The following is a 72,089-nucleotide window of genomic DNA, read 5'->3' as shown; positions in this document are numbered from 1 at the left end:
CTGCTGTATCCCAAGCCTATAAAACACATCAGTAAAGCTTCCTTGGAAAATGTGGGTCTTGACATCATACCTGCCTGACAGAGAAAAACAGAGAAAATGTACACTGCATGAATTATAAATATCAAGTAATTTTACCACTTGTATCTGAAAACTGTCCTGAGTTTTGAATTCCAAAATAATTCTATCAGCATATAGGATAATATTCCTCAGAAAGGAACATAAGAAAATAACTTTATATATTTCAAATTAATATCACATTTTTAAGACATGTAGAAAGCAGTAATTCTTTACTGCTCTGTTATATGATGTTTTTAAAAATCCTTTTTGTCTACCTCCACATTAGCAGTAACATAAAACTGAAATGTTTTTAAATGGTTGAAATCTTGTATCTATTTTGACTGTAAACTGTTTAGGCTATGTATGATATGATGACTTTTACAGGTCCAAAGGCTGAGGCAGTATTAGTGAATGTTCTATGTAATATATCCTTATACTTGAATGATTTCCCAATTCATACAAAGGGGAAATGATGGTGTCAGTAGGAGGAGAGGAAAGAGGTTGAGGAAAAGGAAGATGAGGAGAAAGATGAATAGAAGTTTGGTGATGATAAATAGTTGAATCCAAGACAAAGATTGTGAAGTCTGTCTTCTTATTCTATGTTAAAAATACTTTTGTGTGTCAAAATTACTTGCTTTTCTATTTAACATTTAATGCTCAGATAATTTCTTCCTTCTTTTAAAAAGAAAATAGCATTTGGCAAATTGCATCGAGTGTTAAAAATACTTACACCTTTTGGGTATGTAAGATATCATATAAAACTATACAGAGAAAAATAATAGAAAAGCAAAGTTCATACTTATAGCAGTTACTTACAAAAGCAAACATTGGAAGTATCCTAAATACCCAATATTAACAAATAACAAATAACTTATAAATTACAATATTACAATTGTTTTATTAAAGAAACTTTTATAACACTAAAACAGCCATTATAAATGTTTAACTGGAAACAGAGGAGCAAAGAAAATAAATGTAAAATCACCGTGTTCTTGTAGAATAATAAAAGAAATATTTGATGGGTTATACTTTTCCAAATGTATATCAAATGATACACATTTAGTTATAGGAATAAAGACTAAAAAAAAAGCATAAAGTGTGAAACAGGATATCTGTGTATGGAGTGACTCTTCCTTTTTCATTCTTTTTCAATTTTCTTACAACGTGCTTGTATAATTTTCATAAGGGTATCACAGAAAGAGAATGAACTGTCCATGTTAGTTATTAGCCTTTAAACAGAGACCACATACTGTAACATTATAAGATCCACCCCTAAAAGGTTTTAGGCAGGAAACCATTGAGATGAAATGTAGAACACAAGTTACTTTAAATGGTGCCACAAGTAACTGGAATCATACAGAATACTTGGATGTTTTATGTGGGTGACATAATTAGTATAGTGATATTCATTTTGAAACTAATGGCATAAGGTTAAAATCACACTTTTGAAGAATGTTCTGGATAATACATAGTTGGCACAGTGAAAGGCTGAATGTTTTTTGTTGTTTAAAAAACTGACACTACTAGAAAACTGACACTACTAGAAAAAATGGAGGTTTCTCAAAATTATTAAAAATAGAATTAACATGTGAAACAGAAATTCCACTTCTGAATTGTATTAATAAGAATGAAAATCAGGATCTCAAAGAGATATTTGCACATCTATAGAGATACAGCAGTATTACAAAAGCTAAGAGCTGGAAACAACCCAAATGTCTATCAAGGAATGAATACATAAAAACTATGTGGTATATACACAAAGTAACATTTTACTCAGTCTTAAAAAAAGGAATTGTGACACTTGCTGCAATGTATATGAAACTTGATGTCATTAGACTAAGTGAATAAATAAAAAGAGACAAACACTGTAATCCACTCATATAAGGTATTTAAACTGTCAAATTAGTAGAAAAAGAAAGTGATTATCAGGTGAAAAGGAAAGCATAAAATGGAAAGTTGTTGTATATTAGCCATAGAGCTTTCGGTTTAGAAGAAAAAAGTTCAGAAGATTGATTGCATAACATTGTGAATATATCTAGCATTCTCTGTGTACTTAGAAATGGTTATGATGGAAAATTTCATGCATATTTTACCATAGCCACTCCGCTGGCAATTCTGGCTAATATTTGATTTTTTTTCTCCTTAGTTTCTTGTGGCAATTCTTTCAATAATCTTTGCTGTGTTACTGCTGTTTTGTGAGAGAGCAAATAATTTCTTCATAGGAAATGAAACTTTCCCAGAGATCTGGAGAAAATAGCAATGCAGTGTTGTCTCTGGGGTCAATGGTCAGTAACATTACAGAAGAAAGGGTCAATGTGATTGTAACAGCCCTTGGGCACTTCTCACCAAAGGTTAGATAAATTCCCATAGTGATGAGAAACTAATGAAAAGAATCTTAAACTCTGTAAAGGGTTAAAGGATAAAAATTTCCTGCCTGAAAAGTTAACTTTTAGGATAACTTTAATCCACCTCAGATGTCAGTTCAAAAACAATGTACATGACAGATAATGAAATAGTAAAACGAGTGTTTTTGATTAACAATATTTTGGCATGACCATTATGATCAGAAAGGATATATAATGAAGAAGTGCAGGGTGGCATTCTGGTATTATCATGGTATTTGAGGCAGGTAACAGATATCACCAAATTCTGCCCTGTCATTTGATCCCTTTGTTTACAGGATTCCTGAGGGCACTCTATACACTACAAATGTTATCAGAAAGGAGTTGTATATTGATGGATAACTACACTAGCATAATAACAATAAGTAGGTATTGAAAAAAATATGAAACGTATTATGGAGTTTAGACTTCCCATGGTAATCTGTGCCTCTTTACTTTCCCTAACTTTGAAATAGGCCTATTCAGTGTGTTGTTCAGGGGACTTTTCAGAGAAAGAAAGCCCACAGCTCACCCACCTTCAGTCTAGGCACCCACTCAGCCAGGTAGATTTAGAGAAATAGAAAAACCAACCTGGCTTGATCGACTAGACCTTGCCAATGTCTGAAAGGAAGGTGTAACAGAAAGGAAGGAGATTGGATCCTGCCCTTAAAGGGGACCATGTCCAGTATAAAATGTGCCCCCCAAAGACTCCACTTCTAACCCATGTATTTACACTGTCACCCACTTGAAGAAGAAGAGGATATAAGAAAGAGTCAAGGCCAGGTGTGCTGGCTCATGCCTGTAATCCCAAGACTTCGGGAGGCTGAAGTCGGAGCATTCCTTGAGCCCAGGAGTTTGAGACCAGCTTGGGAGAGAGGTTCAGATGCACCCAACCCATAAAATATAGTAATAACTAACTTTCTAATATGTAAAACACAACTATGATATTTGAACACTTATGAAATACTCTTTATTTTTATATTCTATATAGCTTTTTGTAATTACCTATACTTTTTTTTGGCCGCAAACCTGAAGTTACTTTTAATATTCACATAAAAAATAAATTTTAAAAACCTGTAAATTATGCACTAGTTTATGAAGATTGCCTGGTAATTCCAAAATCAGTACCTCATTTTGATACTAGGCATGGCTTAGCTATAGACAACCATATTAAACACTGCTGTCAATGCTTTGGAGTATGTCACTGAAGATTTTACAGTCTTCGAAAAATATTTAGCATCATTGCAATTTTAGAATTTTTTTCAACAGGTCTATTATTTATAATATGCCAATCATTCTTTCCCACATCTAAAAAAAATGCCTATGCTAGCAAATGTAATAATATTATGGATATATGTGAAAAATGACCCTTGAAATTTTTTCTCTTTATATGTAATTCCCACACAGAATTAATTTCTCATACAGAGATGATTGCATAGATTTGCTTTCTTTGTAAATCAAAAGATGTCAGACTCTAACTATGGAACAAGTGAATATAAGTAAATTGTCTCCCATTTCATTTTTTAAAAAATAAAAAATCTTAATATTAAATTTGGTAGATGACAGTGAGTATAGTACACACATTAATTAAACAAATGTTGACCATTATTAATTTGTTACTCTTCTTCCCACTAGAATTCTAACAATTAAATACTTGAATTTTTCATTTATCATCTCAATTGTCTAAGTCACTGTGTATGAAACATCATGATTGCATTGGACATTATTTAATGTAAAAATAAGTCTAGGAAATATAATTGTTCTATTTAGTCTTCTAGTAGTTCTCATTAATTAACCTGTTTTATCCTCATTTCTTTGTCTGCTATATAGAAGCCATTTAGCAGGGATCTCAGTCTTTTTAGAATTCTAACAAATATTCTTCAATTTGAATTTGACTCAGAACAAGTATTTTCTTTATATAAATGGTTATATGGAAATTTGATGACAGGAAATCAAATACCTTAGTACCAATACTTTGCTGTATAGTGAGTAGTCCAGAATGACCTTGGTGAAACTCTAAAGAACAAAGATTGAAAACATGTCTAACAGCCAATCATTATGAAAATACTTCAACAGAACAATTGGACTCACCATTTATTATTTAAAAACTCAAAAATAAAATCTAACATCTTTATATTTATGTTCCACTCTGGGGGGAGGGGGGAAATTCAATAAACTACAACAGTTGGCATTTTATTATACACGGTTACATTCTTTATGGCCAGAAACAAATTATCTTTATTTCTTTTTCAAGTGTAGCTACCTCTTAAAAAATCAAAGTTCAATAATTTTCTGGGTTGTCTATCTCCTAATTCAATCATTACACCCACTCTTTCTCCTTACATAGGGATATTTCAATTGCAACTGAAAAATAACAGCCCATCTTTCATTTCCAGTGACTGCATTTTCTATGGGAATAAATCCCCAGGCTGAATCATAAAGTGGTAACATATTTCATACTGGAGTGTGGCCTCTACTTCTTTTTGGTGGTTTTGGTGGAAACATTTGTCAGTGGTTCTAGGATAGTGCGTAAGTTTTAAAATAGTCAAAAAGTGAAATAAGAGGAATTGCTGAAGATGGTAACAATAAATTATAAGGAAGACTGAGAACAAAACTGAAGCAGGGAAGCATGAATATAATTAGAGTACTGACTAATTTTCAGCATGTTTATGCCAGTCTTTCAGCATGAGAGCTCATCAAATGTTATTTTTTTGAATAAATTTTATTTGGTATATTTAAGGTGTGCAAAGTGATATTATCAGATACAAATGCATAGTGAAAAGGTTACTATAATGAAGCAGGTAAGCATGTCCATCATCTCACATTAGTTACTCAATTTTTTAATTGTTTTTAAAACTCTTCCAAAATGCTTTATTTTCAGTAAATTGGCATGACATAATCAATCACTACTTCCTCTTCTATTTAGTTATAAGGAAATAACTTTGATGCTAATATTTTCATACTATCACTGATAAATTGTAGACAACTATACCTTTCAAATTTACCTTTTTAAAACAATTGAAAAAATAGGATACTGGTATAAATGTGACCCATATTCTTTGTTATTGTAGTTGTGGTTGCTCTTGTCTTATTTGAAAGAATTATAGAACAATGGACTTGAAAGAGATAAATTGGAATATTTCTGTTTAACAGCCAAAGTGTCTGAAACCAGAAATATGTTGTTTCTCAATTGTTTCAGTACACACAATAATTTTAGTTATGCTATTACTATTATATGTTTAATATTAATTAATGTTAATAAACATAATTCTGGTGTTGAAAAATAAAGATAATTTTTAAATAGCTGACATATTGAATGTATATGAAATGATGTACATTGTATTGGTTCTTTGTATTATGTAACTTCTTGATTATAGTTTTTTACAATGGTATTAAAAATATATATCAGGATTAATGTCGTACCCTGAAAAACACAGTCTTCTCACTGTGATATTTAAATAGCTAGAACAGAAGTTATCTCCATTGCTATTGCTGCAGTGCCACACATTAGCACTTTGTAGTTTTAACTGGGTAAGCATATACTTACATCCATCCTTATTATTTGTCTGTTAGTCCATAATTATTTCAACACTGAATGCCTCAAAGCATTCAACACAATGCCTCAAAGTGAAATATTGAACACCTCTTAAATTCTAAAATCAAAATAGAACAAGAAAAAACAGTAATAATAGCAAACATTTACTGAGAATCTCTTTATGATGAGAATAATTTTACCAAGTATCCTAAGAATCATTGCATTAATACTCATTATAACCAGATAAGAAAGATACATGATTCTTATTCATTCAATTTAATAATAAAAAACTAGGAAGTGATGCTTTTTTTTACTTGTAGTCAGCATATATATAATTGACTAGAGTATATTTTTCAACATTTTCTTATAAAATTTACATACAATGAAATGCATATATCTTCACTATACATTTTCTGAGTTTCAACAAATGTGTACACCTCTATAAATCCAAACCCCATAAGATATTATTATCACCACAGAAATGTTCCTTCATGCCTCTTCCCATCCCAACTCAGCCCTTGCTTCCCAGAGGAGACTGTTTTAGAATATCTTATATATGAAATTATGCATGCAGCATGTACTCTTTTGTGGCTAGTTTCCACTCAGTCTAACATGTTTTGGATTCATCTTTATTTTTGCATGTCACATATGCATATGAGTTTACTGCATATTCTGCAACTCCATTTGTTTATTCATTCTCCAATGGGTGGACACTTGGATTGTTTCTACTGCCTTTTCAGTTCGTTCACAGTGTCTTGTGAGTGGGAGTTTTCCCTGTTGTCATTTGTTTGTTTGTGAAGTCTATTTATTATTTTTTTCTTTTATGTTTTTTCTATAATCTGTCTAAGAAAGCTTTTCCTGCTGCCAAGTAATCAAGGGAGATGGCTTCTGTTTCCTCTGAAAGCTTTATGTTTGGGTTTGGTAATCCTTTTGTTTTGTTTTGAGACAAGTTCTCTCTCTGTTGCCCAGGCTGAAATGCAGTGGTGCCATTGAGGCTTACTGTTACCTCCGACTCCTAGGCTCAAGGCATCCTCCCACCTCAGCCTCCTGACTACCTAGGACTACAGGAGCACCACCATGCTAGGCTAATTTTTTTAAAGTTTTTTGTAGAGACTTATTATTTTTATTTTTAATTGTTTTATTATAATTTAAGTTCTGGGATACATGTTCAGAACGTGCAGGTTTGTTACATAGGTACAGATGTGCCATGGTGGTTTGCTGCTCCCATCAACCCGTCATTTACATTAGATATTTCTCCTAATTCTATCCTTCCCCTGTTCCCCCACCCCCTGACAGGCCCCAGTGTGTGATGTTTCCCTCCCTGTGTCCATGTGTACTCAATGTTCAATTCCCACTTATGAGTGAAAACATGTGGTATTTTGTTTTCTGTTCTTGTGTTAGTTTGTGGAGAATGATGGTTTCCAGCTTCATCCATGTCCCTGCAAAGGACATGAACTCATCCTTTTTTATGACTGCATAGTAGTCCATGGTGTATATGTGCCACATTTTCTTTATCCAGTCTATCATTGTTGGGCATTTGGGTTGGTTCCAAGTCTTTGCTATTGTTAACAGTGCCACAATAAACATACATGTGCATGTGTCTTCATAGTAGAATGACTTATAATCTTTTGGGTATATACCCAGTAATGGGATGGCTGGGTCAAATTGCATTTCTTGTTCTAGATCCTTGAGGAATCACCACACTGTCTTCCACAATGGTTGAACTAATTTACACTCCCACCAACAGTGTTAAAGCATTCCTATTTCTCACATCCTCTCCAGCAATTGTTGTTTCCTGACTTTTTAATGATCGCCATTCTAACTGGCATGAGATGGTATCTCATTGTGTTTTTGATTTGCATTTCTCTAATGAAAAAGCTCCAGTGACGATGAGCTTTTTTTCATATGTTTGTTGGCTGCATAAATGTCTTCTTTTGAGAAGTATCTTTTCATATCCTTTTAAAAAGACTGGTGGATGTCAGCTCAGGATTCAAACTAAGAATATCTGCTTTCAAACTTTCAACCACTAACCCTGGTCAATGTCAACTTCTTATGAGCTTTACCCTCACATGTACCTGAACCTTGTCATATATTTATCTCTTATCTGTAGTCTTTAAATTGCAATTTTCTGATAAATAAAAATTTACTTTTCCTGTTCTTTGTCTTAATTAAGTCATTTGATTTTTTCTTGTAAATTTGTTTATGTTCATTATAGATGCTGGATATTAGACCTTTGTCAGTTCTATAGTTTGCAAACATTTTGTACCATTCTGTACGTTTTATATTTACAGTGTTGATAGTTTCTTTGGCTGTGCAGATGCTCTTTAATTTTACTAGATCCCATTTGACATCTTCTGTTTCTTTTGCAATTGCTTTTGGCATCTGCGTCATAAAAAATCTTTACCCATTTCTGTGTCCAGGATGGTATTTCCTAGCCACAAGCATATGAAAAAAGCTCAACATCACTAATTATTAGCAAGCATATGGAATCAACCTAAATGCTTATCAGTGGTAGACTGGGTAAAGAAAATGTACACATTCAACATGGAATACTATGAAGCCATAGGCAAAGCAAGATTATGTCTTTTACAGGAGGAATATGGATGGAAGAAGGAGGACATTATCCTTAGCAAATTAATGAACTAATGCAGGAACAAAAAATCAAATACTGGATGTTCTCACTTGTAAGTTGGAGCTAAATGATTAGGACATATGAACACATAGAGGGAAAAAACAGACACTGGAGACTTTCAGATGGTGGAGGGTTGTAAGAGGAAGAGCGGAAAAAATAACTATTTGGTACTAAACTTAATACTTCGGCAACAAAATAATCTGTTCAACAAACCACCATGACACAAGTTGACCTACATAATAAACCTTCACATGTACCGTTGAACATAAAATAAAAGTTAAAAGAATATTACTTTACACTTGTTGATTGAATTTTTTAAATATATGCAGAAAGTAGAGATACTTTCCAAGAAATTCTGCACCAGCCCATTCTCAAATGGTAGCATAAAAAGTTCCATGGATCAAATTTCAAGGGAAACAGGAATAACTAGTGAAAATTGTTTTTTAAAACAACCATTTGGTGTTTCTGGCAATATTCCTAAAGGGCAATAACAAATAAAGTTACATTCACTGAAGAAAATCCACTAATTTGTGGTGAAAACAGTGAGAGTCTTTGGCATTTATGCTCACTTGCCCACCCTCCTAGTTCAGTGACAGAAACTCCCTCTCTTCCAGGGAGATGCTGACGCTACCACAGGGCTCTCACTCTTCAAAACTCCCAGTTGAGTGGCAGGATATGCTGTTGAGAAAAGATATGTCTCTGAATTTTTTATATATACAGACTCCCTGTTGCTCCCAGGTGGACCATCATCCTGTCCTGTTTTTCTTGAATCTGTGTGGGTCAAGTTATTTTCTTGATTAGTCCCAATGCAATTCCCTGGATGTTTTACTTTAAGATGTTGTATTTACTTGCCCTTTTCATTACTCTCCATGAGAGCCAGGCACACTAGCACCTTCTAGTCAGGCACCCTGAACATTTTTTCCAACTTTAATTCTTAATTCCTTTCTTCCATCTTCAGCATTATATCTTTCTTGGATGTCAAATGTTGTTAGTTTCACGATCATGTTATTTTTCAGAAAAATAGAAATAATTATATTTTGCAACATAGAAAGTTCATTGATATAATTTGGCTCTGTCCCCATCCAAATCTCATCTTGAATTGTAGTTCCCATAATTCCCATGTGTCATGGGAGAAACCCAGTGGGAGGTAATTGAATCATAGAAGCGGTTACCCTCATGCTGGTCTTGTGATAGTGAGTGAATCCTCATAAGATCTGATGGTTTCATAAGGGGCATTTCCTGCTATTGCTGATTCTTCTCTTTCCTGCAGCCATATAAAGAAGGACATGTTTTCCTCCCCTTCTTCCACAATTGTAAGTTTCCTGAGGCATCACCAGCCCTGCAGAACTGTGAGTTAATTAAACCTCTTTCCTCTACAAATTATCCAGTCTCAGGCAGTTATTTATAGTAGCGTCAGAAGAAACTAATACAGTAAATTGGTACCACAGAGGGTGGGGTGTTGCTGTGCAGATACCTGAAAATGTGGAAGTGTCTTTGGAAGTGGGTAATAGGCAGAGGTTGGAACAGTTTGGAGGGCTCAGGAGAAGACAGGAAAATGTGGGAAAGTTTGGAACTTCCTAGAGACTTGGATGGCTGAGAAGACAGAAAGATGTGGGCGAGTTTGGAACTACCTAGAAACTTGTTAAATAGCTTTGACCAAAATGCTGATAATGAATGAATACTGAAGACCAGGATGAGGTGGTTTAAGATGGAGAAGGGAAATAATTAGGAACTGGAGTGAAGGTCACTCTTGCTATGCCAAGAGACTGGTGGCATTTTGCCCTTGCTCAAGAGATCTGTGGAACTTTGAACATGAGAGAGATGATTTAAGGTATATGGTGGAAGAAATTTCTAAGCAGCAAAGCATTCAAGAGGAAGTACAGCATAAAATTTCAGAAAATTTGCAGCCTAGTAATGTGATAGACAAGAAAACTCCATTTTCTGGGGAGAACATCAACCCTGCTGCAGAAATTTGCATAAGTAATCAGGAGCTGAATGTTAATCACCAAGACAATGGAGAAAATGTCTCCAGGGTATGTCAGAGACCATGATGGTAGTCCCTCCCATCACAGGCCCAGAGAACCAGGAGGAAAAAATGGCTTCCTGGTCTGGGACAAGAGACACTCTGCTGTGTGCAGCCCAGCAACTTGATGCCCTGCAATTCAGCTGCTCCAGCCATAGCTAAAAGAGACTAAATTACAGCTCAGGCCATGGCTTCAGAATGTGCAAGTCTAAAGCCTTGGTAGCTTCCTTGTGGTGTTGAGCCTGCAGGTGCACAAAAATCAAAACTTGAGGTTTGGGAATCTTTGCCTAGATTTCAAAGAATGTGCGAAAATGCCTGAACATCTGGGCAAAAGTTTGCTGTAAGAGTGGAGCCCTCATGGAGAATTCTGCAAGGGCAGAGCAAAAGGGAAATGTGGTATCAGAGCCCCCACACAGAGTCCCCACTGGGGCACTGCCTAGTGGAGCTGTAAAAAGATGGCCACCATCCTCTAGACCCCAGAATCATAGATCCACTGAAAGCTTGCATCGCGTACCTGGAAAAGACACAGGCACTCAACACCAGCCAGTGAAGGCAGTTGGATGGTGGCTGCACCCTGGAAAGTCACAGGGGCAAAGCTGCTCAAGGCCACTGGAGCCCACCTCTTGTATCAACATGACATGGATGTGAGACATGGAGTCAAAGGAGATCATTTTGGAAATTTACATTGTAAGGACTGCCCTATAGGATTTTGAACTTGCATGGGGCCCATAGCCCCTTTATTTGGGCCAATTTCTCTCATGTAGAATGGAAGTATTTATCCAATACCTATACCCCCACTGTATCTAGGAAGTAACTAACTTTCTTTAAATTTTACAGACTCATGGGTGGAAGGTACTTGCCGTGTCTCAGATGAGACTTTGGACTTGGACTTTGGGTTAATACTAGAATGGGAGTTATGACTTTGGGGGATTGTTGAGAAGGCATGATTGTGTTTTGAAATGTGAGCATGTGATATTTGGAAGTGGCCAGAGGCAAAAAGATATGATTTGACTGTATCCCCACCCGAATCTCATTTTGAATTGTAGCTCCCACAATTCCCTTGTTGTCATGGGAGGGACCTGGTGAGAGGTAATTGAATCATGGGGGCAGTTGCCTTCATGCTTTTGTCATAATAGTCAATGAGGTCTCATAATACCTGATGGTTTTTACAAGAGGATTCCCACCTCACTTCACTCATTCTTCTCTTTCCTGTGGCAATGTGAAGAAGGACATATTTGCTTCCCCTTCCATCATGATTGCAAGTTTCCAGAGGTCTCCACAGCCCAGTGGAACTGTGAGTCAATTAAATCTCTTTCTTTTATTTATTACCCAGTCTCTGAAAGTTCTTTATAGCAATGAGATAACAGACTAACATATTCACTAACCAGTTTCTCGGTATCTGCCTAGGCAGTCAATTAGTGACTAGCCTATGTTCCTTTTGCACAATCTTCAGTTTTACATTAAATGCTACCATAACTTAAACTTTTTACTGAAGCTTTTCAAAAATAGTTGAATGATGAGTAATAATTTTTACCATATTTAAACTGTGATTATGTCAACTTGACTGGATTGAGAGATGCCCAGATCGCTGGTAAAGCTTTGTTTCTGGGTATATTTGTGAAGGTGTTTCATGAGGAGATTGGAATTCATCTTTTCTGGTAGATACCCTGGTGACTCTTTGACCTGTGTCGTTTTTATTCCTACCAAGATAGCCACTCAATAGGAGACTAGGACAGATGCTAGGTTTGTGTATGCTGTCAAGTTAGACACAGAGGAGGCAACTCAACAAAACACATGAAATGTCAGAAGCAGTGTATTCTTACAGTTCCTAGAGAGACGCAATCTGCATGATTCACAAGGCTAATGGGGAGGAGGAAGCTCTCTGGGTCATGCAGTACAACTAGCGGATGGGGACCGAGAGAGTGAGTGGTTTGTGAGCCAAAGCGTTTATTGGGATCTAGGGTGTTATCTAAGTGGGCTTCCCTTGGGGAAATCTAATTAGTGGGTTTAGTGCTAGTGGGCTTATGCTCCAGGCATCATTTTTGACTTAGAAGTGGTCACTGCATAGTCTATGTGGGGTCTGGGGTTTGAAAGGTGATTCAAGTATGTTGTATTTACTGGTCCCATAAGGGAGATGGTCATTAGGACGGAGTCGTAGAAGATGAATATTTGGACAAAACTGAGGAATTTGGAGGATGCAGAGGAATCTGAGAGTGTTTCAATGGCTTTTGAGCTCTGCTTCCAGAATAGGAAAGTCCAACTTATATTTAAAATGAATGCCCAGGTCACATAAAATTTTAAGAATTTACTACAATAATTATAGTGCAAATTCTGTTTAACTATCAATACGGAGTGAGGAAAAACCCTCTCATTTCTTGTACTGTAGAAATATGAATAAAATATTTTTAGGAAGATTGCAGATTCAATGGTATTCCTTGGAGAATTATTGATTTATTTTTATAGTAAGATGTGTATTGATGAACCCAATTTCATTTCAGAAGTATTAATATCCTTTTTCTTTTTCTTTCCAGTCAAGTTATAGCTGCAAACAAAGTTCTGCTAAATAATGGAATAATGAACCTGTATCCAACTAGCAATGCAGAAAGAGAGGTGACAATTTCCATGACTCTCTAGATAATCGCCTAAGCCAAACTACTCTTTATTCTCACACTTCCACTTTTACACACACACACACACAAATGCACACACACGAGAAAAGTATTATAGAAGCCATATCTAAGGAATGTAAATCAACATAGTAATGATTTATTAGATACAAACTGTTGTGCTAATAATTTAAGGAAACTAATACAGACATATTTGGGGGCCTAATTACAAAAAAAGATTTTTATGTGTTTGCAAACTACTCAGTTTTTAGAATTAGATGTCCACTAAATATGAAAAGAACTGTACTTTTATTGCTTCATATTTTTGTATAATGATTTGGTCAAATGCTATTTCTAGTAATCAATGAATATTTAAGTGAAAGTTTTCACACAGAGATATCATCTTAAAGAGACTAGATGGTGCTATGTGTCAGAATATGGAGACAGCTTCTGAAAATTCCTTTCCATCTTCATTTAAGAGGTATACATAAACTTTCTTTTATTCTCTATGGATACTGCAACTTTGTAATGCAAATATTGTTTTTCTCTGCAAGAAAAGGAAGAATTTGTTCAGAGCTCATGCAACGATGGTGTTGTGGTATTTTCTCTTGGATCAATTCTCCAGAACCTTACAGAAGAAAAGGCTGATATTTTTGTTTCAGTCCTCACCCACATTCCACAGAAACTCAGTATAACCTCCAAATCTGGTAGGCAGCTATTCCCACAGTGGAGCGAGAGTGTGGCTAATGGTGTCTTTCTATTTGAAAGTTGAATCTTATTTTATACTTAGCATAACAAGTACCAATATAAAGGAAACAAAATTTAAAACGTTATACTAATGTAATTAGGCATAATTGATCATTTGTCCATCGAACCTTGTCATTGCCATGGAAACACATCTTTTTGAATTCATTTGTTTGTAATGAAATAGAAATAAAAACATTAAGTCCCACCAAGTATTTAGTGTATTTAGTGTATGAAATACTAAAATACTTAAGAACTGTGCTAACTTCTTCAAAAAAAAGTTCTGAAGTATGTTGGTTCCAATGACCAGGAAGATGATCATTTTTATCAGCAATACTGATAGAGAGGAATCATGCTTAAATATATCCTCAGCTTAAGTTGTTTTAGGACTCAGTGTAGCTGGGCATAGAAATAGAAGCCTAGATTTATGTGGTTTTTCCAATTAGCTAGAGTTTTCTAGAACTAAAAGGCAATTAAAATTTCTATGAGGAATAAATAGTGCTATTTATGAAATATTCAAAAGCTCTTTTAAAAATATTTAGTTAAATATTATAAAACACAACATAGGCAAGAATGTTAAATAGGAGTGTGAAATCTTGGGTTTTGATTATGCAATTATCTGTTAAGGGGTTTGGTACATCTATACATCCTTTGGATTCAAATGCAAGATTTCTTATAGACTTCCTAAAAATAAAACTATATATATCAACAAGTACGAAGCCACACAAGATGCTCAATTGAACAATGGAATAAAATTAACCCATGTCTCATTTTTTTTTCTTAAAAATTAAATAACAAGAAATAAAGGTGAGAAGGAGGTAGGATGAAAAGACAACTAATCATCCCAAAACAGACAAAATATAAAGCAGGGTATATTTGTAAGAAATTCTAAATTTGAAGAGAGGAAGGACAAGTAACTATAATTTAAGCAAAGGTCATGTTTCCATAATAATTTTTGTCTCTTAAACGCTGATTGATTAGCCAATATTGCTTTATTTTCTAATTCTTCACTTATAATCTCATCATTCCTTTCTAACTGATAATAAGCAAAATGATGATAGTGTACTCAGTAGGTGACTGAGTACACCCTTTTAAAAAAGATATATGTATAAAACCCTATTATTTATTTCAGTATTTACAAAGTAACCCTATATACTTCTCTTGCTATGTAATCTCAAATAGAGTAGGATGTATGAATTATAAATATTTCTATGGCCACATTGACAAGTGCACATTTGCTCAAGGATTTGAGAATTGTTATTCATAATTATTTGTAAACGTTGCTACTTTGAAGGTTTTTCCAACCATTGATTATGTTACCAATCACACCAGAAAATGTTTGAGGCCATGTGATTTTACTAACAATTTTTAGTTTGGTAATTCACCATCTTGGTCTTGGACCTGCAGTGTTATGCTGACTAACAATATGCTCATTCCTGGAGAGTGCACAAATATGAAAAATGATGACTTCAATGGATGCAGAGAAGCCGAAAGAGTAAAATTTACAAATGCAACAGACCATACACATCAGGAAAATATCTTAGGGAACTGTTTGATATGAGAAGCTTAATGACTTCACTTTTTCTACGTTCTCAACACTACTAGGCTAAGCATACAAATTGATAATAATGATAATATGGTATTACACTAGGAAAGGCTTACTATTTTTCTATAGTGTCCATGTAGACCATCACAGTCTACATTTCCACTTTGTCGACCAGTATTTCTTGTGTTGCTTTAAATATAAGGCCCTATTCTTGTGAAAACTTTAAATAGTAAAGGGCATTAATCTTTTTTCAGGAAGAGAACATGTCAACAGTATGTCCAATACAAATAGATTATTTTAAGAGAAGTAATGATAAGAAATATAAAAAATACTAATTTTATGAAAATTTAATTGACAGTACACTTAATAAACTTGGATTTATTATTTTTGCTGTATTTTAAAAAATCTCTAATATCCCAAATCTCTGATTTTTAATCTTTATTTACAATCCAAAGGATTATTTCCTGTGGAAAATAAAACATATTTACTCTGAAAGTAAGATTATTATAATATTTTCTAATCTCTACCTTTAAGAAATATAAATTAGTTAAATAACAGCTTATGTGCTAAGGATTTAAGATATTAGAAAATCTACTTGATCAATAATATTTTATATTAAATATTTGACCATGTAAAGCTCTACGTTAAAGTATATACTCATATTTTAATCAGTTTTACATTGATTTCACAAAAACAGGCATGCCTCAGGGATATTGCGAGTTCAGTTCCACATCACTTCAATAAAGCAAATATTGCAATAAAGCAAGTCACACAAATTTCTTGGTTTCCCAGTGCACACAAATGTTATGTCTATACTATATTATAGTCTATTAAATGTGCAATACCATATGACTAAGAGAAAATACACATGCTTTACTTTTAAAATACTTCATTGCTTAAAAATTGCTAATGATATCTAAGCCTTTAGCAAGTTGTAATCTTTTTGCTGATAAGGGGGTCTTACAGTGACATTGATGGCTGCTAACTGATCAAGGTTGTGGCTGCTGAAAGTTGGAGTGGCTGTGGCAATTGCTAAAGCATAACACAACAATAAAGTTTGTTGTATCAATTGACTCTTCCTCCCAGTAAAGATTTATCTTTAGTATGAGATGCTGTTTAATAGTATTTTACCCACAGTAAAACTTCTTTTAAAACTGTAATGTCATCTCAAACCCTGCCACTGCTTTATCAGGTAAATTGATTTCATATTTCAAACTGTTTGTTGTCATTTCCATAATGTTCACCGCATCTTCAGTAGAAGAAAGCATCATTTCAAGAAACCACTTTATTTGCTCATCCATAAGAAGTGGAGCTTCATCTGATCAAGTTTGATCAAAAGATTGTAGCAATTCATTCACATCTTCAGGCTCCTTTTCTAATTGCAGTGCACTTGTTAGTTCCACCACATCTGCAGTTACTTCTTCCACTGAAGTTTTGAATCTCTCACAGTCGTCCTTGAGGGTTGGTATCAATTTCTTCTAAACTCCTTTCAGTGTTGATATTTTGACCTTCTTCGATGAATTATGACTATACTCAATGGAATCTAGAATGGTATATTTTTTTCAGAAGGTTTTCAATTTATATCGCTCAGATCCATCAGAAGAATCACTCTAGCCACTATTTTCTTATGAAATATATTACTTAAATAATATTTGAAAGTTGAAATGACTCCTTGAACAATGGGTTCCAGAATGGATGCTGTGTTAGATGAAGTGAAAACATTAATCTCTTTGTACTTCTCCATCAGAGCTCCTGGGTGACCAGGTGCATTGTCAGTGAGTGGTAATATTTTAAAAGAAATATTTTATTTCTGAGCAATAGGTCTCAACATGGGCTTAAAACATTCAGTAAACCTGCTGTAAACAAATGCGTTGTCATCCAGGCTTTGTTTTTCCACTGATGGAGCACAGGCAGAGCAGTTATAACATAATTATTTAGGACTCTAAGATATTGCAAATGACAAATGAGCACATGCTTCAACTTAAAGTCACAAGTTGCATTAGCTCCTAACAAAAAAGTCAGCCTGTCCTTTGAAACTTTGAGTCCAGATATGGACTTCCCTTTAGCTATGAAAGCCCTTGATTGCATCTTATTTAAATTGAAAGTTGTTTCATCTACTTTGATTATCTGTTCCTTAACCTAGCCAACTTGACCTTCTTTAGATCTTTCAAATAACTTGCAATTTCTTTATTAACATTTGCTGTTTCACCTTACACTGTTATTTTATGAAGATGGCTTCTTAAACTCATGAATCAACTTCTACTAGTGTCAAACTTTTGATCTGCAGAATCTTCATCTCTCAGCCTTCATGGAATTAAAGAGAGTTAGGGCCTTGCTTTGGATTAGGCTTTGGTTTAAAGGAATATTGAGAGTAATTTGGTCTTCTATCTAGACCACCAAAACCTTCTCCATATCAGCAATACGGCTATTTCCCTTCCTTATCTTTTATGCGTTCACTGGAATAGCACTGTTAATTGCTTTAAAATTTTTTCTTTTGCATTTGTAACTTGGCTAACTGGCAAGCAGTCTAGCTTTTTGCCTATCCAGATTTTGACTTACCCTCCTTACTAAGTTTCATCATTTCTAGCTTTTGATTTTAAGTGACATGCAACTCTTCCTTTTACTTGAACATGTAAAGGCCATTGCAGAGTTATTAATTGGTCTAATATCAATATTGTTATGTCTCAAAAAATAGGAAGGCCCAGGAGAAGGAAAAAAGATGAGAATGGCCATTTGGTGGAACAGTCAGAATATACACACTTACCAATTACGTTTGCAGTCTTATATGGGCGAGGATTGTGGTACCCCCTAGCCCTCTGCCAAATTATAATAGTAACTTCAGAAATCTTTGATCCCAGATTATGATCACAGATATAATAATAATAATGAAGTTAAAATGTTGTGAAAATTACCCAAATGTGACACAAAAACACAAAGAAAGCACATACTGAAAAAATAACACTAATAATCTTGCTGGATGCAAGGTTGACAGAAGCCTTCAAATTTTTTTAAAAAACAAGATCTGCAAAGTTCAATAAAAGCAAAGAACAGTAAAATGAGGTATGCCTGCCTATTGCACTTTTTATTCTGTTTAATCTCTTATATTTTTAGTGGCATATCTTGTTGAAGTTTTAATTTTAGTGCTTGATTTGTTAAAGATATAGATGACCTCAACTGCCTTACCAAAAATTTTTGAAATCCTTACAAATTTTAAAAGGATATATTTACAAATTAATTCCAATTTAAAAACAAGTACGTAAAGAAAAATTTAAGTATTATTTCCATTATGTGTGTGTATATATATATATATATATATATATATATATATATATATTTTTTTTTTTTTTTTTTTGAGATGGAGTCTCACTTTGTCATCCAGGCTTGAGTGCAATGGCGAGATCTCAGTTCACTGCAACATCTGCCTTCCGGGTTCAAGTGATTCTCCTGCCTCAGCCTCCTGAGTAGCTGAGATTAGAGGCCCGCACCACAACACCCGGCTAAGTTTTTCAATAGAGATGGGCTTTCATCATGTTGGTCAGACTGGTCTCAAACTCCTGACCTCGTGATCTGCCCACCTCAGCCTCCCAAAGTGCTGGGATTACAGGCATGAGCCACCACACCCGGCCCCATTATGTGTATATAATCAAGAATGCAAAGTAATTTATTTGGTATGTGTTTAAAATTTTTTAAATACTGATTGTACTTTGATGTTCGTCATTTTATTGTAATCTGGAGAGACCTGTTTGTATTTGTTCTATGGCTGTTTATTCTCTTCAATTAAATATACTGATTGGCTAAGATGCTGTGAGGCGAGAGGCCATCTGGAGAGCTGAGCCTGCATACACTGTGGGGCTCTCTTTGGTCTCTGAAGCTGGCCACCTGTAGCATAGAACACTTGCTGCTTCTCAGTAACGGTTTCTATAAGACTTTCCTTGGCCTTCAATTTGGCATTGTCTTTTGAGATAACTGGAATCAGAATCTAATTGGCCTTTGGTGTGTTTTCTCCTGACCACCTATGCTGCCCTCACAACACTCTCCAGGCTTGCTTTTTTTTTTTTTTTTTATTGTAGGGAGCTCAAAGAATAGAATTCTAAAACCCATGGCAAACAGTGAATGGAAGAGAGAGAAAGAATATTTTTAATGAAAGGGTCATGTTTTTATGTGTTATCAGAAGGGAAGGCAGAAAAATTTACATTTCTCCTGTATGTATGCATAATACATGTTTTTGCATATCAAATAAAGGCAGCTGTTCCAAATTTTGCTGTGCATTAAAACAGTCTGGGGAACTTTTGACAAGAATGATTCCCATTCTGCATACCAATGAAAACAGATTTTGGAATTAAGAGCCATGATTTTGTGTTTTATAAAGATCTCCAGCTGATTTCAATGTGCAGTACATTGGAAACACTAGGTTAAGGTCTAGATAAACAGTGAACATAGTTATTATTTTCATCGGGATTTAATTAATTAACAGTCATTCCATTAGTTTTCTAAATACAAGCTGTCTGTGTATTTCAAATCTACATACAGTTTCCATCAAAGTAGGGGAAAACTAAAAAAAAAAATAGAGTTATTCCAATGTATTAATACTTCAGAAAATGGTGGCACTTCTTGTTTCCATGACAGGTGTACATGAATTTAGTCACAATCCTTTTTCACATTATTTTAATCTGTCTCAACAGTGTCACCTATTGACCAGTCCGCGAATGAGTATATGTACTATCTCCTTTTATAAACCACTTGTGGAGGGAAGTATTTTTGCATTATGAGTGTCTTGTTTTTTTCTTCCGCTTCATATTTTGTTCTGTGTGTTTTCTCCATCTTATTTATAAGCAACAATTATCTCTTTAAAATCTATTTTGCTTTATCCTCAAGTTTTGCTTTCCTCAAAGGGAAATAAGTTTTAAATTATCGTTATTATTTGTTTTTTATCTACAAATGTTCTAATAATGCTACATTAGTATAATATTATGTATGATTTCTTACATTGAATTTACCAGAAATCGTGTTACGTGACTTTCATACATTAATTCTTAATAGATTCATGGGACAAGTATTATTATTGAACTGTATATTAATAGGCTCAACTCTTTTTGTCACATGCCATTATGGGCCTTTAATCAACTTCTCAATGTAAAAAACAAAATAAATTACACAAGAATGGTTGAGATCATAGACCTGAACACCACAAGCACATTTTCCATATTACTTATTGCTACTTCTTCATCAGTTTCTAATCTGATTTCCTGTAAGTGATTTTAAAGAATAGAATATATTTAATGATTTTCTTTATACATTTTATCTAATAATATTTCAACTGTGCTGTTTTTTATAGTTATTTAATACTTATATATTAGTATTTTGGAATGTTACCAGTTAGCCAAACATTTATATAAGATGTTTCTGTAAAAAAAAGAGAAAGTTTAAATCCCAGACTACTCAGCTATAACTAAACCTTTGGAGCGTGTTCACATTAGGTTGAGCATGATCTGAAGACACTTTATTAATACAAATATAAATTTCTAAATAAATTATTATAATTAAAATCAAATAATGGCCAAACGGATTATTATAACATCACCAAAACTATGCCATTTTTATTTTATCTAATTGCGAGAATTTCTTAGGATATCTTCTATTCTTTTTAAATTATATGAAATATTTCAAACTGACAAAATAGTTTAAAGTCCTTAAATAAGTGCCTATAGTCTCATTACTGAAGACAGAACATAAAAGTATATTGCCATGTTGTCAGTACATATCCTTTAAACGTGATACGTGGTGTGTAGGTGGAGGGAGATCGATGTTGGCGGAATAGGAAACCCATGTTCCTTTTTTTCCTCACAGATAAGTGGACTTAGCAAATATATATATAGAGAGAGAGACCAAATTACCCTTAGAAAAACTCCAGAAACAAGTTAAAACATTGCAGCACCCCAGGCAAAAGCAAAGCCAAGAAGAATCTCATTGAAATTGCTACGAAATTTCACAGAATTGACTCACTATAGCCTACAGCCAGTACAGCATGGCAGTTAGGAGAAAATCCCCTAGCCATGCCTTCTCCCACAGGAAAGAAAGAGAAGAGTAAATTGTGTTTTAATGTTCTAGCTTTTGGAGGGGCTGCACAAGGAGCTACTTTCTATCACCTAACTCAAAGAAATCACAGGAACTAGCAGAATTCGGATGCCTGTGATGGAAAGTGTATCTGTTTTCTCACTGAAAAATTTATTTTTATTATCATTATTGTAACAGACTCGATAATTAAATTTAATTTCCACAGCATAAAACCCACCTACTTAAAGTATAAAATACAAATGTATTAGTATGCTTACAGTCATGAAGCCATCACCATTATATAATTTTAGAACATTTTTATCAACATAAGAGTAACCATAATGGTACAGAAATCACTTTCCATGACCCCTTAGCCCTAGGCTAACACCAATTTGTTTTCTTCTTTATGATTATTCTCTCTACATACTTCATATAAATTGAATGATACAATTTATGATGTTGTGTAAATTACTTCTTTTACCAAGTACAATTTTTGTTGTTTTTATGGTTTTTAGCTTGATTTATGTTGTGTGTATTAACATTTCATTTCTTTTTACAGCAATATATTTTATAATATGGGTATGCCATATTTTATTTGTCTCTATATGATCTGAGAGATAGGTAAATTGGTACTTTCACTTCAAAATAATGTTTAAGATGATCTTACCTTTTAGAGCTGTTTCACTTAGTGTATGTACATTTATTTTATGTGTTTTATACTTACATGTGTATTTTCGAATACATATAGTGTATTTTAAGATTCTAGGCATCAAATAATTTCAAAATAAGCACAAAAAATAGAGGAAATCCTAGGGTTTCTATCATACTGTGGCCAAGGAAAGCCTCTCTTATCGGTAACATTTAGAGGGTTGCCTCAAAAAGAGATAGAAGCATGCCTTGGGTTGTGGCAAGAAAGAATACTCCAGGCATGGGTAGAGAGGACACAATGTATAAGGTGCTGAGATGGGAGCTTAAAGAAAAATATAAGGCCAATGTCCCTAGACCTAGAGTGCATGGCAGTGTTTGGAGAAGAGCTTACCAGTGTCTGATAAAGGAGGATCCTGAGGACCAAATAACAGAGTTGGATTTTATTCTTGATATGATGAAAAGTCAGGCAAAAGTCTTAATCAGGGCGGTGTCATAATCTGACTTTTATTTCAAAAATAATCATTCTGGCTACTGGGTGGGAAACAGTAGGACACAAAAGATTAGAATAGGAGCAGAGCTCGTGGCTATGAGGCATTTCACCCACATGACACAATTAATCTCTAGAAACCTAAAGATGGTAATTCTCAAATTGCATTTTAACTATATATCTTTTACCACTTAAAATGGTTCATGATGCTGAGCATGATTTTATATGCCTGTTTGAGACCTAGAGGAGTGTCATTGGATATTTCGTAACACAAAGAATAAATGCTTAAGCAATGGGTACCCTTTTCTTCATGGTGTGATTATTTCACATTGCGGCCTGTATCAAAATATCTCATTTACCTCATAAATATACACACCTACTATGTACTCACAACAACTAAAAATTAAAAAAATAAAAAAATAAAATTGCGCATATATTCTCTGCATGAAATAATTAACTTTCTCACCTGAACTTCCATTTTTACTTTAAAAATATTTGTCACTTATGAAATCCAATTTAAAAGCCAAACGTTCTATGATAACTCAAATTAAAATACACAAATTCTATGTCAATTCTATTACATTTACTTTGAATCAGATGACACTTTAAAAACCTTTCATGGACTTGATATGCTCAGGCAAATTAACTTACTTTTTTTTATTATTATTATAATTTAGGTTTTAGGGTACATGTGCACAATGTGCAGGTTTGTTACATATGTATCCATGTGCCATGTTGTTTTGCTGCACCCATTAACTTGTCATTTAGCATTAGGTATATCTCCTAATGCTGTCCATTCCCGCTCCCCCTACCCCACAACAGTCCCCGGAGTGTGATGTTCCCCTTCCTGTGTCCATGAGTTCTCATTGTTCAATTCCCACCTATGAGTGAGAACATGCAGTGTTTGGTTTTTTGTCCTTGAACTCAAACAAACTTACAAGAAAAAAATAAACAACCCCATCAGAAAGTGGGCAAAGGACATGAACAGACACTTCTCAAAAGAAGACATTTATGCAGCCAAAAAACACCTGAAAAAATGCTCATCATCACTGGCCATCAGAGAAATGCAAATCAAAACCACAGGGAGATACCATCTCACACCAGTTAGAATGGCCATCATTAAAAAGTCAGGAAACAACAGGTGCTGGAGAGGATGTGGAGAAATAGGAACACTTTTACACTGTTGGTGGGACTGTAAACTAGTTCCAACATTGTGGAAGACAGTATGGCGATTCCTCAGGGATCTAGAACTAGAAATACCATTTGACCCAGCCATCCCATTACTGGTTATATACCCAAAGGACTATAAATCATGCTGCTATAAAGACACATGCACACCTATGTTTATTGCGGCACTATTCACAATAGCAAAAAGTTGGAACCAACCCAAATGTCCAACAACGATAGACTGGATTAAGAAAATGTGGCACATATACACCATGGAATACTATGCAGCCATCAAAAACGATGAGTTCATGTCCTTTGTAGGGACATGGATGAAACTGGAAAACATCATTCTCAGTAAACTATTGCAAGGACTTTTTTTTTTTGAGAGGGGGTCTCACTCTGTCACCAGGCTGGAGTGCAGTGGTGCAATCTTGGCTCACTGCAACCTCCCCCTCCTGGGTTCAAGAGATTCTCCTGCCTCAGCCTCCCAAGTAGCTGGTACTACAGGCGTGTGCCACCACGCCTGGGTAATTTTATTTTATTTTTTTGTATTTTTACTAGAGACGGGGTTTCGCCTTGTTAGCCAGGATGGTCTTGATCTCCTGACCTGGTGATCTGCCTGTCTCGGCCTCCCAAAGTACTGGGATTACCGTTGTGAGCCTCTGCATGTGGGCAAATTAACTTACTTTCAATGTTGATACCTTTATGTTTATCATTTAGATATAAAGAGAATGCTATGAAATTATCAAGAATTCATCATGATCAATCAGTGAAGCCCCTGGATCGAGCAGTCTTCTGGATTGAGTTTGTCATGTGCCATAAAGGAGCCAAACACCTTCGGGTTGCAGCCCACGACCTCACCTGGTTCCAGTACCTCTCCTTGGATGTGATTGGGTTCCTGCTGGCCTGTGTGGCAACTGTGATATTCATCATCACAAAATGTCTGTTTTGTGTCTGGAAGTTTGTTAGAACAGGCAAGAAGGGAAAAAGAGATTAATTACGTCTGAGGCTGGAAGCTGGGAAACCTGATAAATGAGACTCTTTCAGTTTATTACAAAAAGAAGAGGTTGTGATACAAGATTCCTTTCTTCTTTTGACAAAACATCTTTCAAAACTTGCCTTGTCAAGTCAAAATTTGGTTTTTAGAGATTTAGTACCTGTTAAACCATTAGAAATATTTCATGTCAAGGAGGAAAACATTAGGGAAAACAAAAATGATATGAAGCCGTATGAACTTATATTGAAATTGATTGAGCTCATATTGAAATTTATTGTTCTAATTCACAGTTTACATGAAAAAAATTTACTGAGCTTAATTACAGGTTACACATTGTACATGGACACAAGAACATTAAGAAGTCCACTGATGGTATCAATACTGTTTTGCATATACTCAGCATACTTTGGATTCATTTCATGCAGGATTGTGTTGTTTTAATTGTTTCTGAGGAAACTACTAAATAATCAAATTGTATAAAAAGTCTCTCTCTTCCTCTTGATATTTTGAGATAAGTAACGCTGCTTGGCTTTTATTGTGGCTCCAGGTTCAGTGTCACATTTTTCCTAAAAGGTATGATAAAATTGCTTACCATTTTAGAGCTTCAGTCATTTCCCAGTGGGAAGTATGTGGAATTAGAAATAAAGCAACTCCTACCTGGTCTCTACTACAAAATGAACTAATTTTACAATGTGTTTGGTTTTTTGAGCCTATTCTAATTTTCCGGTCATTTACAAATATTCCTCCTTTTCTTATTCTTTCTTTTTTTAGTTATTTCAAGTTTTTGGGCCACAGTTAGTTTTTGGTTACATGGATAAGCTCTTTAGTGGTGATTTTTCAGATTTTTGTGCATCAAGTACTCAAGCAATATACACTGTACCCAATGTGTAGTGTTTTATCCCTCACCTCCCTCCTGCCCTTCTCTCTGAGTTCCGAGAGTCCATTATATCATTCTTATGCCGTTGTGTCCTAATAGCTTAGGTCCCACTTATAAGTGAGAACATACATTGTTTGGTTTTATATTCCTGAATTACTTCACTTAGAATAATGGTCTCCAAATCCATCCAGGTTTATTTTGTCCCTTTTGAGGCTGAGTAGTATTCATATATATATATATATTCCCCCAATGGGTGGATAAAGTAAATGTGATACATATAATATATATATACACACACATATATGTACACATATATATACACATATATACAAAATATATACATAGCATATATATACACATATATATACACATATATACAAAATATATACATAGCATATATATGTATGTATGTATGTGTATACAAACACACACACGTATATTTATATGTGTGTGTATATATATATATCAGATTTTCTTTATCCTCCCATTGGTTGATGGGAATCTAGGCTGGTTCCATAGTTTTGCAATTGTGAATTGTGCTGCTATAAACATGTTTGTATATGGGTCTTTTTCATACAATGACTTATTTTCCTCTGGATAGATGTCCAGCAACATAATTGCTGGATCAAATGGCAGTTCTCCTTTTAGTTATTGCTTGCCATAGTGGTTGTACTAGTTTGCATTCCCACCAGCAGTGTAAATGTGTTCCCTTATTACTACCATGCCAACTTCTATTACTTTTGGATTTTTATATTATAGCCATTTGCCATTTGTATATCTTCAAGTATCTGATCTTTGACAAACCTGACAAAAACAAGCAATGGGGAAAGGATTCCCTATTTAATAAATGGTGCTGGGAAAACTGGCTAGCCATATATAGAAAGCTGAAACAGGATCCCTTCCTTATACCTTATACAAAAATTAATTCAAGATGGATTAAAGACTTACATGTTAGACCTAAAACCATAAAAACCCTAGAAGAAAACCTAGGCAATACCATTCAGGACATAGGCATGGGCAAGGACATCATGTCTAAAACACCAAAAGCAATGGCAACAAAAGCCAAAATTGACAAATGGGATCTAATTAAACTAAAGAGATTCTGCACGGCAAAAGAAACTACCATCAGAGTGAACAGGCAACCTACAAAATGGGAGAAAATTTTTGCAACCTACTCATCTGACAAAGGGCTAATACCCAGAATCTACAATGAACTCAAACAAATTTACAAGAAAAAAACAAACAACCCCATCAAAAAGTGGGCAAAGGACATGAACAGACACTTCTCAAAAGAAGACATTTATGCAGCCAAAAAACACATGAAAAAATGCTCATCATCACTGGCCATCAGAGAAATGCAAACCAAAACCACAATGAGATACCACCTCACACCAGTTAGAATGGCCATCATTAAAAAGTCAGGAAACAACAGGTGCTGGAGAGGATGTGGAGAAATAGGAACACTTTTACACTGTTGGTGGGACTGTAAACTAGTTCCACCATTGTGGAAGACAGTGTGGTGATTCCTCAGGGATCTAGAACTAGAAATACCATTTGACCCAGCCATCCCATTACTGGGTATATACCCAAAGGACTATAAATCATGCTGCTATAAAGACACATGTACACGTATGTTTATTGTGGCACTATTCACAATAGCAAAGAGATGGAACCAACCCAAATGTCCAACAATGATAGACTGGATTAAGAAAATGTGGCACATATACACCATGGAATACTATGCAGCCATCAAAAACGATGAGTTCATGTCCTTTGTAGTGACATGGATGAAACTGGAAAACATCATTCTCAATAAACTATCACAAGGACAAAAAACCAAACACCGCATGTTCTCATTCATAGGTGGGAATTGAACAATGAGAACTCATGGACACAGAAGGGGAACATCACACTCCGGGGAATGTTGTAGGGTGGGGGAACTTCATTTCTATCCATATTCTGTTTGTTTGTTTTTTTTTTTTTGAGACGGAGTCTTGCTCTGTCCCCCAGGCTGGAGTGCAGTGGCGCAATCTCGGCTCACTGCAAGCTCTGCCTCCCGGGTTCACGCCATTCTCCTGCCTCAGCCTCCCGAGTAGCTGGGACTACAGGCGCCCGCCAACACGCCCGGCTAATTTTTTGTATTTTTAGTAGAGACGGGGTTTCACCGTGTTAGCCAGGATGGTCTCGATCTCCTGACCTCGTGATCCGCCCTCCTCGGCCTCCCAAAGTGCTGGGATTACAGGCTTGAGCCACCGCGCCCGGCCCATATTCTGAATTTTACTTCTGTCATGTCAGCCATCTTAGCCTCAGCCTGGTTCTGAACCCTTGCTGGGGAGGTGATATGGTCATTTGGATGAGAGAAGGTACTGTGGATTTTTGAGTTTTCAGCATTCTTGCAATAATTTTTTACCTTTGTGGGCCTGTCTGTCTTCAATTTTTGAGGTTGCTGACATTTGCTTATGTTTCTTTTTTATCTTATTTAATTACCTTGAGGGTTCATTGTGATATAAGGTGAATTCAGCCAATTGACTTTGTTTCTGGAAGATTTTGGGGGACCAACGTTCTGCTCCCAACTCCTGGACCACGTGCTTTAACTCCAGGGGACTTTTATTGGGTCTCAACTTTGTTCTCTGGCTCCTCAAGGTTTTAAGTCTTCTGAGCTGCGGTGGCCCAGGTGAAGCAGCTGCAGCAGACTGCTAGTGAGTGCAGAGGTGTCTGCCTCACTATGGTTGCTCATCACGAAGGCTGAAGCAAGGCAACTAGAGAAGGAGTGGAAGGCCCCTGCTGGAGACTGTGTGCTGTTACAGTGGAGGTGATGTAGGATTAAGGTGGATTGCTGGGCAGCACCATTCTGGGGCTCTTCTCTGTGCTCCACAAGTTAAGAGTGATCACTTAGGTTATGGGAGGATTTCCTGTTCTCTGTGCAGCTTTAGCACAAGGGTGGGGGACTGGCAGGGTCAGGGCTTTCTGGTTCTGTGCCTGCCAAGGCTGTCTGCAAAGGCTGTCAGCAGCGGGGAAGGGTGCAGTAGGAGGGTGTACTGCACTCTTGTGTGCTGCTGGAGCAAGTAAAGCTAAACTTACTCATGCAGATTTGCATCAGCACAGTGGCATGGGGAGTTGCTGTGTACTCAGGAGAAGCTGCAGTCTTGGGAGAGAACATGTAGACTGGGTGCATGGCTATAGGGGCCACCTTGCTGGAGTTCTCCAGTCAGGTACAGTCCACTGTTGCAGAAGCTATGGTGTGAGCCCCCAGAGCACCAAAGTCTACCCTGTAAGCAGTCATGGCCAGAGAGGGGCCCTGGGGAAGGGCAGAAGTCCAAGGAGTGCTCAAGTTGAACCAGCCTCGTCTGATGTGCAGAAATGCCCTGAAAAGACCAGGTTTGACAGTTCCCCTAGGGCTAAAGTCTATTATATGAGCAAGTTGAGCCTAAAGAGATGACCATTGATGGCCACACTTTGCTACAGATGCTCCCACACCAACCCCTCTTGGCTTCACATCAGCTGGCTCACTGCTCCACTACTTTGTTTGTCTCCTGGAGGATCCATACCAGAGAGGTGCTGGTCAGCAATCACTCAATGCAATCGTCCCAGGATGGAGATACTGTTCTGTGGGCCCAAGCCAGGGGTTCCCTGTTTTTTGACTAGCAGTGTGATGTGTGGGATCCATGGGAGATGGTCGGGCCTCCTCTTCCTGAATCAACTGGAGCTTGTTGGAGGTATGAATATGGCATTTAGGGTCTTTGCTCCTTTGGTAGTCTGAGAGTAGCAAGATAAGTTCCACCACAGAAGCTGTGGCAGAGAGGCTTTCAGGGGCCCCTGGAGTCTCTGTCCAGGGAGTTTCCAAGTTGCTACTAGCTCAATAGTTCTGGCAGGGGGTGCCTAGAGGCCCAGGCTTGGGAGATCTTCCCAGTGTGGAGATATGGGAACAGGCAACCACATTACGGTCCGCTCACTTTTCTGTAGGGCTGCTGCAGTATGCTGGGGGCCCACTCCAGTCTCTAGTTGCCTCAGATTTTCCAGTACCTGAAGGTATCATCAGTGAAATCTGAGAAACTGCAAAGATGGCAGCCTGCTCTTTTTCCTAATAGCTCTGTACCAGGGAGGTACAGACCTGTTGTTGGCCCAAACACACCTCTAAGAGGTGTCTGGAGACCCCAGTTGGGAGGTCTAACTCTTTCTGATTAGAAGGACTGTGTTAATACCTCGGTGATGGGTTGATAGCTGCAGCAAAATACCATGGCGCATATTTACTTATGTAACAAACCTTCACATCCTGGACATGTATCCTGGAACTTAAAATAAAACAAATACAATGAACAACAACAACAAAAATAAATTATTAATAAATGACAACTGAATGAAGAAAAGAAAGAAAAGAAAGGAAAAAAGAAGAAAGAAAGAAAGAAGAAAGAAAGAAAGAAAGAAAGAAAGAAACAAAGAAAGAAAGAAAGAAAGAAAGAGAGAGAGAGGGAGGGAGGGAGGGAGGAAGGAAGGAAGGAAGGAAGGAAGGAAGGAAGGAAGGAAGGAAGGAAGGAAGGGAAAGGAAAGAGAGACAAGGCAGGATGATGTCACACCCAGGAGCAATGCAGAGCCAAATGAACCTCCCAGGGAAGTGATGAGTGAATGTGCAACCCCAGGTAACATGCTTCTCCCACAGATCTCTGCAACCATTGGGTCAGGAAGTTCCCTCATGAACCCACTCCACCAGGGCTTTAAGTGTGACACACAGAGCTACCTGGAGTCCAGGTAGAGCAGCTGACCACATTTTCATAGAGCAGCTGTGCTGTGCTGGGGGTACATATCAGCCCCTGTTCACCTTGGAACCTCCAAACCTCAAAGATAGGATTGGTTAGATTGCCCAAACAGCGAAGATGACAGCCTGCCCCTTCTCTGGAAGCTCTATACTAACCCTATAACTGAAAACTCTGTCAGCTGAGGAACACCAGTGGTGGTACCCAAAATCCCTGTTGGGATACTCCACCCAGTGATGAGGAACAGGGTCAGGGATCCACTTAAAAAAGCAGTCTGCTCACACATTTTTGTAGGACTGTTTTGCCATGCTGGGCTATCACTTTCACCCTAGTCGTCTTGGACTCTTCAAAGCCTCCAAGTTGAAATTGCTAAGTCACCCGAACAGCAAAGATGGCAGCCCACACCTCTTGGGAGCTCTCTCCCAGGGTGCTTTCAAATCTCCAGTGGCAGGATAACACTGATTGGGGTGGCTAGAAGCCCCTGTTTGGAGGTCCCACCCAATGGGGAGGAACAGGATCTGGAACCTGTTTAAAGAAGCAGTCCAGCCAAGTTTAGGTAGAGTAGATTTGCAACAGCTGAGGGATTCCTTCCTCCCCGCCCCCGCACTCCGTTTGGACTCTCCAAAGCTCAAAGGGCAGAACAGCTAAGTTGCTCAAACAGCAAAAATGGTAGCCCTCACTGCACACTATCCCTCTGCACCTAACCCCCAGCTCCATCTCCAGTAGGCACAACACTGCTACCATGACTGTCTGGAATTCCAAGCCAGTGGGTCTTACCCTGTGATGTGTTGTGAGTGTGGCGCTTGCAGACTGTCACTGCTTGGCCACCTGAATTCAACCTGTTTGCTAGGAATATGGTCACATTCCTAAACTCCCACTTTCCCAGAGCTACAGCTACTTTTGCCAGGAAGCCCAGAAAGCTGGGGTATCTAAAACTCCCAGGTCTCTACACATGCCTGAGCTGCTGCTCTGCCTAAACTCCATGTAGTTTTGTGTGTCACACTTAAGGCCCTGGTGGAGTGGGTTCATGAGGGGACTTCCTGACCCGAGGGTTACATGTGGGAGAAGTATGTTACCTGGAGTTGCACATTCACTCATCACTTCCCTGGGTCAGGGAGGTTTGCTTAGCTCTGCGTTGCTCCTGGATGGACCATCATCCTGCTTGCTTTCTTTTCTTTCTTTCTTTTGTTCTTTCTTTTCTTTCTTTCTTTTGTTCTTTCTTTTCTTTCTTTCTTTTTCTTTCTTTCTTTCTTTCTTTCTTTCTTTCTTTCTTTCTTTCTTTCTTTTTTTCTTTTTTTTCTTTCTTTCTTTATTTCTTTCTTTCTTCTTTCTTCTTCCTTTCCTTGTCCAAAAGTCATTTATTGATAATTTATTTTTGTTGTTGTTCTTCATTGTATTTGTCTTAAGTTCCAGGATACATGTCCAGGATGTGCAGGTTTGTTACATAGGTAAATATATGCCATGGTATTTTGTTGTAGCTATCAACCCATCACCAAGTATTAAGCCCAGAATGCATTAGCTATTTATCCTGATGCCCTCCCTTCCCTATCCCAACAGGCCCCAGTGTGTGTTGTTCCCCTCCATGTGTCCATGTGTTCTCATTGTAAAGTTCTCACTTATAAGTGAAAACGTGGCATTTGGTTGTCTGATTCTGTGTTAGTTTCCTGAGGATAATGGCTTCTAGCTGCATCCACGTCCCTGCAATGGGCACGATCTCATTCTTGTTTATGTCTTCATAGTATTCCACAGTGTATATGTACCACATTTTCTTTATCCTGTCTATCGTTGATGAGCATTTGGGTTGATTCTATCTCTTTGCTATTGTGAATAGTGCAGCAATGAACATATGTGTGCATGTATCTTTAAAATACAATAATTTATATTCTTTGGGTATATACTCAGTAATTGGATTATGACAATATTAACCTTAAATATAAATGGGCTAAATGCCCTAATTAAAAAATACTGAATGACAAGCTGGATAAAGAGTCGGGATCCATCAGCATGCTGTATGCAACAGACCCATCTCACTTGCAAAGACACACATAGGCTCAAAATAAAGGGATGGAGGAAAATTTACCAACCAAATAGAAAGCAGAAAGAAGCAGGTCTTTCTATCCTAATTTCTGACAAAAGAGACTTTAAATCAAAAAGATCAATAAGCTAAAGAAGGCCATTACATAATGGTAAAGGGTTCAATTCAACAAGAAGAGCTAACTATCCTAAATATATATGCACCCAATACAGAAGCACCCAGACTCATGAAGCAAGTTCTTAGAGACTTACAAAGAGACTTAGACTCCCACACAATAATTGTGGGAGACTTTCACACCCCACTGTCAATATTAGACAGAGTTTTGAAACAGAAAATTAACAACAATGTTCATGACTTGAACTCAGCTCTGGATCAAGTGGACGTGACAGATATCTACATAATTCCTCACCCAGAAACAACAGAATATACATTCTTCTCTGTACCACATTGCATTTGCTCTAAAATCACAGAAATGGAAATAAAACACTCCTTAGCAAATGAAAAGAACTGAAATCATAATAAGAAGTCTCTCCGACCACAGCACAGTCAAATCGGAACCCAAGATTAAGAAACTCACTTAAAACCCCACAACTACAGTGAAATTGAACAACCTGCTCTTGAATGACTCCTGAGTAAGTAATGAAATTAAGGCAGAAATCAAGAAGTTCTTTCAAACCAATGAGAACAAAAAGACAATATAACAGAATCTCTGAGATGCAGCTAAAGCATTGCTAAGAGGGAAATTTAAAGGACTAAATTCCCACATCAAAGAACTTGACAGTCCTCAAATTGATGCATATATACAACTAAAAGAACTAGAGAGTCAAGTGCAAACAAACCCCAAAGCTGGCAGAAGACAAGAAATAACTAAGATCAGAGTGGTGCTGAAGGAGATAGAGACATGAAAAACTATTCAAAAAATCAACAAATCCGGGAGCTGTTTCTTGAAAAAATAAAATAAAATAGACAGCAGTCTAGACCAATAAAGAGGAAAAGAGAGACGAATCAAATAGACAGAATAAAAAAATGATAAAGAGGATATGAACACTGATTCCATAGAAACACAAACCACCATCAGAGAATACTATAAACACTTCTATGCAAATAAACTAGAAAATATAGAAGTAGATAAATTCCTTGACACACACACCCACCCAAAGATGAACTGAGAATAAGATGAGACCTATAACAAGTTCTGAAATGGAGGGAGTAATAAATATCCTACCAATCAACCAAAAAAAACAAAAAAGCCCAGGATCAGATGGATTCATAGCTGCCTTGTTTTTCTCCATTCTCTGTGTATCAGTTCCTTCCTTGATTAGTCCCAATGCAAATGCCTGAATGTTTCAGCTGAAGGTGCTGTATTTACCCACTCCATCTGTTTCTCTCCACAAGAGCCATGCATATGAGCTGCTTCTAGTTGGCCATCTTGCCCACTCCCCCACTTATAATAATTTTCAAGAGTATACTTCATATTAAGTGATTTTGCTAACACAAGAAATACTTCTGAGATGTTGTGGATTTGGTTCCAGGCTACAATAAATCAAAACATGCAATAAAGTGAGTCACAGAATTTGTTTTGGTTTCTCTGGCACATAAAAGTTATGTTTACACAATGCTGCAGTCTATTAATTCTGTAGTAGTATTAAGTTCAAAAAAAAGTACACACCTTAATTAAAAACACTTCATTGTTAAAAAGTAGTAACACTCATCTCAGCCTTCAGTGAGTTGTAAACTTTTTTCATGGTGGAGAGTCTTGTTGATGGCTACTAACTCATCACAGTAGTGACTGCTAGTACTTGGCATGGCTGTGGCACTTTCTTAAAAGTAAGAAAACAATGGCATATGCCACATCCACTAACCCTTCTTTTCACAAAAGATTTCTGTTTAGCATGCATTTTTGTTTGATAGCAATTTTCCCAAGTGGTACTTCTTTCAAAACTGGAATCAATCCTCTGAAAGTCTAATGCTGCTTTATTAAGTAAATTTAAGTCATATTCTAAATCTATTGTTGTCATTTCAGCAACGTTCACATAATATTCACCAGGAGTAGATTCAATCTCAAGAAACAACTTTCTTTTCTCTTCCATGAGAAGCAACTCGTCATGTATTTGTTTTATCATGAGATTGCAGCAATTTACTTACATCTTCAAGTTCCACTTCCAATTTGAGTTATCTTTCTATTTCCACCACATTTGCAGTTATTTCCTCTACTGAAGTCTTTGTTATAGGGCCAACAGGTTCATATGCCCACTCTGCAGTAATAGACCAATTGCAATGAGACATTATGTTTTGCAGCAAAGAAAGAGTTTAATAATTGGAGGGCACTGAGAAGGAAGATAGTTGGAGACCCTCAAACTTGCCTCCTCAAGGAAATCTGGGCTGGAGCTTTTAAGGGGATAATGGAGGGTGATGGACTGAAAAGTTGGAGGTATAAATTAGTCAGGATAATGAAGACAAAATCAGAAGGAGTTGGAAACTGCATTCCTTGGTGAGTCAGCTCCTTGTGGGGTCCTTGAGACCAGCTGGCATCAGGGAGGTCCCTCAGACCAGCTGAGTCAGTAGTTTCATCAGTATGCTGGACCTGAAGGAATACCTCAAAGAGAAAACCACATTTCAAAATGTTTAAGTTATTATCTATAGAACAGTTAAGATGAACTCTAATCTTGTAATAATGTCTGCATAATTCTAAGACGGTAGCCAAAAAACTATGAGGAAGTGAGTCAGAGAGAAAGCTAACCTAATAATTAATACTGAATGTACTACAGGCTTGGTTTACTTTTTTTTTTCCCCTCCCTTTGTCCTTGATTAATTCAACAAAGTCTATAGGAATAGTTTCATCTTGAAACTCTCTAAATCATACGTGATGGTTGTAAGAATCAACACATAAATGCTATATCATAAGTGAATCTTTAAAAATTATGCTAAGTATAATAAGCCAGTCATAAAATATCACGTATTGTATGATTCCATGTATTAAAAAAAGTCCAGAATAGGCAAATCTATAGAGATAGAAATTCAAGTAGCAGTTGCCCAGGATAGGACAAATGCAGAAAGAAGGGGTAGGGAGTAAAAGGCTAAAGTTTATAGGGTTTATTTTTAGGAGATAAGAGTTCTCTAAAACTGACTCTTATGGTAGAAGCACAATTCTGTGAATATACTATGAAACATTAAATTTTACACAATAATTGATAATTTGTATGATATCTGAATTATATGTCAACAAATTTACAAAAGCTTTAGAACCACATTTAGCTATTTTACATTTTGTTCTGTGTCAAAGAGACTGCAGGAACATGAGCCTCTCACTGCTACTCTTATGGACACTATTCTGAAATATATTACATGAGTCAGGTGATGTGTCTATCCAAAATCACTGATATTAGCTGAATTACAGCACTTAAAAATCTAGGGCTAGGTGCGGTGGCTCACATCTGTAATCCCAGCACTTTGGGAGGCTGAGGCAGGCGGATCACAAGGTCAGGAGTTCGAGACCATCCTGCCGAATACAGTGAAACCCTGTCTCTACTAAAAATACAAAAAAATAGCTGGGCGCGGTGGCAGGCGCCTGTCTGTAGTCCCAGCTACTTGGGAGGCTGAGGCAGGAGAATGGCATGAATCCGGCAGGAGGAGCTTGCAGTGAGCTCTCAAAAAAAAATCCAAAAAGGGCATTAAACTCACTTGTGTAAACAGGTCATCTACCTATTATTTGTCTCTCTGTCATCCAAATGCTGTTAATATAATGTGTTTACTTTGAAGTGTAAAAGTTACATTTTAACTTCTTGACTGATTTAAACTGAATGTCACCATGAGAAATGACAGAAAGGAGCAGCAACTGGAAAACAAGCATTACATTGCATCAAGATATCTATGAAACGGACTTCAGCTCTTCTGCTGATACAGCTGAGCTGTTACTTTAGCTCTGGGAGTTGTGGAAAGGTGCTGGTGTGGCCCACAGAATTCAGCCACTGGATGAATATAAAGACAATCCTGGATGAGCTTGTCCAGAGAGGTCATGAGGTGACTGTATTGGCATCTTCAGCTTCCATTTCTTTTGATCCCAACAGCCCATCTACTCTTAAATTTGAAGTTTATCCTATATCTTTAACTAAAACTGAGTTTGAGGATATTATCAAGCAGCTGGCTAAGAGATGGGCAGACCTTCCAAAAGACACATTTTGGTCATATTTTTCACAAGTACAAGAAATCATGTGGACATTTAGTGACATGATTAGAAAATTCTGTAAGTATATAGTTTCAAATAAGAAACTTATGAAGAAACTACAGGAGTCAAGATTTGATGTTGTTCTTGCAGATGCTATTTCCCCCTTTGGTGAGCTGCTGGCTGAGCTACTTAAAATACCCTTTGTCTACAGCCTCCGCTTCTCTCCTGGCTACGCAATTGAAAAGCATAGTGGAGGATTTCTGTTAACTCCTTCCTATGTGCCTGTTGTTATGTCAGAATTAAGTGATCAAATGACTTTCATAGAGAGGGTAAAAAATATGATCTATGTGCTTTATTTTGAATTTTGGTTCCAAATGTTTGACATGAAGAAGTGGGATCAGTTATATAGTGAAGTTCTAGGTAAGTAACTTTTTCAACTGGTAACAAGAAGATTTAACTTTCTTGTACCTTTGCAGCTGAGCTTGTATAAAGCCATAAAGTCAGGGTAGTGGGGTATTTTTGTAATGAATTTATCAAAAGAAATTGTAAGATGATCTACCAAACTCACAAACACTATAGAAAATGTAAATTATAGGATCAGTTAAAACTCTGTGGCCATCACTCAGACAGAAGACTCCAGGAAGTCATAAACCTGTATATTAGTGCACCTAAGATTTCTTTAAGTAATCACATACCTGTTTTATTATACATTTTTTCATCTTTAAAAGAAAGTCAGACTTATCCAGAAACATCTTGATGAATGCATACTGGTAGATTAAGTAGTTACACATTTTTCTAGAACTATCTATATAACATTGCAGAAATTCTTTTTCCTTGTATATCTCAGTCTCATTATTTGAAAATTGCAATATGTACCCATGTTACTAGAAAGTTTCCTCCACAGTTGAGAGAAATAATGTCTCCATTTCAGAATCAAAAACCAATGCATGTTATTTGAATTTTCCAGTGTTTCTATTCTCCTTCACTAAAGGATTAGAAACCATTCATTTTAAGGCTCATCATCTTGTCAAAGTGTGAACATTGTTATAACTGTATAGTTTTTTTTGAAACTATGTCTCTTTATTTAAAAATACAAGCCAAATTAAGGTTGAACGCAAATTTCTATTTCAATAATTTCTCAAAATTTTCTAGCTGTAATTTGCAAACATATTTACCTAAAAACTAATAGTATTATGAGATTAGCATGAATCAAAAGCAGTAGTAGGTAAAAGGATTTCAGCCATAATTTCAAAATAATCAACAGTTAACTTGAAGAACCAAAGATAAAAGGACTAGATTAATGAATAGGAAATTAGACTATTTCTTAGAAAATTGTTTTTATGGGTACGGTAGAATTAATTGATCATGGAGCTCAAAGACTGGTTTATACGTATATCTGCTACTATTGAAGGTTTACAAAATAAAGAAATGGAGATTAATTCTCTATGTCTTGTTTGTGATTGTGAATATACTGATGTGACATTAGGGATGTAGTTTTCCCTCATGATTCTCTCACCACTTTGCCTTTCTTGTAAATACACATGGGTAAAATATATAATACATAAAAATTAAATTATGCCTATATATGAATATATGTATATTTTTTCAAGGCACAAACACTTCACCTACATTTTTGCCTACATTATTCTAACTTCTTTCAGAAAATTACCTAGTTTAATTATCTTGTGTCATCTATCTTTTCTTTTTCTTTTTTCCCGTCAGGAAGACCCACTACATTATCTGAGACAATGGCAAAAGCTGAAATATGGCTTATTCGAAACTAGTGGGATTTTCAATTTCCTCACCCAGTCTTACCAAATGTTGAGTTCGTTGGAGGACTCCACTGCAAGCCTGCCAAACGCCTACCTAAGGTAAACTACTACTGTTTGTTTTTTCTGCTTTGAATTTTCAGTGCAAATGGTTCTATATTCATTCAGAGTTTTTGACTTACACTGGAAGAAAGATGTAAGTGGGAAGAGTAAAGCAGATACCAATTAGAAACTCACGTACATGTTGATACTTTCACAAGTTTATGAATTTCATCATTATTACCAATAAAGAGGGATACTAAAGAGACTTTGAAAATAGGGTTGGTAAATTAAAGCTTTGATAATGCAACATATAAAAAGGTACTGGCCATTCATTCAAAGAATATTTATAAAGAGATTAGCACACACCACAGGTAAGTGTATGGGACACAGCTTCTATCCCAACACACCTTGCATTCTACTTTGAAAGATAGAATATATGCAAGTAATAAAAACTGTGTAAAAACTATTATCTCCAGAGAAAAACCAATGCTAAGGAAAACTCCACTATAGATAATAGAGAGTATCCTGGAGTCACTGATATTAATAATTTAGATGGGAGCTGAACTATATGAAGGAATAGGTAAAAGAATGAAGAAGAGAAAAAAAACACAAAAAGAAAAGCAGGTAAAGTGTTCAGGACAGTTCTCAAGACTCAAAGTTTAGTTTGCAAGGGAGATACTGAGTAAGAATCAGATGATGCTGATAGGCAAGATAAGAGCCCAATACTCCTCAGCAGTTGAAATATTTGTTAAGCACATTTAGGGACTACTAAAAAGAGTTAAGAAAAGAAAACATGTGATAAGATTATATTTAAAAAAAAAAGATTCCAAGATGTTCGATGGATTAAATTGTAGAAGGGCCAGACTAGAAAGAGCTGATCATTGAGGAAATTTTGTATGATTTCAGGTAGCAGATGATGGAAAAGTGGACTAGAAAGTGGATAGAATTACTTATGCCTACTTTTACAGTAATACTACTAACTTCCTATTGTGTTGTGCAGAAAAAGTTAATACAAATAAACCACTTAAACTGTCTCTGGCATATAGTTAGTGATTCAGAAACATTATTTTGCAATTGTGGTTATTTTTGTTATTATTAACACTATGAATTACTTAACATGTGTAAGTCACTTGAGATATTATTCCTTATTTAATAGAAACTAATTATTCAGCATTTCAAGATTATATTCTCTAACAAAGTCCTACCGGTCTTCTATATGACAGATACCCTATAGACTTGTTTAAAATAAGACATATCAATTTTGACAGTAAGATGAGCAAACCGAAATTGTAAAATTCTACCATAAGTGACAAGGATCTTCACCAGTATTCTAACTTATAAGAACATAATCCCTTACCAATATAAATATGTCATTCTATTCATATTTGCAGCCAGACCCAGTGTTCACTTGATTTTACTAAAGCATTTAAATGATTCTGCATTGAGATCCCAGAGGTTTACATCTTAGCATAAACATACCCTATTAGAGCAGGTGTTTTCTGCCTTAAGACAAGCAACCCAGTAAAGCTTCCTGGGATAGCTGGTGTCTCGACATCATAGGTGCCTGACAGAGAAGCACAGAAAAAATGAACAATGCATTTATAATAAAGACCAAATAATTTCTACCACTCGTATCCGAATTGTGCCCTCAGTTTATAATAACAAAAGAATTCTGTCATCATATAACATTATATTCTTTATGGAGGAACATAAGAATGTAATATATTTTAAATTGATATCACCCTTCTAAGAAATAGTAGAAAGTAAGCATTTTTATTACATTATATAATTTCTTAAGAGATAATTTTTGCCTACCTCCTTATTAACAGCAACATGAAACTGATATTTTATTCCATGGTTAAAATTCAATATCTATGTTGAATGCAAACTGTAGGGGCTTTCTATGGTAACTTTCTAAAGAGACAAAAGCTGAGGTGAGATTAATGAAAATTCTGTCCCAGCCTATCCTACTCTTGAAAGATTTCCCCACTCACATTAAGGGAAACTGACAGTGCCAGTAAGAGCGGGAAGAGAGTATGAGGTGTAGAAGGACAAGAAAAATATTGAATCATAGTACATGTGATAATTAATAATACTAGCTGTTGTTACTAACTTGTAGAAAGCTTTGAATGCAAGTCAATGGTTGTGAAAGCCTTTCTCTAATTGTTTATTATGTAAAATAATTGCAAACCCAATTTGCTTTCTATTCAATTAAATATTAGATTCTCAGATAATTTATGTATACTTTAAGAGAAAAGGACATTTGCCAAGTGTATTAAGCATTAAAAATGCATCTAGCCATTGGTTTTATAATATATTCACATGAAATCATACAGAGAAAAAATAAATCAAGATGTACATATTTAATATTTATGGAAAATATTCATAAAATAAACATCAAAAGTAATCAAACATCTTAAATTAAGGAATAATTAAAAACTTACACTAGATGCATACTATAACATTACAATAATTTTATCAATAAAATATTCAATTACAGTAAGCTATAATACAAGTGTGTCTGGAATTGGTGGGTTCTTGGTCTCACTGACTTCAAGAATGAAGCCACGGACCCTCGCGGTGAGTGTTACAGCTCTTAAGGTGGCACGTCTGGAGTTTGTTCCTTCTGATGTTCGGACGTGTTCGGAGTTTCTTCCTTCTGGTGGGTTCGTGGTCTCGCTGGCTCAGGAGTGAAGCTGCAGACCTTTGCAGTGAGTGTTACAGCTCTTAAGGTGGCACGTCTGGAGTTGTTCATTCCTCCTGGTGGGCTCGTGGGCTCGCTGGCTTCAGGAGTGAAGGTGCACACCTTCATGGTGAGTGTTACAGCTCATAAAAGCAGTGTGGACCCAAAGAGTGAGAAGTAGCAAGATTTATTGCAAAGAGTGAAAGTACAAAGCTTCCACAGTGTGGAATGGGACCCAAGCAGGTTGCCACTATTGGCTCGGGCAGCCCGCTTTTATTCTCTTATTTGGCCCCACCCACATCCTGCTGATTGGTAGAGCTGAGTGGTCTGTCTTGACAGGGCGCTGATTGGTGTGTTTACAATCCCTGAGCTAGAAATAAAGGTTCTCCAAGTCACCACCAGACTCAGGAGCCCAGCTGGCTGCACACAGTGGATCCCACACCAGGGCTGCAGGTGGAGCTGACTGCCAGTCCCATGCCATGCACCTGCACTCCTCAGCCCTTGGGTGGTCGATGGGACTGGGTGCTTTGGAGCAGGAGATGGTGCTCATCAGGGAGGCTTGGGCCCCACAGGAGCCCACGAAGAGGGTGGGAGGCTCAGGCATGGCAGGCTGCAGGTCCCGTGCAGTGCCGGTGGGCTGGCACTGCTGGGGTACCCAGTACACCTTCTGCAGCCACTGGCCTGGGTGCTAAGCCCCTCAATGCCCGGGGCCGGCAGGGTTGGTCAGCTGCTCCGAGTGTGGGGCTTGCCGAGCCCACGCCCACCTGGAACTCCAGCTGGCCCACAAGCATCATGTGCAGCCCCATTTCCCGCCTGCACGTCTCCCTCCACACCTCCGTGCAAGCTGAGGGAGCTGGCTCCAGTCTTGGCCAGCCCAGAAAGGGGCTCCCACAGTGCAGCGGTGGGCTGAAGGGCTGTTCAAGTGCTGCCAAAGTGGGAGCCCAGGCAGAGGAGGTGCCAAGAGTGGGCGAGGGCTGTGAGGACTGCCAGCATGCTGTCACCTCTCAATCCCCCCTCTAAACAGGACACCCCAACTGCTGTTGGGAATTTGGCCAATGACCACTCTAGCTACTTCCTGCTGGATAGGGATGAAGAAGAAGCCTTGCAGTTGTAGTTTCCTTCAGAGGGGAACTCTCTAGGCCAGGGGAAGTGCCAGCGGGACAGTCCAGGGGTCCTTTTCAGAAGTTGTTAGTTGAACTCATTTGGGGTTCCATTTGTAAGACCATCTGTAGCTTGATGGCCTCAATTCTAGGGGAAACAAATTTGAGCAAGAAGGTTAAAAATACAGGACCCAAAGGAAAGTAACAGCAAGATGGCTGCCAAGGGACCTAGAAAGGAGAGAAGCCATGTTGCCCAACTAAAGTGGTTGGTATAAGAATTTGAAAGGCGTTGTCTGATTTCAGAAGCCTTTTCCTCTAAACGCCAGGTGGCATCTCGTACTATCCCCGACTGGTTAATGTAAAAACAACACTCTTCCCCTAAGAAGGTGCAGAATCCTCCTTTCTCAGCAGTGAGGGGGTCTAGGCCTCGGCGGTTTTGGAGAGTCACTGCTGCCAAAGAGTCTATTTGGGATTTTAAAGTAAGAATAGATTTTGTTATTTCTTGCAAACTGTTTGAGAGGCAGATATGGGTGGAAGATCCACATAAGTAGAATATGCCTTGGCTGTGTAGATAGAAATTTCCCCTGGCTTTTAAAGGAATAGGGTACACTGTTTATTCTTTACTACTTCCATTTCTCTCTTTCTCTCTTAGATTTCTTCTTCGTCTCTTCCTCTCTTTTTAACTCTCTCTTTGACTTTCTGTGTCTGTCCCTCTTTCTCTCTGACTTCTTGTCTCTTCCTCTCTGTCTCTTTCTTTGACTTCCTGTCTCTTTCTTTCCTTTCTGCTGCCTCTTCCAGCTGCTTATGCTACTGTTCTCCCCTCGCCTTCCCATTTTAATGGCTTTGTCAGTGTAAGATTCCCACCTCATTGGGTTGCTGCACCATGTGCAATAACTCCATAACTTCCCTGTGGTATTTAATGGGGGTTCCCCTAGAGGTTAGGAACTCACTCTCTTTCCATATTGCAGCATGGGCATGTAGGATTAGATAAGCGTACTTGCTATCTGTATACACATTTATTTTTTTTCCATTTCCCAGTTCTAAGGCTCAGGTAAGTGCCACTAGTTCGGCTAACTGGGCACTGGTCCCTGAGGCAAGAGGCTTAGTTTCAAGTATGGTTACATCACTAACTATGGCGTAACCTGCCCTTCATATCTCATTCTCCACAACTGAACTTCCATCGGTATATAGGTTAAGGTCAGGATTAGTTAAGGGGACTTTTAAGAGATCATCTTTGGCAGCATAAGTCTGGACTATAATTTGTTGGCAGTCATGCTCAATTGGTTCCCCATCCTCTGGGAGAAAAGTGGCAGGGTTGAGGGCCACGCATGTGCATATTGGAAGTACCGGTCCCTCAAAGAGTAGTGCCTGGTATCTAAGTAGGCAGTTGTGTGATAGCTGTAAACTTCCTTTGGCACCTAGTATGCCATTTACATCATGAATTGTCCAGACAGTGAGATCCTTTCCTTGTATTATTTTGATAGCCTCTGACACTAAGACGGCCACTGCTGCAACTACCCTTAAACAGTGAGGCCAGCCTTTTGCTACTACATCAGTTTCCTTACTTAGGTATGCCACTGGTTGTGGGGTTGTCCCATGAGTCTGAGTAAGGACTCCAAGAGCTATCCTGGCTCTCTCTGTGACATATAAAGAGAAGTTCTGTCATGTGGGAAGGCTTAAAGCTGGAGCTTGTACTAGGGCCTGCTTTAAGGTTTTGAAGGCTGTTTCTGCCTCTGGTTCCCTTTTGACTAGATGAGTACTTGCCCCCTGGGTTTCCTTGATTAGAGAATAGAGGGGCCTGGCTGTCTTGCTGTATCTAGGGATCCATAGTCCGCAAAAGCTGGTAATTCCAAGGAACTCCCTCAACTGTTTTAATGTCTTAGGGTGAGTATAAGCCAATATAGGCTGTATTTGTTCCTTGCTGAGGGCCCTGGTCCCTTTGGCTAAGATTAAGCCTAGATATTTAACCTGCTGTAGGCAAAGCTGGGCCTTCGACCTAGACACCTTGTACCCTTGATTAGCTAGAAAGTTCAAGAGATCTAGAGTAGCCTGCTGGTAAGAGGCTTCCGAACTGGTAGCCGAAAGTAAATCATCCACATATTGAAGAATCAGAGTGCCTGGACTTGAGAAGTGGCCTAGATCTTGGGCCAGTGCCTGACCAAACAGATGAGGGCTATCCTTAAACCCTTGGGGCAAGACCGTCCATGTAAGTTGGGACATGTAGTCAGTGGGATCCTCAAAAGCAAAGAGGAACTGGGAATCAGAGTGCAGGGGAATACAGAAAAAGGCATCCTTGAGGTCCATAACCATTAACCATTCTGCTTCCTCTGGTATTTGAAAGAGCAGGGTATAGGGGTTGGGTACACCTGGATATAGTGGAATTGCTGACTCATTAATGAGTCTAAAATCTTGCACTAGTCTCCACTGACTATTCAGTTTTTGTACTCCCAAAATTGGGGTGTTGCAGGGACTGCTGCATTTCCTTACTAAGCCTTGAGCTTTCAAATATTTAACAATATTCTGTAATTCTTTATGAGCTTCAGGCCTTAAGCGATATTCCCTTTGTTTGATAAGGAAAAATGGTGGGATCTTTTAACCTGATTTGGACTGGATGGGCATTTTTTGCCCTTCCAAATTGTCCTTCCAATGCCCAGACTTCAGGGTTGATTCCCTCCTCAAGTAGGAGACAACAAATGGATAACTTGTTCCCCATATTCATGTAGATAATAGCTCCAGCCTTGGCTAATATATCCCTCCCTAATAAGGGTGTGGGACTTTCAGGCATAACAAGAAAGGCATATGAAAAGAGCAAAGTCTCCCAATTACAACTGAGGAGGTGGGAGAAATACCTGGTAACAGGCTGTCCCAGGATTCCTCGGATGGTAATGGACCTTGAGGACAGTAGCCCAGGACAGGAGATTAACACTGAGAAGGCCGCACCAGTGTCCAGGAGGAAGTCAATTTCCCGGCCCTCAATAGTTAAACATACCCAGGGCTCAGTGAGGGTGATGACGTGAGCTGACACTTGCCCTGGGCACCCTCAGTCCTGTTGTTGGATCATCTGGTTGGGGGCTTCTGACCCAGAGAACCTTCATCCTCTGAGGCAGTGCACCTTCCAGTGATTGCCTCGGCATAGTGGACATGGACGAGGGGGCAGCTTGTTTCTCATTGGACAATCTTTTTTAAAGTATCCTAGTAAACCACACTGATAACAAGCCCTACCAGGTGATTGGCCTGCTCCATTTTCTGTCCTCTCTGAACCACCAAGCTTTGTTTGTCTGAGGGCCATGACTAAGGCTGCGGCCTTTCTCTGATCTCGCTTTTCCTTTTGGGCCTGTTCCTCTTGGTCCCTATTATAGAACAGCGAGATTGCCAGGTTTAATAATGCCTCTAGATTTTGTTCAGGGCTTAGGGCTTGCTTTTGGAGCTTTCTCCTGCTATCTGCAGCTGATTGGGTAATAAACTTATCTTTTAGAATCAACTGACCCTCAAGTGATTCAGGTGACAGGGGAGTGTACTTTCTTAAGGCCTCTCATAGCCACTCGAGGAAGGCAGAAGGATTTTCTTCCTTTTCCTGAGTTATGGTGGACATCATTGAATAATTCATGGACTTTTTTCTAGTTCTCCTTAGTCCTTCTAGAATACGGGTCAACAGATGTTTATGACACCAGTTTCCATGATCTGAGTCAAGGTCCCAGTGGGGATCCACACAGGGGATTGGCTTGCTGACCAGTAGGGAATTTGTCCCTTTCTTCGGTTGTCATTCTATCATTTACTTGACTAAGATACCAGGTATCTCCAAACTCTCAGGCTGCAGCTAAAGCCTCATTCTTTTCATTAAAAGCCAGAGTTTGATCTAACAGTAGCATGACATCTCTCCAAGCGAGGTCAAAGGTTTGCCCTAGACCCTGTAGGACATCTATGTACCTAACAGGATCATCTGAAAACTTCCCCAGGTCTGCCTTGATCTGTTTTAAATCAGAGATGGAGAAGGGGACAGGTACCCAGGTTGGGCCAAATTCCCCTCCCCCTACAGCTTGAAAGGGACATAACGGATAGCCCGGGGGGTTTTGTGGACCTTTGGAGATTTCTTTGCTTAATTCCTTCTGGGCTGGGGAGATTAGAGGAGGATTATCATTAATAGGAAGGGGAGCTGTAGGAAGGCTAGGATATGGGGGTAAGCTGAGAGGTCCTGTGGGATGTAAATTGCAAGCTTTGCATAGTTGTGTATTCTCCCTCAATGAAAAGAAAGCTTGGACATAAGGTATTTCACTCCATTTGCCTTCCCTCTAACAGAAAAAGTCAAGCTGGAGGTTAGAATTGTAATCTGTACTTCCCTCAGGTGGCCATTTTTCCCCATAAGAGAGAGAATATTGGGGCCAAGCTCTAGTGCAGAAAAAAATGAGCCACCTCTTTTTCAGGGTTTCTGGGTCAAATTGGTCCCAATGGCTTAGGATGCATTTCAAGGGTGAGCCTGTTGATGCCTGAGTGTTTCCCATCTGAAAGACAAAACTGCCCATAGTTTTGGCTTATTTTTTTTCTCCCCCTGCCCAAGAACCTGCAATAGTCCCTGGACCCTGCCTGATCGGAATAGTTGCACTCACTGACACAGCAGCAGAAACACTAGTTTTCCTCCCAGACCACATGGAGGACCGAGGAAGGTCAGATTTAGTGGTCCTTACCAACACATTCTCGAAAACCTGCACCCTTGCCTGTCCTCCTAGACCACAAGGAGGACCAAGAAACATCGGATTTAGTGAACCTTACAGATGAATTCTTGAAAACCTGTTAGAGTCCTAAGCATTCTCCTGTTAGTATTGGGACATTACCCCTTTTCTAGAAAGATGTTATGCCCCAAAAATGAAGTGCAAGGCCATACCCTGAGGGAGGGAAGGGATCTCCAGAGTTGGAGGAGTGACACCTTTTGTCCTCACTTATAAGAATAGGAAGGATAAAATTTCTGAGGCTCCCCATATCCTAGCTTCAGGAATAGCTTTTGTTAGGCCTGTTAGTCTGAGGAGGGATCCTAAAATTCCAGGTAGTCCCCACTATGACGGGGCTTTGGGCAAAAATTGTGTCTTTCTGATTGGTGAGCCCGGGTGCCTAAAGAAGGTAACAGAGTCCTGGAGTTTATATTAGAAATAATTCTTATAGGAGAAACTAGAAAAGCACCAGAGACAGTAAGCAATTTTTAGAAGCGGGACTAACCTCATAGAAGAGAGGTGAGAGGAAGTTTGTCTGGCAGGCATTAAGACCCAGGGGGCAAGGGTGAGGATAGATAGGATAGAAGGGTGAGTGTTGCTTGGGCGACATGCTTTTGAGAGTTCCGCTCATGGCCGCAGGGTCAACCAACTTGTTGTTGGGACCCTGGAGCTGCATGGCTTTCCTCTCTGTCAACCCTCAGCTCAGCCCAGAAGTACAGGAAAACTGGAAGCTGGTTCTAGGCAAACCAATGGTCCCAAGTCCAAAGAGTCGGGGGTTTTTAGAGAGCCCTTTCCCCGAAAGCCTGAGACTGGTGTTTTTAGTCCAGTGGCCACGCTAGTCGCTTTTAACTGGCTGACAGTTGCCCGGTATTTAGCACCCGAATTCTAAGGAAAAATAGGACAGAATAGCAAGCGAAAGGGGTCCGACGGTACTCACTGCTTGGCCATAGGCCATTGTCTCACCGCTCAGCTATAGGTGATGGTCTCACCGCTCGGCGATTGTCTCACCGCTTGGCGATAAGCAAAAGTCCCATCTGTGTCCCCAAAATGTGTCTGGAATTGGTGGGTTCTTGGTCTCACTGACTTCAAGAATGAAGCCACGGACCCTCATGTTGAGTGTTACAGCTCTTAAGGAGGCGCGTCTGGAGTTTGTCCCTTCTGATGTTGGGATGTGTTTGGAGTTTCTTCCTTCTGGTGGGTTCGTGGTCTCACTGGCTGAGGAGTGAAGCTGCAGACCTTCGCGGTGAATGTTACAGTTCTTAAGGCGGCACATCTGGAGTTGTTCGTCCCTCCCAGGGGGCTCTTGGTCTTGCTGGCTTCAGGAGTGAAGCTGCAGACCTTCACGGTGAGTGTTACAGCTCATAAAAGCAGTGTGGACCCAAAGAGTGAGAAGTAGCAAGACTTATTGCAAAGAGTGAAAGTACAAAGCTTCCACAGTGTCGAAGGGGACCCGAGTGGGTTTCCACTGCTGTCTCGGGCAGCCTGCTTTTATTCTCTTATTTGGCCCCACCCACATCCTGCTGATTGGTAGAGCTGAGTGCTCTGTTTTGACAGGGCACTGATTGGTGCATTTACACAAGTAAGATGAGGTAGAAAATTATAAATATTACAGGATGACATATTTTTTGTAGGAGGAAAAGGTATATACAATCAGAATAGAATTGTCTAAATAAATATCGCAAGTGTACATTGAGCTATAAAGATAGAACCAAAGCCATGATGAAAACATATGTAGTTTACAAGGTGACATCTCTAGACAGAAATTTTAGAAAAAAAAAAAATTTTCTTTTTAGAACTTGCAATACTTTTATAAAATACCTTACATACATAGTGTATTATTATTTTAAAGTTGTCACAGAATGGGAAACAACCAGTCTACATCAATAATGAATCCCCTTTAGGGATTATATTACTTTAACTCTGGGTGGATGAAGGTGGGTCCGGACATCAAGCCACTGAAACAAAACACTGAACGTAAGTTACATCAAATGTGGCTACAGGTAACTGTGATCACACACAATACCTGGATATCCTATGTATTATCTTGAATAACAGAACAATGACTCTCACATCATTAACACTGATGTCTTAAGATTAAAAATCATATTTTAAAAAATACTCAGCCATATGTGGTCTGCAAATAAACATTTGGAATCTTTTTTTCTTTGTTTTGTAAAGAACACTTAAGAAAAATTTTACCCCGATGATTAAATCTGAAAGTATTTAAATTTCAAAATTGGCGTAGATTGGGGAACACTGGTTAGAATGATTCCCAATAAATTCCAGCCAAGTACATCTTCACTAAGATTTTTATGTAGTGTGAGTGAGCTACTCAACAGGGTGACCAAATCTCTGCAGAAAGGCCTGGCAGTCTCTCGCATTCTGGTGCAAGTGCTGCTGCCTCTGAGACACAGAAAAGTGATGATGAGAGTTCCTCACATGCAGTTATAAATAGAACATTAATTTAACAGTGTGATTTCTGGGAAAAATTGTTCTACTTAAACAATCACCAGAAAAATATAGTCATTCTACTATGTAACTACATACTGTACGATTCTGTATTACAAATGAGACTCTTAGAAACAATTCATAGAAATTCCAAACCACAATAGCAGACTCCAGAATGTCAGTGATTCTTAACCATCACCTTTTACAATTACTTTTTTTCTCTTTTGAAAAAAGACTGGAAAACTCTGACAAACTTTAAGTGAAGTGTAAAGGATTATAGAATAAGATAAATGTAGGTTTACATAATCCCAGCTGTGAGGAACTTTTCCTCAGTGCTCAGAGTCAGGGAAGTCAACCACTAATGACTTCCAACTAAAATAATTCTACAGAAAACCTGCCTAAAATAAACATATTTGATTTAGCAGAACAAAAATACAGCATTAAAGCCAACTGGTGCCACTTTAAAGAACCTATATTAGTACTTAAATATTATAAGTGAAGAGTTTGGGTATCTCCTCAAATACTGTGTAATAGCTCTATTTCATTACTCCCTTTCACAAATGTACACACATACACACACACATATTTACACAAAGACCCTTAACAGAGGCAACCTATCTCATATTATACATATTGCAAAAAAAAAAACTGAGTAATTGAGCCAGTTAAAAAACATCCTTTACTCCAATAATTCCTCATAATACTTGATTTTCTCTCTTTTTATAACAATTCTTTCACAGTGCTTGCTGTGCTGATAATCTATTATGATGGAACAAATTCTTTTTTTTCAAAGGAAATGGAAGAATTTGTCCAAAGCTCTGGAGAAAATGGTGTTGTGGTGTTTTCTCTGGGGTCAATGGTCAGTAACACGTCAGAAGAAAGGGCCAATGTAATTGCATCAGCCCTTGCCCAGATCCCACAAAAGGTAAGTTAAAATGCTTTAATGTTGTGAAAAATTATTGAAGGAGGCTGTTAAAGTTTGTAAAGAATCCAATTTTAGAAACTTCCTGCCTATAAATTTAGCTGTTGGGAAAGCACTAATTATCTCAGATATTAATTCAAAATCAAAAATATATGTGGAAGATGCTAAAATAATACAGAGGGTGTTTTTCATTGCTAATTAATTTGGCATTAATATTGTGATCAGGAATAAATATAATTAAGAGTTGCAGGTAAAGTTTTGGTATCATCATATTGGGGTCAGGTAAGAGCTATCACTAAATTCTACTCCTGTGATTTGATCCTTTTGTTTAAGAAATCCTGAGGGCACGGTACACCCTACAGATATTAGAAAACGTTACATTTTAGAGAGTAACTTCACTAGCACAATAACAATAGCAGGTATTTCAAAAAGGCTGACATGCATCATGCAGTTTAGTGTTGCCATGTTACCCAGCCTCGTGTACTTCCTGTACATTTTGGAATAGGCCTATTCAAGTGATATTCAGGGTACTATTCAGAGAAAGGAAGGCCTAGGCTGTCAGACAACTAATGTAAGGACCCGCAGAGCTAGGCAGATTTGGAGAAAGAGAAAAAGCAGCCTGCTTTTCTGGACAGGGCCTAGCCAATGTCTGAAGTAGGAAAATGAAAGAGAAAGGGTGGAGATGGATCCTGCTCTGAGGGTGGACCCTGTGTAGTATAAAATGTGGCCCCACAAGGACATTGTACTATGAGATTAACAATTCCTCCCAATGGAGGCAGCTGGATGAAATATAGGAAGGATTCAAGCAGAAGGAAGCCAGGCAGGGGAACCAGTTCAGATGCCCCCTCCATAGAGCATGGTAGGAACATATTTTCTTTTATGTAGAATAAAATGTGTATTTGTCAATTACTTTTTAGCTCCCTGTCTGACATAGCCTTCTTGTAATTACCTATGCTAATATTTTGCCAAAAACTCAAAGTTCTTTCACACTGATGTAACAAATAGAACTTAAACACCATATTTTTTTTTTTAATGTATAAGGATTCCTTGGGGGTTCCAAAATTAGTAACTTAAACATAAAAATATCTCAGCTACAGCAAAACATATGAATCACTGTTGTCAAAATTTTATATCACATTTTCTAAGTGTTAACAGTCAGTTGACCAAAATTCAGCAAAATACAATTTTGAATTTATTCAAGAGTTGTATTTTTATTTATGGTACCAACAGGTTCCTCATTTCTACATTGACAAAATATCCAAAATTAGCAATACTGAGAATACTCTGAATTTGTGTCAAAAATTGTCACTTGAAATTTTTCTTGGAAGTAGTTCTTGATAATTTGTAATTTCCAAGAAGTTATACATGCTACCTTTGCAGCATTAATTGACTTCTTCCAAGTAGCTTATTTTATAGACTTTCATTTTTGTCAATCAAAGGATATCAAGCTCTATTAAAATGACTTATAGACAAGTAGATATAAGTGAACTACTTCCCGTATTACTCAAAAAAATGAATAAATTAATATTAAATTTGGTAGATGAAAACTCATACATAAAACAAAATAAGCATATAAGTCATTAGAAAATTGGTATTGCATTTTCACACTTGAATTATGACTACCTAAAATTTTTAATGCATATAATTATTAAAATTTTGTATATTTTTAAAATTAAGTTTTATTTTTAAACTTTTAATTTCAAGGGTAAATGTGGAGTTTTGTTACATAGGTAAACTTATGTCTTGGGGTTTGTTGTATGAACTGTTTCATCATACAGGTAGTAAGACTAGTACTTTTTAGTTATTTTTCCTGATCCTTTCTCTCCTCCCAACGCCCACCCTCCAATAAGCCCCAGTGTATGTTATTCCTCTCTATATGTTCATGTGTTCTCATCTTTTAGCTTCCACTTATAAGTGAGGGCATGTGGTATTTGGATTTCTGTTCCTGTGTTTGTTTGCTAAGGATAACGGCCTGCAGCTCACTTACATTCCTGCAAAATACATGATCTTGTTCTTTTTTATGGCTACATAATATTTCATGGTGAACATGTACCACATTTTCTTTATCGAATCCATCATTGATGGGCATTTAGATTGATTTCACGTCTTTGCTATGGTGAACAGTTTTATATAGAATAAAATGTATATTTGTCTGTAATAAACATACATGTGCATGTTCTAATTTGTAGTCCTTTAGATACATACCTAGTAATGGGATTGCTGGGTTGAATGGTATTTCTGCCTCCAGGATTTTGAGGAATCGCCATGCTGTCTTCCACAATGGTTGAACTTACAGTCCCTTCAACAGAGTATAAGCATTTCTTTTTCTATACAACATCCCAAGCATCTGTTATTTTTTGAGTTTTTAATGATGGCCATTCTGACTGGTGCGATATGGGATCTCTTTGTGGTTTTGACCAGTGATGTAAAGCTTTTTTTCATATAGTGGTTTGCATATATAGTTTTCTTTTGAAAAGTGTAACAACTTTTTAAATACTTGAACATTTCATTGATAGTCTTATTTGTCTAAGCTACTATTTTGAAAAATCATGATTTCCTTATATACCTAATTATAAAATTAAGGAAATGAAATATGAGTATTCTATTTACATCAGTCTGAGTAGTTCTTGTTACTTAACATCCCTTGTTCTCATTGTTAATCTCTTTAGATTTCTAACATTCTATGACTTTTGAGTTCCACTCATGGAATAAGATATATTCTTCACTGAAACAGGTTCTGTGGAGATTTGATGGGAATAAACCAGACACTTTAGGACCCAATACTCGGCTGTACAAGTGGATACCCCAGAATGATCTTCTTGGTAAGTCTCTGGAGAACAAGTACTGAATGTATTAGTAACAGATTATTAGAGTGTTAGTAGTTCTCATGAAACAAGCTTACTGGACATTTATTATGGAAAAACTTTAAAATAAAATGAAACTTCTTTTTGTATTTATTTTCCAGTCCTGGGGGAAAAGAATAAATGATAATTGTTTGCATTTTGGGATATACACCCACATTCTTAATAATCAGAGTCAGAGTATCTTTATTTCAGGTGTTATTACCTCTCACAGAATTTTTCTGGCACTTCTTGGGTTGTCTTCCTTTCTCATATTTCTACAACTTTACACCTGTTCTTTCCTCCTCTGTAGGGTTATTTCAAATGTCACTAAAAATAACAGCCCTTCTGCTATCACCAGGGACACTGCATCTTCTGTAGGATTAAGTCCCTAATCTTAATCAAAAAGTGATGACACATTTCATAATGAAATGTGACCTGTCTTTCCTCAATTCTAGCACCACCACCACCTCACTGCCTGCTGCCTTGCACACCCCACATATTTCACTGCATGGTCGTACTTAAGAGAACATATTCTGGCTGGGCACAGTGGCTCATGCCTGTAATCCTAGCAGTTTGGGAGGCTGATGCAGGCAGATTGACTGAGCTCAGGAGTTCGAGACCATCCTGAGCAACATGGTGAAACTCCATCTCAATTAAAATACAAAAAAGTAACTGGGCATGGCTGTTTGCCCCTGTAGTCCCAGCTACTCTGAAGGCTGAGTAGGAGAATTGCCTGAACCTGGGAGGTGGAGGTTGCAGTGAGCCGAGATTGCACCACTGCACTCCAGCCTGGGCAACAGAGGGAGACTCCATCTCCATTAAAAGCAAAAAACAAAAAATAAAAAAACAAGAACACATTCTTACATGCCCATTCCTTTTCTGTGCTTTTTTCTTTTTTGCACGTTATATTTCCTTATCTAAATTGCACTTTTTTGTTAGTTCAATTGGTAATCTTGTATTAATTTTTTCAGTCTGAAGTTAAACACACCACATAGCCTTCACTTACATCTCCAGCAGAAGTAGGTGCCCCTTCCTCTGAAGTCTGAAAAGCAACTTGAATTCAGTTCAGTGTGTTATCTAGGAAACACTGTCACATTCAGATTCTTCCATTGTGCATTTCTCATTTTATTCCTATGAGTAATTTTGCTAAAATTCATCCAATCCTAGGTCACCGAAAAACCAGAACTTTTATAACTCATAGTGGAGCCAATGGCATCTACGAGGCGATCTACCATGGAATCCCTATGGTGGGCGTTCCATTGTTTGCAGATCAACCTGATAACATTGCACACATGAAGGCCAAGGGAGCAGCTGTTAGTTTGGACTTCAACACAATGTCGAGTACAGACTTACTCAATGCACTGAAGACAGTAATTAATGATCCTTTGTGAGTAGAACTTTTTTTTTACTCAGTGGTGTTTATAGATAGTTTCTCTTGTCAATAGTGAGTATGACTTTTATCCTTTTTATAAGATACTGATTTTAAAAGAATTTAAATGATTTAAACAATCTGAAATCTGCTTTTATTTTTGAGTGATTATTTAAAAATTGTATTTGAACCACATACATTTAATGAATAATCAATTATTGAAATAATTTCCTACACAAAAATAATTTTAAGGGGATATAGATAATAAGACATTTTAAAATAAATTTTACGTAATCAATTCACAGTAGAAAGATAAACTTGAAGTAATGTAATAAAATATTTTAATTTAATATCTAAAATGTCTCAAAGTGTATCTGTTTTCTCACTGAAAATTTTATTTTTATTATCATTATTGTAACAGACTTGATAATTAAATTTAATTTCCATAGCATAAAACCCACCTATTTAAGTATAAAATCCAAATATATTTAGTATGCTTACAGTCATGAAGCCATCACCATCATATAATTTTAGAACTTTTGTATCAACGTGAAAGAAGCCATAATGTTATAGAAGTCACTTCGCATGACCCCTTAGCCCTAGGCTAACACCAATTTGCTTTCCTTCTCTATAGATTATTCTCTCTACATATTTCATATAAACTGAATCATATAATTTATGATGTGTAAATGACTTCTTTTACCAAGTACAATTTTTGTTACTTTTTGTGGTTTTTAGCTTTATTTATATTGTGTGTATTAATAGTTCACTTATTTTTGCAGCAATATATTTTATAATATGGGTATGCCATATTTTATTTATCTCTTTATTAGCTCATTCACCTTTTGATTGTTTCCAGTTGTCGCTATTAGGAACATTGCTACATGTTTTTGTATGGACGTGATTTCATTTCTTTTGGGTTGATACTAGAAGTGGAATTCCTGGCTCTTGTAGGAACTGTGTTTATGAAAATTGTCAAACTGTTTTCCAAATGCTTGTTCCATTTGTCATTACCACCAGCAATACAGGAAGGCTCCAGTTCGTCCACATTGTTGTCAACACCTGTTATTATTTGTCTTTTTGTTATACCATTCTTGGTGGGTGTAAAAAGACCTCTCATTGTAGCCTTGGATTGCATTTTGATTATGGCCAAAGATGTTGATGATCTTTATATGTGGTTACTGACCATGCATATACCTTCTTTGGAAAAATGTCTATTTTAATCTTTGAAACATTTTAAAACTTTGATACTGGTCTTATTATTGAGTTTTATATAAGAACTGTTTATGTATTATGGATACAATCCCATATGAGATATATAATTTATAAGTATTTTGTCTCATTCTTGGTGTACTAACATTTTACATTTTTGATGATGGTCTTCGAAGCACAGGAATTTTATTTTTAGTGAGTAAAATTTTTGATAATTGATTTATTCATACTCCAAAGAAAACAATGTGCAAAATGCCTTGCCCAACCCAGCTACTATCAATTCAGCATTCATAACTACTATTAATAATGTTTTTATGTAAAGAGGGCTTCGCCTAAAGGAATAGTTTAAATGTACTTTATCACAAAGAGAATAGAAGGATAATGCATGATAAAAGTACCTTTAAAGAATACAGGAAATAATTGGAAAAGAAACATAAAACAGGTTAGACAAATAGAAAAGAAATATAAAATAAGGTAGTAAATTTAAATGTGAATATACAGATACTTCCATTAAATCTAAACTGACCTGAAAAATAAGACCAAATAATGAGTAAGGACATAAAACATTTGAAGAACACAATTAACAATTGTAATGTTGTAATGTAACATAACATACACACACACACATATATATAACTTATACATATGTATTCTATATATCAACTGGAAGGCGTATTTTTCTAGAGCATGTTGAATAGGCAAAAGTTATTTGAAGTTACATGGGGAGGGTCATAAATCAAGATTCAGTATGTATAAAAAGATTCAATATCATAAAGAGTATAAGATCCAGCCATAGTGAATGTGAGAAATTATAAAAATGATAACTAAAAAATCTTTAAATCTTGAACATTAAACACACTTTAGAGTATTTTAAAGTAAAAAAGTAAATCATAATTGTGCATGCACTTTTATTTCAACAATTCCACTCTCAATTACATAGGAAAAGATATGTATAAATTTGTAAGCCTATTGCTATATACAAGAATGTTTATGACAGAATTATTAATAGTGTCCAAAACTTGTTGGCACTCAAATGTCTATTGATTATAAACTAAAAAGATAGTCTGTGGTATTCTCAATCAATTAAATACTACACAGCAACAGAATTAAACCAACAACTGCTACATTAAAAAATAAAAAGACACTTTGGGAAGCCAAGGCAGGTGGATCATGATGTCAGGAGTTCGAGACCAGCCTGACCAACATGCTGAAAACCTTGTCTCTACTAAAAATACTAAAATTAGCCGGGCATGGTGGTGCATGCCTGTAATTCCAGCTACTCAGGAGGCTGAGGCAGGAAAATTACTTGAACCCGGGAGGTGGAGGTTGCAGTGAGCCGAGATCATACCACTGCACTCCAGCCTAGGTGACAGAGTGAGACTCCATCTCAAAAAAACAGAAAAAAAAAGGAGTTTATATTACATAATTAATTTAATTACATAAGCAAGCAAAGCTGAAGTATGACATTCGAAGTCAGGTTAACACTTAATTGGAGGACAAAAGCAGTGACTAAAATGGTCCAGGAAAAGAGTTCTTCTAAGAAGATTCTGATACCTTCTATCATGATCTGAGAGATAATGGTATCTTCACTTCAAAATAATGTTTAAGATGATCTTACCTTATTGGGCTGTTTCCCTTAGTGTATGTACACTTACATTATGTGGTTTATGCTTAAATGTGTATTTTAGAAGACATATAATGTATTTTAAGATTATAGGCATCAAATAAGTTCAAAATAAGCACAAAAAGTAGAGGAAATCCCAGGGGTTCTATCATAGTGTGGCCAGGAAAAGCCTCTCTTATTGGTAACATTTAGAGGGTTGCCTCAAAAAGAGATAGAAGCATGCTTTGGGTTGTTGCAAAAAGAATACTCCAAGCGTGGGTAGAGGGGAGGCAATGTGTAAGACACTAAGATGGGAGCTTAAAGAAAAATATAAGGCCAATGTCCCTAGAAGACCTAGTGGGCATGGGAAAGTGTTTGGAGAAGAGCTTGCCAGTGTCTGATAATGCAGGATCCTGAGGACCAAATAACAGAGTTGGATTTTATTCTTGATACGATGAAAAGCCAGGCAAAAGTCTTAACCAGGGGAGTATCATAATCTGACTTTTATTTCAAAAAAATCATTCTGGCTACTGGGTGGGAAACAGTAGGACACAAAGAGTAGAATAGAAGCAGAGCACGTGGCTATGAGGCAGTTCACCCACATGACACAACTCCTCTTTAGAAACTTAAAGATGATAATTCTCAAATTGTATTTTAACTATATATCTTTCACCACTTAAAAGGGCTCATGATGCTGACCATGATTTTACAGGCCTGCTGGAGAACTAAAGGAGTGTAATTGGATATTTCATAACACAAAGATAAATGTTTAAGTGATAGGTAGCTTTTCTTCATGATGTGATTATTTCACATTGCAGCCTGTATCAAAACATCTCATGTACCTCATAAATAAATACCCCTACTATGTACCCACAAAAACTAAAAATTAAAAAAAAAATAAAATTGCTCATATGTTCTCTGCCTCAAATAATTAACTTTCTCACCTGACCTTCCATTTTTACTTTAAAAACATTTGTCAAATATGAAATACCAATTTAAAAGCCAAACTTTCTATGATGATTCAAATTAAAATACACACATTCTATGTCAATTCTATGATGTTTATTTTGAATCATTTGGCACTTTAAAAACCTTTCATGGACTTGATGTGCTCAGGCAAATTAACTTACCCTCTCTTTTATTGAGAGGGAAGTCTCACTTTGTCACCAGGCTGGAGTGCAGTGGTGTGATTGTGGCTCACTGCAACTTCCGCCTCCTGGGTTCAAGCGATTCTCCTGCCTCAGCCTCTGAAGTAGCTGTGACTACAGGAAGGTGCCACCACGCCTGGGTAACCTTTTTTCTTTTTTTTTTTTCGTATTTTTACTAGAGACGGGGTATCACCCTGTTAGCCAGGATGGTCTTGATCTCCTGACCTCGTGATCCACCCGCTTCGACTTCCAAAAGTGCTGGGATTTCAGGTGTGAGCCTCTGCGCCTGGCCAAATTAACTTACTTTCAATGTTGATACCTTTCTGCTTATCGTTTAGATATAAAGAGAATGCTATGAAATTATCAAGAATTCATCATGATCAACCAGTGAAGCCCCTGGATCGAGCAGTCTTCTGGATTGAGTTTGTCATACGCCATAAAGGAGCCAAACACCTTCGGGTTGCAGCCCCCGACCTCACCTGGTACCAGTACCACTCTTTGGATGTGATTGGGTTCCTGCTGGCCTGTGTGGCAACTGTGATATTCATCATCACAAAATGTCTGTTTTGTGTCTGGAAATTTGTTAGAACAGGAAAGAAGGGAAAAAGAGATTAGTTACGTCTGAGGCTGGAAGCTGGGAAACCTGATAAATGAGACTCCTTCAGTTTATTACAAAAAGAAGAGGTTGTGATACAAGAGATTCCTTTCTTCTTGTGACAAAACATCTTTCAAAACTTATCTTGTCAAGTCAAAATTTGTTTTAGTACCTGTTTAACCGTTAGAAATACTTCATGTCAAGGAGGAAAACATTAGGGAAAACAAAAATGATATAAAGCCATATAAGGTTATATTGAAATGTATTGAGCTTATATTGAAATTTATTGTTCCAATTTACAGGTTACATGAAAAAAATTACTAAGCTTAACTACATGTTACACATTGTACATGGACACAAGAACATTAAGAAGTCCACTGATGCTATCAGTACTGTGTGCAAATACTCAGCATACTTTGGATTCATTTCATGCAAGATTGTGTTGTTTTAATTGTTGTTGAGGAAACTAATAAATAATTAAATTGTATAGAAAGTCTCTTCCTCTTGATATTTTGAGATGATTAGTGCTGCTTGGCTTTTATTGTGCATCCTGCTTCAACGTCACTTTTTTTCCTAAAAGATATGATAAAAGTGCTTACCATTTTAGAGCTTCAGTCATTTCCCAGTGAAAAGTATGTGGAATTAGAAATACAGCAACTCCTACCTGGTTTCTATTACAAAATGAACTAATTTTACAATGCGTTTGGTTTTTTGAGCCAATTCTATTTTTCTGTTCATTTGAAAATATTCATCTTTTTTTATTCTTTTTTTTAGTTATTTCAATAGCTTTTGGGTCACAACTGGTTTTTAGTTACACGGATAAGCTCTTTAGTGGTGATTTTTCAGATTCTGGTGCACTCATTATTCAAGAAATATACACTGTACCCAATGTGTAGTGTTTTATCCCTCACCGCCATCCTATCCTTCCCTCTGAGTTCCGAGAGTCCATTATATCAATTTTTTTTTTTTAGTGGTTATTTATTATTTAATGTTTTCTCTTTTTAAATTTTATTATAATTATACTTTAAGTTTTAGGGTACATGTGCACAATGTGCAGGTTTGTTACATATGTATACATGTGCCATGTTGGTGTGCTGCACCCACTAATTCGTCATTTAGCATTAGGTATATCTCCTAATGCTATCCCTCCCTCCTCCCCCCAACCCCACAACAGTCTCCGGAGCATGATGTTCCCCTTCCTGTGTCCATGTGTTCTCATTGTTCAATTCCCACCTATGAGTGAGAACATGCGGTGTTTGGTTTTTTGTCCTTGCGATAGTTTGCTGAGAGTGATGGTTTCCAGTTTCATCCATGTCTCTACAAAGGACATGAACTCATCATTTTTTATGGCTGCATAGTATTCCATGATATATATGTGCCACATTTTCTTAATCTAGTCTATCATTGTTGGACATTTGGATTGGTTCCAAGTCTTTGGTATTGTGAATGGTGCCGCAGTAAACATAACTGCGCATGTGTCTTTATAGTAGCATGATTTATAGTCCTTTGGGTATACACCCAGTAATGGCATGGCTGGGTCAAATGGTATTTCTAGTTCTAGATCCCTGAGGAATCGCCACACTGTCTTCCACAATGGTTGAACTAGTTCACAGTCCTATCAACAGTGTAAAACTGTTCCTATTTCTCCACATCCTCTCCAGCACCTGTCGTTTCCTGACTTTTTAATGATGGCCATTCTAACTGGTGTGAGATGGTATCTCATCGTGGTTTTGATCTGCATTTCTCTGATGGCCAGTGATGATGAGCATTTTTTATGTGTTTTTTGGCTGCATAAATGTCTTCTTTTGAGAAGTGTCTATTCATTTCCTTTGCCCACTTTTTGATAGGGTTGTTTGTATTTTTTCTCGTAAATTTGTTGGAGTTCATTGTAGATTCTGGATATTAGCCCTTTGTCAGATGAGTAGGTTGTGAAAATTTTCTCCCATTCTGCAGGTTGCCTGTTCGCTCTGATGGTAGTTTCTTTTGCTGTGCAGAAACTCTTTAGTTTAATTGGATCCCATTTGTCAATTTTGGCTTTTGTTGACATTGCTTTTGGTGTTTTACATATGAAGTCCTTGCCCATGCCTATGTCCTGAATGGTATTGCCTAGGTTTTCTTCTAGGGTTTTTATGGTTTTAGGTCTAACATATAAGTCTTTAATTCATCTTGAATTAATTTTTGTATAAGGTGTAAGGAAGTGATCCAGTTTCACCTTTCTACATAGGGCTAGCCAGTTTTCCCAGCACCATTTATTAAATAGGGAATCCTTTGCCCATTGCTTGTTTTTGTCAGGTTTGTCAAAGATCAGATGGTTGTAGATATGTGGCATTATTTCTGAGGGCTCTGTTGTGTTCCATCAATCTATATCTCTGTTTTGGTACCAGTAGCATGCTGTTTTGGTTACTGTAGCCTTAGTATAGTTTGAAGTCAGGTACCATGATGCTTCCAGCTTTGTTCTTTTGGCTTAAGATTGACTTGGTGATGCAGGCTCTTTTTCGATTCCATATGAACTTTAAAGTAGTTTTTTCTAATTCTGTGAAGAAAGTCATTGGTAATTTGATGGGGATGGCATTGAATCTATAAATGACCCTGGGCAGTATGGCCATTTTCACGATGTTGATTCTTCCTACCCATAAACAAGGAATGTTCTTCCATTTGTTTGTATCCTCTTTTATTTCATTGAGCAGTGGTTTGTAGTTCTCCTTGAAGAGGTCCTTCACATCCCTTGTAAGTTGGATTCCTAGGTATTTTATTCTCTTTGAAGCAATTGTGAATGGGAGTTCACTCATGATTTGGCTCTCTGTTTGTCTGTTATTGGTGTATAAGAATGCTTGTGATTTTTGTACATTGATTTTGTATCCTGAGACTTTGCTGAACTTGCTTATCAGCTTAAGGAGATTTTGGGCTGAGACAGTGGGGTTTTCTAAATATACATTCATGTCATCTGCAAACAGGGACAATTTGACTTCCTCTTTTCCTAATTGAATACCCTTTATTTCCTTCTCCTGCCTGATTGCCCTGGCCAGATCTTCCAACACTATGTTGAATAGGAGTGGTGAGAGAGGGCATCCCTGTCTTGTGCCAGTTTTCAAAGGGAATGCTTCCAGTTTTTGCCCATTCAGTATGATATTTGCTGTGGGTTACACATAGATAGCTCTTATTATTTTGAGATACATCCCATCAATACTTAATTTATTGAGAGTTTTTAGCATGAAGGGTTGTTGAATTTGTCAAAGGCCTTTTCTGCATCTATTGAGATAATCATGTGGTTTTTGTCTTTGGTTCTGTTTATATGCTGGATTAAATTTATTGATTTGTGTATGTTGAAGCAGCCTTGCATCCCAGGGATGAAGCCCACTTGATCATGGTGGATAAGCTTTTTGATGTGCTGCTGGATTCAGTTTGCCAGTATTTTATTGAGGATTTTTGCATCGATGTTCATCAAAGATATTGGTCTAAAATTCCCTTTTTTGGTTATGTCTCTGCCAGGCTTTGGTATCAGGATGATGCTGGCCTCATAAAATGAGTTAGGGAGGATTCCTTCTTTTTCTATTGATTGGAATAGTTTCAGAAGGAATGGTACCAGCTCCTCTTTGTACCTCTGGTAGAATTCGGCTGTGAATCCATCTGGTCCTGGACTTTATTTTGTTGGTAAGCTATAGATTATTGCCACAATTTCAGAACCTGTTATTGGTCTATTCAGAGATTCAACTTTTTCCTGGTTTAGTCTTGGGAGGATGTATGTGTCAAGGAATTTATCTCACATTTTCTTTATCCACCCATTGATTGATGGGAATCTAGGCTGGTTCCACAGTTGTGCAATTGTGAATTGTGCTGCTATAAACATGTGTGTATATGGGTCTTTTTCATATAATGACTTATTTTCCTCTGGATAGATGTCCAGCAGTGGAATTGCTGGATCAAATGGCAGTTCTACTTTTAGTTATTTAAGGGATATCCATATTGTTTGCCATAGTGGTTTTCCTAGCTTGCATTCCCACCAGCAGTGTAAATGTGTTCCCTTATTACTACCATGCCAACATCTATTATTTTTGGATTTTTAAACTATGGCCATTCGCCATTTGTATATCTTCTTTTGTAAATTGTCTATTCATGTCCTTAAGTCACATTTTGAGGGATTATTTGTTTTTCTCTTGCTGATTTGTTTCAGCACTTTGTAGACTGTGGATATTAGTCTTTTGTGGGATGTGTAGTTTGTGAAGATTTTCTCTAACTCTGTGAGTTATCTATTTACTTTGCTGATTATCTCTTTTGCTGTTCATAAATTTTTAGTTTAATTGAGTTCCATCTATTTATCTTTGTTTTTGTTGCCTTTGCTTTTGGGTTCTTGTTCATGAAGTCTTTGCCTAAGACAATGTCTAGAAGAGTTTTTATGATGTTATCTTCTACAATTTTTATACTTCCAGGTCTTAGATTTAATTATTTGATTCATCTTAAGTTGATCTTTGTATAAGATGAGAGATGAGTATCCAATTTCATTCTTCTACATGTGTCTTGCCAATTATCCCAGCACCATTTGTTGAATAGGTTGTCCTTTCCCCACTTTATGTTTTTGTTTGCTTTGTCAAAGACTAGTTGGCTATAAGTATTTAGTTTTATTTCTGAATTCTCTATTCTGTTTCATTGGTCTACATGCCTGTTTTTATACCAGTACCATGCTGTTTAGTTAACTATAGCCTTGTAGTATAGTTTGAAGTCAGGTAACGTGACACCTCCAGATGTGTGTTTTTTTGTTGTTGTTGTTTGTTTTTCTGCTTAGTCTTACTTTGGCTATGTGGACATCAAAGCTGGGAATCAAATAAAAACCTCAACCCCTATTAAAGCATCTGCAATAATAATAATAATAATTAAATAAATACTTAGAAATATATTTAACCAAGAAGGTGAAATTTCTCCACAAAGAAGACCACAAAACACTTCTGAAATAAATCATAGGTGATGCAAACAAATGGAAACACATCCCGTGTTCATTTGTGGCTTGAATAAATACTGTGAACATCACCATACTACCAAAAGCAATTTATAAATTCAATGTAATTTTCATTAAAATACCATCATTGTTATTCACAGAACCAAAAAAAAAATTCTAAATTTCTTGTGGGTTCTATTCTCATTTTTCACCTTTAATGACAAATGCTAAGTTCTTAATTTTTGGTTGTAATAATATAAGAATTTCATTATAAAGGGATTAAGCATATTTTTAATCTTGCTAAACATACATGTACATATACATGTCCATTTGTTTTAAAATAAGACACTGCATCATTTAGTTACCTAATAGACAAGTGGTAAAATTCAATTCGTTTATTGAAGACAGTTTGAAATAGTACTTATTATTCCACATATTATCCTTCAAATAATGATATCTAATTTTTCTCTTTTTCCACAGGGTCTTTTGATCCATTTCTTCTCTAAATATAAAGTAGAAGCATGAAATCTTTTAGCATGACAAAAAGTGTACAAAGTATACAATGAGATTATAAATTTTGTGGAAAATATCTAAATCAAGCCATAAACCTTCTTTAATGTACACATCAGGGAAGCATTTTATGATAAAAGTGGTCCAGATTGACAAAAACTTAGTTATCTTTGTTGGTAAGAATCCTTACTATTTACTAATTATCACGCAAGTATTCTCCAGCTTAAGGAATGATTTAAATATAAATATTTTATATATCTATATCACTACATATGTATATATATTTATATATATATAAATCATGACTATATATGTATATATAAATCAACTATATATACATATATATGTGTATATATATACTATATATGTATATATATAATCGATTTATATATATATAGTACATGTATATACATATACTATATATGTATATATAAATATATATATGTGTATATATATATATACACACACACACACACACAGAGTATAACATTGATGCTAGAGAAATTATAGGAAAAGTTTATAACAGAATATTTCATACAAATCTTCCAGGAACTGATACATATTTAAAGAAACACAGAACTAATATAGTGACAAAGGTTAATAATGTTTTATCATGCTTATAAACATCTGTTTATTTACATTAAACCTATCCTACAACACATGTAACAATGGATTGGTATCCATTGTTTAGTGACACCTACAAAACAACAGCCAAAAAAGACAAACAATCTAATATAAAAGTTGATGAAAGTATGAATAGGTAATTCAAAGTAAAAATGGCAAATAACATATCAAAGATGAAAAAGTTACTGATGCTCAATTAAATAGAAATAATGCCAATAAATTATTGCTATAAAAACCCCAAATAGAAGAGTCAGCATAACATGGTGGTTAAGAGCTGGCACTCTGAATTCAGGTCACCTTGATTCAAATCTCTGAGAAACCACTAAATAATGGTATGGGTTGGACAAGGTACTTAAACTTTATTTGCCTCAGCTTTCTCACCAATGAAATGGCAATGTTGGTCACAGTATTATCTACCTCAGGAGTTGCTGAAAGAAGGAATTCACTAATATTGCAAAGCACTAGAAACAATTTTGTATACATCAAAATAAAATTTGCACTCTATAATTAAATAAAAAAATTTCCACAACAAGTTTACTGTTCATAAAATTGCATAGTACAGGCTAGGCATGGTGGCTCACATCTGTAATTCCAGCACTTTGAGAGACCAAGCAAGATCAGGAGGTCAAGAATATCCTGGCCAACATAGTGAAACCCCATCTTTACTAAAAATACAAAATATTAGGTGGGCATGGTGGAGTGTCCCTGCAGTCCTAGCTACTCAGGAGGCTGAAGCAGGAGAATCTCTTGAACCCCGGGAGTCGGAGGTTGCAATGAGCTGAGATCATGCTACTGCACTCTAGCCTGGTGACAGAGTGAGATTCTGTCAAAAAAAAAAAAAAAGAAAGAAAGAAAACAACAGATAAACAAAAAACATAGTATAGTTCGAAAACATGATATGTTTGTAATGTAAATAATAAAAATGACATAATTTACTATTTCAAATATGTGGGAATTAAATTTATAGCATAAAGCAAGGGCTAACAAACTATGGCCTTTTGGTCAAATCTGGCCATCCACTTCTGTTCTTTTTTAAATAGTTGTTTAAAAATTTTTATGCCACAAAATTAAACACTTTAACCATTTAATGTGTACAATTCATTGGCGTTTAATATATTTGCAATATTTTGCCACTACCACCACTCTCTAGATCCCAAGTATTTTTTCACTTCAAAAGGCAGCTTTATACCCATTAGACAGTCATCTCACATTCTCCCATCCTCCATCTCCTGCAAACTGGCATTATCTGTTGGCGTCATTCTATAGCCTAGTAGTTAATATTTTTTTAAAGGCAAATAGGTACATAACTTCAACAAAGTGTTCTATTTTTCCTTATTTGTACATCTCCTATTTGTTCCTAAATGAAAATTCTGTGATGTATAAGAATTAGTTTTTATTTCCTAATTGTTCTGTTATTAAATATATTCAGCAGTGTTGTGATTTATATTGTTATAATTTCTGTCCAATTTTGTACTGAAGTCTGTCCCTTGAGAATTGCAGTAAACCAAGCTCAGATGGAGGTGAGGAAGTGAAATTCAGATATGTGTGTCAGGTAAAACACAATGAAATGAAAAAGTAAAACCAAAATGCATAAAATATAAGAAATGTATTACAGTTCCTAGAGATATTAAGGATAATGACATAAAACGGACAGAAAGTTCAGAAGTGGCAGAGAGCTCAACCAGCTACCTGGAAGTGGTAGAGAGAATCCCTGTGTGGGGGGCTGTGGGGGTGCTTTTCTTAAGGTCTATGAGCATTATTTCCTAATCTTGTCTGCCTGAGTTGTGGAGTGGCTATCTTAAGAAAACACACGTGAAGAGAGGAAATTATTATTTGATTCTGGTATTGACCATTAGGTTATCTCATGGTAATCAGCTCTGTGGTATGTTGCATTTCTGGGTCAGTGGGATGAGAAACAAGTAGATTCTGTCACAAACAATTACACAAGGAAGGGAAGTTTTCACAAAGCCAGAAGTGACAGGCTATGACTAGCTCTTAAACAACTCAAGTTAAGTCTAAAAATGGATGTGGAGGCAATAACTATATTCAACAAATGTATGACAAGAAGGTAGAAAAGGGATTGATCCAGCAGGACCCAGGAGACAGCCCAAATACTGTGAGTGCCCAAACTGTGAAAATGGGAAAGGGATCATCTGCCTTTGAACACACACCCTTACCAGGAAACCTAAAGTTTCAGACCACAAAAGTTGATCTGACCTGGTGCTGAGTCAATTAGAGAGCTAAGTTAAATACAGGGAACAGGAAGCAGCGGGAAAAGCCCTGTGTATTCTCTGGTTTTCCAGGGAAGCCATTTCTGTCTTGGTGGACTTTCTGGGTTTCCAGGGAAGCCATTTCTGTCTTGTCTCACAGGGGTCCTTGGGGTGGGCTGCCAGAGGAACTGGGAAAAGACCACAGGGAGAAGGAAACCTCCAGCTGAACTTTGCAACAATTCCAACAGAATGCAAAATCTCCTGGTCAGAACTCCAGAGAGTATGTGAATTTGTGTGTAGACTCAACAGGTGGGGAGGTGTGAACATCCTGCTTACTTTCTCAGCTGGGAAGCTGGTAGCCTGAGGCAAGTTCTCAGCCCTGCTCACCCATTGACTGGAAATAAACTTGGTGTTGTTGGGAAGTGCGTGGTGGAAGTGAGACAGGTCTTTTGGGTTGCATGGGTGCTGGGTGAGACTCGTAACTGTCAGCTTTCCCCCACTTTCCTGACAACCTGCATGACATAGCAGAGGAAGCCATAATCCTTCTGGGATTATAACTCTGTTGACCTGGGAACCCCACCCCCAATGCCCACAGCAGCTACTACATCAAGGGAACACCCTATGAGACAAAAGAATATGAACAGCAGCCTTGAGCACCAGATCTTCCATCTGACATAGTCTACCCAAAAGAGAAGAAACCATAAAAACAATTCTGGTAATATGACAAAACTAGGTTCTTTATCACCCCCAAAAATCACACCAGCTCACCAGTAATGGATATAAACCAAAAAGAAATCCTACCTGTTGTATTAGTGTGGCCTGGAAATGGGACATGGAGTTAAAGGAGATTATTTTGGAGGTATAAAATTTAATGACTGCCCTGCAGGGTTTCACACCTTCATGGCGCATGTAGCTTCTTTGTTTTGGCAAATTTCTCCCTTTAGGAACAGGAGCACTGATGCAATGGATGCACTCTAATGACATCTTGAAATTAACTAACTTGTTTTTAATTTTACATGCTCATAAGTGGAAGGACCTTACTTTGCCTCAGATGAGACTTTGGACTGTTGACTTTTGAGTTAATGCTGAAATGAGTTAAGGCTGGAGATTGTTTGGAAGGGATAATGATATTTTGCAATATGAGAAGAACATGAGATTTGGGAGGGTACAGGGTGGAATAATAAAGTTTGGATTTTTGTTCCCACCCAAAATACATGTCAAATTGAAGGAGTGGCCTGGTGGGAGGTGACTAGATCATGGGAGCTGATTTCTCCCTTGCTGATCCCTGATCCCATGATAGTGAATAAGTTCTCATGAGATATAATGGTTTAAAACTGTGTGGCTCTTACCCTTTCACTCCCACTCTCCTGCCACCATGAGAAGATCATTCTAGTTTCTCCTTTGCCTTCCATCATGATTGTAAGTTTCCTCCAGCCTCCCAGTCATGCTTCCTGTTAAGCCTGCACTACTGTGAGTCAATTAAACTTTTTTCCTTCATAAGTTATAATCTCAAGTATTTCTTTAAAGCAGTGTGAAAACAGACTAATAGAAAGAGTATCTGCAAAAAAAAGAAAAAAAAATACTAATGGCACACTTAATAGAGAAAGCTTAAATGATATTTTTTTTTCCTAAGGTAAAGAACAAGAGAAAGAAGTCAATTCTCTTCACTTTTATTCAAAATTGATTTGGAGTTTTTTGGCAAGACCATTAGTCAAAAACATAAAATAAATCCATATTGGAAAGGAAAATAATAAAACCATCTTTATTGGTATATGGCACTATCTTATACACAGAACATCTTAATGAATCCACTATAAAATAATTTGCTCAAAAAAAAACAAAAATTTTAGGACATAATATCAATATATTAAAATAATTTTATTTCCATATAATTGCAATAAACTATTCTATATGATATTAAGAATACAATTTTACATAAAATACCATCAGAAAGAATAAAATACTTAGGATAACTTTAACAAAAGAAACACAAAATGTAAATTGTGAAAATTACCAAAAATTGTGGAAAGGAATTAAAGATCTAAATGAATGAAAACATATCTCATATTACTGATTTGAAAAACATTATAGTAACATTGCCTTTATTTGCCAAATTGATACATAGATTGAACTTATCAAGACCCTGTCATGGCCCTATCAAGACTTCAGTTGGTTTCTTATCTAAAATTCATATAGATATATAAGAAATCTAAATATAACCAAAGCCATTTTGGCAAAAAAAAGAACAAAGCTAGAAACATAAAACAAATCTACAGTAATCAAGATAGTAGGGTACAGGTATACAGTGAAACACATGCACCATTTGAATAGACTTCAGAATCCAGAAATACAGCCACACATAGAGTCAACTAATTTTTGACAAGAATGTCATTGTATAGACAATGATGAAAGTATAGCCTCTTTAACAAATGCCAATGAGCAAACTGATTATTTATATGCAACAGAATGAAATTGAACTTCTTCCCTCAAACCATACACAAAAATGAACTCAAACTATATCAAAACCTAAATATAAGAGCTAGAATTATAAAAATTTTAGGAGAAAGAATATGAGTATAACTTTGTAACCTTGAATGTGTCAAGGTTTTTAGATATGACACCAAAAACAGAAGAAACAAAATTGATAAATTGGACTACATCAAAATCAAAACTTTTGCACATCAAATAACACATGGAACAATCTCTGCTTATTGCAGCCTAGACCTCCTGGGCTCGAGGAATCCTCCCACCTCAGCTTCCCAAGTAGCTGGGACTACAGCCATGCACCACCATGCATGGCTAATTTTTTTTTTTTTTTTTTTTTTTTTTTTTTGTAGAGACAGGATTTCACCATGTTGCCCAGGCTGGTCTTAAATCACTGGGCTCAAGTGATCTGCCTGCCTTAGCATCCCAAAGTACTTGGACTATAGGTGTGAACCACCGTGCCCCGCCATTGAATTGTCACTTTTAATATGTAAATTGTAATTATATATGTATAATAATACATACATAATATGTAAATTGTGTGTGTACAAATTTTTTACACACAGAATGAATCTTGAACCATGATATCTAATAAATGCTGATTCAGCTGTATAATTTCTTCTTTTCCAGTTCTGTGTCAAGAAGACTGCAGGCAAGGAAGCCGCACACTTCCCCCTGGTCTTGCCACTTAAAATCCTCTTACATGACTTAGGTTTCTAGCATATTCAAGTTTAACTTCTACTGGGGGGTAAGCCACTTTTAACAATTTAAGAGACATTAACATGCTCTTGTAAGCATGAGGCCATCTACCTTTTCTTTATCCATTTGCCATCCAAACACTGTTATTGTTCATATAATGTATTTACTTTGACATTGCTATGGTTTGAATATATTCCTTCCAAAATTCAGGTGTTGCCAATGTGACAGATTAAGACTAGGGGCCTCAGAGAAGTGATACTGCATTCCTTGTGGATTTTAATGGCAGTCCTTATAAAAATGCTTCGTGGCAGTGCATGGTGGTTTACACCTGTAATCCCAGCATTTTGGGGGTGGGTGGTTCACCTGAGGTCAGGAGTTCAAGACCAGCCTGGCCAACATGGCGAAACCTCATCTCTACTAAAAATATAAAAAAAAATAGCTGGGCATGGTGGTGGGCACCTGTAATCCCAGCTAATCAGAAGACTGAGGCAGGGGAATCACTTGAACCTGGGAGGTGGAGGTTGCAGTGAACCAAGATTGCAGCATTTCACTCCAGTCTGGACAAGAAGAGAAAAACTGTGTTACAAAAAAAGAAAAAAAGAAAAAAAAGTCTTCATGCAGCATTCAGCGGCCTTGTTATTCTGCTTTTCTACCATGTGAGACTGCAATGTTGGTTACTTTTGCCCTTCCACTTTCCACCATGTGAGGATGCAGCAAGAAGGCCCTTTGTAGATGCCAGTACCTTGATCTTGCATTTCTTTCCCTCTCGAACTGTGAGAGCTCAATTTCTATTTTTTGTAAATTATTCAGACTCAGGTATCTTGTTGTAACCAGAAAAACTGTTAAATACAGATGGGAAAAGGTTTTATTTTAAATTCTTGATGATTTCTCCTTAGATATAAGCAATAGCAATGGCATAGAGAAGAGTAATTCAAAGAGAGGCATTGCATTTAACCAGAGCATCTATGAAATGGACTTTGGTTTTGCTCCTCCTACAGTTGAGTTGAGTTGTTACTTTAGCTAGTGGAGTTCTGGGAAGCTGCTGGTGGAAGATAGACATTGGTGAATGTTAAGTGAGCACTGGATGAATTTGTCCAGAAACATCATGAGGTGACTTTCCTAGAGCTTTATTTTTCATTTTCTTTGATCTCGACAAACCATCTAGTATTAAATTTAAACTTTTTTCTACATATTGCACTACTAAAGATAAATTGTAGAAAGTTGTTACAGGATCAATCAATGCATAGATAAAAGGTGTGCCCAAAGATACATTTGAATGTATTTTCCGCTACTGCAGAAAAACTTACGGGCATATGGTTGATTAAAACAAAACAAAACAAAACAAAAAATCCAACACATACACACACAAAAAAAACACTCAGCTGAATTAAATGTAAAGGAGTTTAGTTGAACAATAAATAATTCATGATTCAGGCAGCCCCCAGAATCACGGCAGATTCACAGAGACTCTAGCACAGCCACATCATAGA

The 72,089-nt window shown here is 37.0% G+C and overlaps 1 protein-coding gene and 1 pseudogene across 1 annotated transcript; both read left to right on the top strand.

Moving 5' to 3' along the window:
• The first annotated feature begins 15,189 nt into the window (after window positions 1-15,189).
• On the top strand, window positions 15,190-24,877 carry LOC129491617 (UDP-glucuronosyltransferase 2B4-like). The gene is made up of 2 exons (XM_055296153.1): window positions 15,190-15,251; window positions 24,601-24,877. Exons 1-2 carry the CDS (start codon window positions 15,190-15,192, stop codon window positions 24,875-24,877), a joined length of 339 nt encoding a protein of 112 aa, XP_055152128.1.
• An 11,533-nt stretch (window positions 24,878-36,410) lies between these two features.
• Window positions 36,411-59,162, top strand: LOC129492291 (UDP-glucuronosyltransferase 2B4-like; annotated as a pseudogene).
• The last annotated feature ends 12,927 nt before the right edge of the window (window positions 59,163-72,089 follow it).

This window comes from Symphalangus syndactylus, chromosome 10 (assembly GCF_028878055.3).
Source record: "Symphalangus syndactylus isolate Jambi chromosome 10, NHGRI_mSymSyn1-v2.1_pri, whole genome shotgun sequence".
Lineage (NCBI taxonomy): Eukaryota > Metazoa > Chordata > Mammalia > Primates > Hylobatidae > Symphalangus > Symphalangus syndactylus.
The sequence above is the reverse complement of the archived record's forward strand: the minus strand, read 5'-3'. Positions and strand labels throughout refer to the sequence as shown.

Excerpts from the sequence above, each read along its gene's own strand:
- LOC129491617 (XM_055296153.1), top strand. The coding sequence starts at position 15,190 with ATGGCCACATTGACAAGTGCACATTTGCTCAAGGATTTGAGAATTGTT. Across the intron at positions 15,252-24,600 it reads ATTGTTATTCATAATTATTT|ATATAAAGAGAATGCTATGA; the intron begins GTAAACGTTGCT and ends TTTATCATTTAG.